This window comes from Chrysemys picta, chromosome 1, assembly GCF_011386835.1.
Source record: "Chrysemys picta bellii isolate R12L10 chromosome 1, ASM1138683v2, whole genome shotgun sequence".
NCBI lineage: Eukaryota > Metazoa > Chordata > Testudines > Emydidae > Chrysemys > Chrysemys picta.
In genome coordinates, this window is record NC_088791.1 from 240,665,029 (window position 1) to 240,737,117 (window position 72,089).

Sequence of the window (72,089 nt, forward strand, 5' to 3'; positions counted from 1 at the left end):
TGCAAGCCTGGCAGCAGCCAACTTCCCCCACTGGAGTTAGTGTACCAAGGAGCCCCTAGATGCACACACACATACGCACACCTCTCTGCCCAGGCGCTCCTCCTCCCGCAGCCCGCTGCTGGAATTAACCACCAACCTTGCAAGGGAAGGAGAACCGTCTTTCAACCTCCCTCCTTTTTTCTTTTTTTTTCTTTTTTCTTTTTTTAAACTGCCCAAAAGGGGGGCAGGGGGGAGGGAAGATGTCTCACCCAGCCCGTGCCTCCAGCGAGAAGGCTCCAAAGGGACTTGCGTTTCAAAGGGGACAAAGTGCTCCTGCGAGAGCCCAACTTTGAGACATGCAGCAGCAGCATCCCCAGCACCGCCGCCACCATCCTCAGCCCAGGAAGTTTTCCTAGGACACCGACCAAACTTGGCAAGAGAAGAGGAGGAGGAGGAGGAGGCGAGAGCCAGGAGCCGAGCAGGGAGAGAGCGAAAAGAGGGAGCGCGAGAGAAAAGCCACCCGCGCGCACAAAGCCTTCCAGGAGGAAGGGGAAGAAAAAGTTTCGCTCCGGCAGGGGCAGGCTGCGAGGGCGAGATGTGCTCCTGAGGGAGTGACGGGGAGAAGGAGAAGGGGGCTCGTCGTTGTGTCCCCCCCCCCTCCCCTGTTTTTGAGCTTTGATTTTTATTTTTTTATTTTTTTGTCTTCCTGCAAAAAGAAGCAGCCCGGGCGTTAACAGGTGAACGGAGATCGGGGCCAAAAGCCAAAGCGGCTGGCGAGGAGGCGAGCCCCGGTTCCTGCGGAGCAGCGCGAGTTCCCGGGAGAGGGTGTTGACAAAGGGAGCCGAAGAGCCCCCAGTTGTGCGGATTGGTGGCACGCCAGCAGGCAGGGGGGTGGGGGAGCGGAATGGCCACCGCGGCTTCTAACCCTTACCTACCCAGCAACAGCATCCTGTCCGCCGGCTCCATCGTGCACTCGGACTCGGGAGGAGGGGGCATGCAGCCGGGCAGCGTCGCCGTCACCTCGGTCTCCGGCGGCTACCGGGGCGACCCCTCCGTCAAAATGGTCCAAAGTGACTTCATGCAGGGAGCAATGGCTGCTAGCAACGGCGGCCATATGCTGAGCCATGCCCACCAGTGGGTGACAGCCCTGCCTCATGCAGCCGCCGCTGCCGCCGCCGCCGCCGCCGCAGCCGTGGAAGCCGGCTCGCCCTGGTCCACCAGCCCGGTGGGGATGAGCGGCAGCCCCCAGCAGCAGCAGCAGCAGCAGCAGCCCGATGTGAAAGGCAACTCCGGCCGAGACGACCTGCACGGCGGCACGGCGCTGCACCACAGGCCACCCCACCTGGGTCCCCCACACCAGGGCCACCCGGGCGCTTGGGGAGCCACCACCGCCGCTCACCTCCCGTCCATGGCCGGGGGACAGCAGCAGCAATCGCTCATCTATTCCCAGCCGGGGGGGTTCACGGTGAACGGGATGCTGAGCCCTCCCCCTGGCAGTCAGAGCTTAGTGCACCCGGGACTGGTGAGGGGAGACACGCCAGAGCTGGGGGATCACCCCAGCCACCACCATCACCACCACCACCAGCATCAGCACCACCAGCAGCACCACGGCGGGGTCAACAGCCATGACCCCCACTCGGATGAGGACACGCCGACCTCGGATGACCTGGAGCAGTTCGCTAAGCAGTTCAAGCAGCGGCGGATAAAGCTGGGCTTCACGCAGGCAGATGTGGGCTTGGCCCTGGGCACCCTGTACGGGAACGTCTTCTCCCAGACCACCATCTGCAGGTTTGAGGCTCTGCAGCTCAGCTTCAAGAACATGTGCAAGCTCAAGCCTTTGTTGAACAAGTGGCTGGAGGAAGCCGACTCCTCCACGGGCAGCCCCACTAGCATCGACAAGATCGCAGCCCAGGGCAGGAAGAGGAAGAAGCGGACCTCCATCGAGGTGAGTGTCAAGGGGGCCTTGGAGAGTCACTTTCTGAAATGCCCCAAGCCCTCCGCCCAGGAGATTACGAACCTAGCGGACAGTCTGCAGCTGGAAAAGGAGGTGGTCAGGGTTTGGTTTTGCAATCGGAGGCAGAAAGAGAAAAGGATGACCCCCCCGGGGATCCAGCAGCAGACCCCCGACGATGTCTACTCCCAGGTCGGCAACGTGAACTCCGACACGCCGCCCCCACACCATGGACTGCAAACAAGTGTGCAGTGAGAGTCACAACAGTAAGGGAAAGGAAGAGAGGCGAGAAAGGGAAAGGGGGAGGGGGACCGACAACAACATCACACACACAAAAATCCAGACTTGTTTCGACTATCTATCTATCTATATATAGACTATATATATCTATATATACATAGATATAGATATAGCTAGCTATATGAAACGTTTGATAAGGTCGATCCGAGCGCTAGCATTTATATTGTGGTGGGGAGGGGGTGGAGATGCATAATGCACCAAAACTGCAGATGTTTTTTCTTTCTTTTTTTCTTCTTCTTCTTCTTTTTTTTTTTTTTGGTAAACATTTCTAAATTATCCCCTATTTCAGCGATGAACAGCACCCATCCCTTCTCTCCCTTTACGCCCCCCCAAAAAAAATGCCCCCCTAAAAGGGCTCTCCTATATGAATAACGGAAACTTTTTTCTCTCACACACACTTTTCTTTTTTTATGAAAGCAATCAAAAAAAGGGAAGCAGAAGCAAAATCATCTGCCTGGTCGAAGGGTGCCTGCTGCATTCCAGGACCCTGTTTTTCTTGGCCAAACCACATCATTTTGGTGCAAGATATCAATTCTGGGGGTGTGGGGAGTATCCTGCAAATTGAAAAGGGTCACTTTCTCCAGGGGAATAAAAGGGAAATATGCACACTGCACTAAACACAAGCAGACTGTATAGGGAAGCAAATATATATATTTGGGAATAAATACCCGCATACCGAAAGCTGACCCTGAAAAAGGGGGGGGGAGGGACAGACACCGTGAGAAAGAAAGAGGAGAGATTGTTGGTCCCTAAAGTTCGAGCTCTATAAAAGGACTTTTCATGAATTAAGGGAAACAACCAGAGAAAGGGAAATAATTTAGGGCTGTCAAAGTCGTGCTCCTGACGGTTGCCAATCATCATGGAAGATTCCTTTAAAAAATCCACTGCTAATATTTTTTTTATTAATATTTTTATTTTTATTTCTGGACTGATTCAGATAAAGGGATTTAGAAGTACTTGAGCATCTGCAGCTGCACTTATCTGAACTTCTCCTCTCCTAAATCCGTTGCCAACTTTGATTGAATGGGTGCTGTGGATGTGATTATATAATACTGCCATTTCCAAGCAGTGTTTTTGGTAGGTTTTAATAAACAGACTTTTCAAAAAGACGGCAATATAGAATTGTTAGATCCGTTGTTGATCTAAAAATATTTGCTTTATATTTTCATTAAATGACTTCTTTTAATATTTTATTCAGAATACCTATGAACTGCTGCAAAACGGTAATTTATTTTTCCCCAGATCTTGTATTACGTGTTTTTTTCAGACGAGCACAAATCAAAATGAAATGAAAATATGGACAGTTGTTAGGTAATAAGGGTATCTTTTGATGTGATAATTTGATTGTAATTTAATTTGAGTAGTGATTCCGTAAGAGCTGATTGAGAAAATAAATTTGTTAGAATGAAATAGTCTGTGTCTGATGCATAAACACTGTGTCGAAAAAGTTCTCTTAAGGAAATATTGCAAATATTTAAGTGGTAGAACTAAGGATGACCTGCTTTCTGTATCTGGTATCTCCTTCAGGTATCTGGAAATGCAGAGTTCCAGTATTCATGCTGTTAGCATTTTAGTACAGTACTCATTTCTTATAAATCCGTATACAAAGTAAATTTCCGTAGAGTTTTTCATAAATATCCCTGTGTAATGGGATAGTAAGGCAAGATTAGAGAATAAAAGGCCACGTTCTTTAAAATAATTGTTTTATTTTAAGATTAAACTTCAGTGCAGTAGATGTGTAAGTGTATGGACTGATAATTAATGGCTAATACTGAAAGCAGTTTTGTTTTTAAAAGTTTAGTCTCTTTTCTCTCTTTTCAAACTAAGAAACGAAGGCTAGGGGTTTTTTAAGTATAAGTTATTTTGACACATTTAATGTCTGTATAATATTTGTATTTAATTTATCGTTATAATTTAAAGAAAGGTACTTTTTAAAAAAAAAATATAGAGATGATACTTTCAAAATCCTACCTACGGTCCTCATAGTTTACCATTTTTGTTGTTGTTGTTTGTTTGTTTTAGGCTTTTTTGTACGAGGTGTGCAGTGGTGTAGTACAGTTTTTCCTTCACTGGACTATAGTGTTGCCATTCCTTTTTTACAACAAATGTGTGTATAAGTAACGTTAAAGATGCCAATAGATGCACTAGATAGGCTGTCATATTTATCTGCTAAATTTATTGCAATATACACACAAGTGAATGAATATTTCAACTCTTCATTTTGAATTGGTAATGTTGTCGAAACTACAGATCTAAATTTAATGCCTCTATGTAATCCCCTGAAAACGTATTATAGAGAAATATTTTATTTTTTTATTAATGTAAACTTTCAATACTATCTGGTTTCCCCCGTTCTTCCATTTTCTTCCTCCCTCCCTTCTTTCTCGCTATGTGATATTGATGCTGGGGTTAAAACCCCAGAAAACTGCTGTAGAAACAACACACATTTATTCCTTTTTGACAGGCCTTGTGTCACTTTCATAAATCAAATCCAACCATATAGCCGTGTACTGGGATGCATTATTTTAACACCAGATCGTAGTAAATATCACACTCGTTTTGATTTGTGAAATCCGAAAAGGCCATATTAGAAAAAGGGAAAGGGAAAGGATACAAGACAATTTCATTTATTCTCTTTGTTTAATTTAGAAGCTTCCCAGTAATTTTATAAGGGGAGGGGGGAGAAAGGGAGGGAAGGAAGGAGAGGAGGAATCATGAATTTTGCTACATGCAAGGGAAATCAGAGAAAGGACCTCCAGTTTGGAAGCAGTGGGTTTGTTTTTATGTAGTGGATACTATTAACACGTGAGGTGGAATCCTATTTTTCACACATGAAGGGTGGTGGCTTATTAGACATGGAGTGAGTAGGTCTATTTAAATTTCTTAGTGGTATTTGGTTACTGGATTTGGATGACAACAAAGAGCTACATTAGGCTTCACACTGGTTTCTATTAAAAGACAACCTTTGCGGATTTCTGCATAAGAAGGGCTGATTTTTACACTAGAGAAATAACATTTGGTAGTAGGAACGTGCAAAATCTGTCAATTCTGTGCACTTACTGTGCGCAAAAAGTGAGGCCATGTTTCCCCCCCACCACCACCACCACCCCAATAAGAAATCGAATCATTTGAATGTATTTAGGAACTTCAGGGTTGTGAGTCTAAGGGATAATAAGAGGTAGATAATAAGTAAGAGGTTTTGTGTTAAGGGTTATATTGTTACACATGTAAATAATGAAAATACTGTTATATATCGCCAGATCTCTTAATGAATTTAGTAATTGTATTCATTTATAATATCAGTGTTCTGTGTTTGGTAACTGAGTCTTCATCATTTTTCCTTATTATTATTTTTCTACCTAAAGGAAAGCCAAATGTTTTACAAAGTTGTGTTTGATCAGTCTGGGTAATCCCGAGATGTGATTATTTTTAGTTTACATTTTCATATTCTGCAGTCTTCTACTGCGCCCTAGTTTTCTCCTTGACATCCCATCTTTTCCCCGGCTAGTCTGTATGCTATAAATCATTTTCAGGTGTATTTAAAATAGTCACCTCACTGCTGTTGGTCCACATATTTTCGGAAAATAACGAAGAGCTATACCTTGGTTTAAAAATACAACGGTTCATTTCTGAAATTATCTTTAAAGATTCCTTATGCTTTAATGTAGTGACTGGTGTTTGCACATTACAATGCTCATAATTTGTTTTGTATGAATGGTTTTAAATGGAACGTTTAGAGAATAATTGGTTCTAATATGAAATGCAGTATATACTATTGATAATTTTATCAATAAGTGTAATATTTTAAATAATTTTAACAATTAAATTTGTTTTTTTAAATTATATATTTGTAAAATATTTATCCTGTTGAAAACAACAATATATTGTTGTATTTATTCGTTTATTTTTGTAATAAATGATCAACATCTTCAAGCTAAAGAAAAATTGACACTTCTATATATTTATATAGATATACCTTTTAAGATACAGATATCTTTGTTCCAATTTTTAATGTAAATAGAAGAAAATACATCTATAACTGGCAGCTTTCAGGACAAAATTGTAGAGATGATCTTCTTGCCACATGTAGTTTAGTTTGCCTAAGTTCCAGGGTAATTAATCAAACTCTAAAAGAGATGCAACAAGTATTGGCCCTGGATGCAGGCTTGGAATTATGTAGGCTATAGAGTGCTTTTTATAAACCCAGGAAGATAGATACCGCAAGGAAATTGGTCTTGATGGATGGATAAAATGAACCGATGGGATATAGAGGTAATACATATAGATATTTGCAGTTGTAGTTTGAAATATTTGAATCAGTAAGTAGAGGGGGGAACCTTGATATCAATGACACAGCAGTAGGAAGCTTTTTGGCTGACAGTCTTTTTGCTATCTAAAAAGCTAACATACAGTGAAGAATTACAGAACCCCCTCCCCATCTTCTTTAATGCCAAAGTAACACTAAGGGACTATATTTGGAGTGGCCAGGTGCCAAATGCCACAATAACACTAAGGGACTATATTTGGAGTGGCAGGGTGGGTCCCGCTGGGGGTAGAAAGAAAAGGCCAAATAAGACTCTTACTCCTCATTCGGGGGGCAAAACTCTCATTGAAGTCAATGGGAACTTTGCCTAAGTGAAGCCTGCAGCCTTTGGCCCAAAGATTGGGTGCAGTGGCATTGAGTGTAGCCTTGGCGGACACTTGGCCATTTCAGCCCCTTAGAGCTGTCGTTAACCTGCGGCTGAAGGTCACTCGCGTGACGTCATGCCTACTAGTTCTGCATCAGGGGCTTGACCTTGACTTAATAAGGAAACAAGGGTGCTGCAATCTTTAATCTTTAACCTAGCCTGTCACCCTGGGAAAGGAAAATTCATAGGAGGGATATGCTGTTTAATCGGAAACTTTGATTCTCTTAGATCAGAGTAGGTCATATTCATTAGATTATTATATTTATTAGCACATGTGGTATCTTCTAAACTCTCTGAGTCATTCTTTCCAGCATTTCAGCTGTATAATATTGGGGTTTTCTTGTAGGGCTGTTGCAATTAGAGCACTAGGTGCGCTTTATCAGCAGAACTAATGATCTTCTGCACTTTCCCTAGATGGTTGTGCTGCCAGAGTATATGACATTTTCTGAGTGAGAGATAAACGAGGATAGTGGGGGGCGGAGGGGAAGTCGAGAGAGTAACCTTACACAATCTCTCATCAGTTTGACTAATGTGTGACTAGTTTCAGATGGATCATGCAAAGTGCATGTTTCAGGATGAAATAGGCCTTCACATGCAGTAAACAGGTGGAAGCTGGGCAGTGGAGGTAGGGGTGAGGAGGGGGATGCAGCCCCTGAGTATGTGGGTGCGCCAGCTGTATACTGTGTGAGAGTTGTGTTTTAAAGCAGGCTGAGCTGCCTCAGGTTGTGGACAAGAGACCTGCAGGGAGGTCCTGCTCTGATCCCTGCTGCCGGCCAGTGCTGCTCTTCAGTAGCAGCTGCTGCAGATCCCACAAGTTGTTTTCCTCGTGGCGACCATTCAGCAAAACACACGATCCTTTCTCAAAGATTTAAATTTCGCGGATGAATTACCATACACCGGTTGCTTAGCAACTAAATTCAAGCCGGGCTAAGAATATGCAAGCTTTTTGTATTCTCATTAATAAAAATGCCACTCTGACACAGCAACCTGACTTTGGATCACTGCAACTTCTGTAAAAGCCATAGGAGAATACAACCCGGCTCCTCCATTTAATTACAGAGCAGAGTGGCTTGAAATGTGATGTTTTGTTAATCTATCTTCCTAAAAGCGATGTAAACAATAACGGCTTTTGAAGAGCAGTGGAAAACTACTTTTTTAACGGAGCTGTCTCTTGGTGTTACTGATAGCTATAAACTGAAACCTTTTTGAGGCACATATTCAAGTATCTTTTCCCCCATTTTTAGTTCCCTAAAATCAGAAAACATTAAGACATTTGCAACCACAGAAATTAAAGTGCAATTGAGGCAGAATGATGGAGAAGCAAACATCTCTCCAGAGATGGAAAAACTTCAGTAGGTATCAGCAGTTAAACTAAAATAAATAAATAAATAAATAAATAAATGAAGCTCTATAAAGCTTGGGTTTTCTTTGTCTTTTGAAGTTGTTCTGTTTAGTATAAGTGAGCACGTACTTACTAAAGGAAAAAAACCAGTGGTTATAAGTCTTAATGACACTTTGCTGAATGTTTGCCTCAAAAACTCCATTTCCACTCCTGTTAAAATTTACTTTTTGTTGTTGTTACAGCTATGGCTGGATACAAGGTGTGTGTGTTTATTTCTTTAGCATTACCAAAAAGTTTCCTGCCAGCACTCAGTCTTACCGACAAGTGAGAACTATACTACAGCATCTGAAGTTAGCGTGGCCCCTCTCTCAAGGGCAAGGCAGTACAGGCCCTGATCGTTTGTGCACGGTAGTTAGCATACAAAGACATTGATAATAGTTTGGACTGTCTCTTTTTTGTTTGCTATTTTGTATACGTGCATTTAGCCCCGTTGCGGGGAAGGATGGATGTTCGGGAAGGAGGGTTTGTGGTCTGTTTTGTTTTTGCTTTGTTTTATTCAGAAAATTGTTAAAAAAAAACTTTTTGCAAAGAAAGTGCTATAATTAAAAATTAAGAGTAAAACAAGCAACATAAAAATTGATTAGTGGTAGGACAGTATTTTTCAGAGGGGATGTGTATAAAGAAAAAAGGGGACCTTTGAATTCTGTCCGAATTCCCCAATCCTTCTTCACTGAAGAACCAGATTTTTGGTTATTAATTAGTATTATTATAGCGGGTGCTTGTAATGGGAGGCCCCTTTAGTAAAAAACCACTTTCACTATGTATGTGAATGAAGAGATCTCTGTCCTTCACTAAGATTTAGTTTCCACTCACCTTAAAACAAACAAACAAACAAAAACATACAACAAATTTCTAGTTAGGAAAAGCAGTGAGGTGAGAATCTGATTTATATGTGAAGATTGTACAGGAGTCCTAATGAAACCCACAACCACCCAAGATCTTTCACCATTGCTTTGCTTCTTTCTTCAGCCATAATAGGATGAACATCAGTTTAAATAATCAAATTTCATTCCAGGTTACACCTACTGCTAACAAAAAATAATTGTGATTAAATGCCAGCATTTAAAAGCAGTCTTTGCACAGCAATTGAAATTTGTGTCAGAATATATTTTCTAACAGTGTACTGAAAACTGAAGAACAGGAGGACTTGTGTTGTAATTCCAAAACAGGTTTATTGGATAGGGGGATGTGGGGGTGTTTTGTTTTTTGTTTGTTTTTACCAAAAGGAAAAGTTTAACAACTTTTCTGAATAGTTCTATAGCATGTTTCAATGAGAGGAAAATATAACATCACATCAATTCTTATATTTAAAATACAAAATCGATAGCTTTTACAAGACAATCTCACTGACAAGACAATAGACTAGAGTAGATATGTTTATTTTATATGTAGGTGATTTTAAATCAATTTCATTCTAGTATTGAATACCAACATAAAGTATTAGGCATGGAAATAATTTTCATAACAGTATTGTTAAATACATTCAAATTCTTTAGTAGCATCTTTCTGTTCATTTCAAGTGTCCACATACAGTATTCTTAGGTTTATTGTAATGCACACACTATATAGAAAGAGTTTTATTTACAGATATCATGGTTTGGGATCATACTACACCATGTTTGCAAAAGTCCAGTCATCGTTCATGTACAGAATTAATTCTCCCTTCTCTTTTAAAAGAATGCTTTAAAAATCGCTGGATTATAGAGGAAAACAAATGGAGATTGTTACTCTGATTTGACCATTTCTTAAAAACAACGTCAGGCAATCAAGATATGTGTTTGAGACGACATAGACCAATACTGTTTCTTTATAAGGTGCATGTTTAGTGTTAGAAAGCTAAACGATTGTTGATTGTGACTTGTGTCTGGGGCTTTCCTTTCAAATTGAAATGAATTGATTAAAAAAAGCGGGAACTGGGATATGGGGAACCGCATGGCTGCTATATTTATGTGCACGAAACCGAAATTTAAACAACTTGAGGCAGTTTTGGATGTATAAACGTTTTATATATAGTAACCTTTTTGTTATTAGTTTTGGACATGCTTGGTGGTGCTTTCCTGCCAGCGCTCCATAGAGCTCACTATACAGCATTCAGTGTGCACCACAGTAGAGAGTAAACTGTTTGCTCAACAATTCCAAGCTTCATTTCCAACTAGAGTACTAATGTATACTTTAACTTAGTCGCATCAATCCAGGTAGCTTTCTGTAGACCACTTATTTAGAGAGCTGAGGTACAAAACTGAAGTGCATTTTTTTCTGTGTGAATTATATAGATAAAAGCCAAGAGCAAGGGGACAGGAGACATATTAAATTATATTTTGTGGGGCTTTTTTTCAAGTTCCAGACGTAAAGAATGTTTATAAAGTACAAAAGAAATGAGAACTGCTGAGCATTTATCATTATTACATCCCTAAACCGACAGAGAATGGTCCCAGAAAAGCAGAGCTGAAACTAATCTTTCTAAAAGGGGAGTGGGGGAGAGAGAAAAAAAGGGTTGGTAAAGAATTGTGCTGGAATAACATACATTTGTTTCGTCCTTTAGGACTCTCATTCAAAAGAGAGGCCCATCTAACCGACTGGGACATTGCTCAAAGAAATCTAATAGATATTCCTTCCACACTAAAACCCATAGATGAAATGTAAGGTGTCAGACTCCTCGTTTGCTTCTCTCTTTCTCTTTTACACACACACATAAGCATGCACACATACACTTCAGTTTATTTATAAAAGATTAAAATATACACACAGAAATCCTGTATATATGTGTAAAAAAAAGTCTTAACTCCATATGCTAAAAGGTCCTGTCAGTGACGTTAAATTAAGCATGTAGCTTTATGAAATGTTGAAGATTAAATTCTATCGATACCTCAAAAGAAGACAATACATAAACATTCAGTTTCCTGATATGCTCACCAATTTACATCATAGTGATTAAAACAGGTTTTTAGTTAGTTAGTTAGTTAGTTAGTTAGTTAGTTAGTTAGTTAGTTAGTTAGTTAGTTAGTTAGTTAGAAAACCAAAACAGATATTTTTTAGCCAGGACTCCCTTTGGCTATATTTGAGTGTACTTGAAAATACTGCCTTTTCCCCTTTTTTATTTGAAACAAAAAGTAGAGGATTAGAATGTATCTAATAATGATTAATAGCTGAAATGACGTTTTTAATACTGCTAGTGGTACCTATGTTTCTTTGAGTGTTAGGCGAAATGAGATATGAACCCAGGACACATTTATCTGAAGAACAAGTTGGTTGTTTTTATTTTTTTAATTGTCAAATAAATCTAAGTAACTCAATATGCCAATCTCTGTAGAGCAGAATTCCCTTATTAACACAAGAATAAACAAAAAAGAGGGAACATTACCTTGCCATTAGATGCCCGCTTTGTTCCTGAGCCTTGAACTGCACCTTGGAGCCCATATTGGAAAATAATGCCCTAGGGGAATGAATCCACTCCAAACTGTTGTCACAAGTCCCCTAAAAACCACACTGTATATATGTTCGGGGTAATTTTGACATCTAATAGATTTTTGTGCACGTATTTTTACCTGTTCTCTTATAACTATGGAATGTTTTAGACAAGAGTTTTCCCCGTTTCGCGTTCAATAGCTGAGCCTGCTCCTAGCTCTTCTCATCATCCTGAGCCATCCTGGGACGCCTATTGCACAGCTCCAAGGAAAGAAAACTTGTGCATGGGACATGCGTTTGAGTCCCTAGAAGGCTCGTGGGTCGGCGGCTACCACACTAATGCGCAGCGACGCCGGTGGCTTCTGGAGGGGGTATCGCGTTATCGCTTGAATAGAAGCTACTGCCCGTGGACAGCAGGAGTTTAAAGACCCTGAGAATGAAACACTGTGCACTTGCAGCTGGACCATAATTAGGGGGAGCAGAAAGCTTTCTCTGGAGGTGTTAATAAGGAATGGCTTATCTGGGGCGTCAGACTGGATTTCAATCACGTGCATGAAGGGGGTCTCTTCCTGCTCGCCTTTGCTGACCGCTACATTTCCAGCTAACCTGCCCCAGCAATGGACTCCCCGGGTGTGAAATCTGGGCTGGCTCACCCCAGTTAAGGCACGGAGCCAAGGGCCCCGCTTCCTGAGTCTCTGTCAACCTTGCCCAGGAGTAGGATTTGGTGACTCTCTATTTTGGGCAGCCATGTGAAGGCTGGGCCACAGCCCGCGGCCTCTGGCAGTCTGAAAATGGCAGTGATATGGTTTGGGGGCGGGGGTGACTCTCTCTCTTGCAGGGCTGTTTTAGGAGAGCTGGTGTCACGGTGGAGGGCGCAGTGGTGGATAGGGTACCTGGAGACGGGGCCAGGTGGCTGTTTCAGCCTGTTCCTCCGGGGACAGGGGCCCCCAGGATGATTGGGGGTGTTCGCTTTTGCTCACGAGCTAGCTCTTCTTGGTACCTCTCTCCCCGCCCCCTCCTTTCTGCAAAGTCCCGAGAAGGACAGCGAGAGAGGGGAGGGGGCCGCAAGGGCATAGTAACGACTGACCACTTCCCCCCTCTAGCCCTAGGCCAGGCGCATCGCCGCGCACAAATCCCCCCGATGCTGCGGAGTTGCTGGGGGGGAAGGTGCGGGAGGGAGGTTAGAACTTGTCTCAGTGCGGGCCACCAGCGTTAACCATGCGGTACCCAGTACCCACAGATAAATCACCCGCGAATATCCGCCCACACCCAGCCAGAGCATCCTACGTGGAGTTCATGTTTCTGTTCTCTGCCAAAGTCTCCTCGTAGGGTTTTTTTTTTTTTCTCGCTCTCTCCTTGCTTCCTCCCATTATCAAGCTGGGCAGGCAAGGGCGTCTCACTGACTGAAAGCTGCCAGCTCTCAAGTTTTCAAGTCGCTCATTTGATCCGTTCTGCACAAAGGGAGAGTTACTCTGGAAAACAAAGCAAAACAACAGCACAACATCTGCAGTTGGCTCGGTTTGATACCAAGCCCGCTGTCTCTCAGCTCTTACTCCAGGGCCAGCTTTTGTCTACGTTTGTTCTCAGCTTTGCTGAAGTTCAAGACACGAGAATCCCCGCCTTTTTGGTTCCCCCGACCCTGGCCTGGCTCTCCGGGAGAAGGGTTAAGGAGCACTGGTGGCATAGCCCGAGGTACAGAAAGGGCTGAGGAAACAGAGGCATCAATACCAGATGCATCCAAATTCCGAATCCAGACAAACTAGGCTGGTGCGGGGTGGGGATGGAGGGAGGTGCTCTGAGCTTATAGAGTCCCTGCTTCAAAAGTTTCCTCGTCAAACCTTAGCAAAGGATACTGAGATTGAAGAGGAAAACAACTCACAAATACTGGGGATTTCAAAGCACTGGAAATGGCAAGACTGGGGATCCGCCTCCATTTCTCCTTCCTCGGCCTATTTACAATAGAAGCGTCTCTTTTTTTGGTAGCAGCTTTGATTGTATTTATTTCTAGCAGGGACTGTATATCTCATCTTACCCCTACAGACGAGCGAGCTACAGCTCTGACACAAATGAGTTGTGACTGCTTTCTAGAGAGCTCCCGGCTACAACCCACTGCCAGACACCTTCTTCAAGTTCAAGTTACACTCGGGACACTACAGCCTGCTGGGCGCGATCTCGCTCCTGGTTAAAACAATGGCAAAGCACCAATTGGCTTCAACGGGGGAAAGAATCGGGCTGAATCCGACCCGCTTCTCCCCGCCCCCCACCCCCGGCCCCTATTCCGGGAGCAGCCTCCCCCTGTTGAAGTGCTCTCCCACCCATCCGTTTACCCCGGAATCAATGGGGCTACCTCTGTGCCTACGGTGAACTCGATTTGGCTCGTTGTGTGCAGTGCTCATCACATGAGTTGTGGCTTTGCATCTGTATACAAACCTTCACCAGTGACAAAATGTGTATTGTCCAGACGATAATGTCCCTCCGCCTATTAAACGGTATTTCCCCCCCCACCTAGTTTCCCTAGATCTCGCGCCTAGAAATGACAAATAGTTGGTTAAATCCACTCACACTTTCTGTTTTGGTATCAGCAGACCCACGCTTTTAATTTGTCTCCTGGTATCCTGGCATGAACGCCCATTGGACAAAAGAATTCCACGCAAGATGGGAAACATACGTATTTCTGGTGTCCTTTGGGCCCCGGCGAAATATTATTTCTTCTGTCTACCCCATCATATTAAATTGAAACTATCTAGCCTGAAGTTTCGTTGAATTGTCTCCGGATCTGATACAGAGAGGTGTTTAATTGTGTATTAAGCTGCCTTTCCAGATAAAAGTTTATTTTTACAGGTGCCCTTCAGAATAAATCTTGGTTGCCCGGTTTCGCATCAGAAAAAACATCTCTAACCAAAATACGCGTGCAGAGAGGCAACGTGACAAAAGGGGAGAGGGGATCTTTGAGACGCAAAAAGTGTTTCCTCAATAAGGATAAATGGGTTTCTTCCCTGCTATGTTATAGTCTAAAGGAGGAAAAATATAAGTGAGACAAAGGCGTTGGTCTTATAACACGTAAAACATGAACACGTGAACAATAGCAGTCCTTTCAAAATCTGAACACCCACTGTCTTTTTCTAAATACTTAGTGTAACTGATCATCGGGGAAATATACACATCTGCAATCTGTGTATCCACGCAGAGAAAAATGGCATGGAATGGTGACTAAAGTATTATTGGACTTAGAGTTTCACAGGACTTCATACACATCACAAGTGGGTAGCCAAGCGGGGCAATATATGAGTCAAGTAATCACAAACAAAACAGACACAAGCTCCACCCTTCCTTACTTTGTATGAAATTTCGATAACCTGAGTTTTCAAAAATGTTTAGGTATTTTGTCAATTTGTTCCAGAAGTTGGGGGCTTTTTTGCTGGAGGTTCCAGCGCGTGGCTGTGTGTTTCAGTCTCAGGGGGGCACCGCACTCTCCAAAGAAGGGAGGAAGGGCTAGATTTGGAGGCTTTTCCCCCCCAAAGTATTAAAAGAACATGGTATGCTCACACCTTGATTGTGATTCTCACACCTTTGTGGAAGAGTAATAGATATTATTCTGTATGAGGGCTGGCTCATCACTTAAAGGATATAAATACTGCAAGTGCACACACACACGCTCTATAAAGTGTGTGAGAGAACAATTTTTATCTCGAATTTCACATGCAAACGTGAATTTGATGGTAACTGATAAAATTCAGCCGTAAATAGATCACTATCGCCCTGTAGAGATTTTATTGTGACGCTTGCATTTTACTGTTATAGATGCATATTTCATTTCACTTTCAAATTATGCAGCTACAACCAGTTTTGAAATCATTCATAATCCCATTTCTGTGTATTTGGCCGTGGGAGAATTTCCCAGAATTTATCAAACTACCTAAACTTTCCCACTGCTTGTCAAATCTCTGGACTTTCGCCCCCCAAGATGTATTTTTACATTTAGCCTGGCCATTTTTACTGCGGTCTGGTAAACACCTAAACGACGATCAAGGAGCCCTGATATGTCTCTGGTGCCGAAGATCTGTATACAGCGGAACTGTAGGTGCATTGCCCCTACCGCATTCAATGCCCTCAGAAGCCCTTTGGGGACTGCTAAAATATGAAGTACAGAGGTGACCTCGACCCCACTGATCTTTCGGCTTCTTTTCTGAACGCCCATTTTGCCCATTGCTTGTTTCAGAGTGACTATTGCAGGCCCCTGGGAGCTGCCCCCCGCTGGCATGCAGAGCCCTCTCCAGAGTCCAGCAGCAACCCAACTACTGTTCTGATATGCACACATACCCTCCTATCACTGGGTATGGACTGCGGCCTTGGCACTTGGGAGGAGAGAGTCAACGCTAGTCAGATCAGACTGCAAAGAACACTTGAGCCTAAGTTCCCACTGATGCCTCTTTGTCTTTCAAAAACAACGAAGCAACCAAGTCAGCTGTCCTGTTCCTAGCGCAAAATACATCGCAAACCCAACTCATCTGGGCCCCCGGGCAGACTGATTGCAAAACTCGTTTATTTAAATCCTGAAGTTAGCAGATTAGGAATGAGAAACAGAAGTTGTAACTAAACTTGCCATTGACACCTTTGTGTGACCTGACACCAACACAGACGCAGCTAAGTTTCGTTTGTTTATGCAAAGTAACAGCAAACTTCTAGAAACAGTAACACATTTAGTCCTGGACATTTCGGGCGGTGAGTGGGGACACCTTTGGACATTCATCTCCTACCCTCCCCCCTTCCCAACTATATTTAAAACATCAGCTGAAAAGAAAGTAATTGTAACTGACTAACAGGAACTAGCTTGGCCTCCAAAGCACTTTAAGTCAATTCAGCATCGATAATAATAATTAATACATTAATAAATAGAACTGAGGCTTCATCGCCAGATCCCATTACAGTTTTCCTGAAAACTACAATGCGGGCAAAGTTAAAATAAAGCCGTTTGCATGTAACTTTTCAACCAGAAGGGAAAGCACTTGGGTTCTATTCGGAGACGTGTCTCACACATTTCCCTCCCTCCCTGCCCACTTTTTTTTTTTTTTGGTAAGATATGCAAGAATAAACATTGCAGCTCTGGGCTTTTAATTTCTCCAGATGGAATCATAAAGTACCTTGTGTATGTGTGTATATATATATACACACACACACTGTACATGTGAGGACACATGTCTGCTAGTCACCACGAGGACCGAAAAGCAACTGAATCTGAAGGCATAACTACTGAACCACATTTCGAACAACACACTTGAACTAGTTAACTTTAAAGCCAGGGAACCGCTAAGAGTATGGCAGTGGAAGTTTCTCCCTCCCACTTGAAGATCTACAAGGGGAGGCTTCACGTCTCTCTCTCTCTGGATATATGAGTACTTAGCCAAGTTGATGATTTTTATAACATCATCGTACTATATAGTTAGAGTCTCGGTTTACAACACGTTCATATTAAACATGATTTGCCAGATCATACCACGAACGGGGTGGACTAGCCTTCTGATGAATGTGTGATTATATTCTCCTTATTTCTCCCCCCCCCCCCCCAAATAAAAAGCGATTCACTTACCCTGGCGGTGGTCCTCCTCTCCATTCGACACACACACATCTACACACACAGGAAATCGGTCTCATTTAAAGGAAAATCTGAAATCAACATTTTACCTGCACAAGATAAACGCACACACACATAGGGCTCAGAGCTCAGGAGCCCTGAGTCTGGACGAAGAAGGGGGTGGGGGAAGGGGTATCAGGACAAGAAATCCTGTTTCCAGCTGTGTTATGAGGTCTGGCATGGAAAGGAGCAAAATATTCTACTCATCCCCAAGACTAGGATTCACCCCTCCTCCCTTTCTCTCTTGTTTTGACTTACGTATGTTTATAGTAGTAGCAACTGACTCACAACTAGAGCCATTGCCGAGAGTGCGTTTAAAGGGTGGCTGATTTACTCCACTATAATTCAGGTCCTGCATGTGAGCCTCCAGCCCCGCGTCATCTGGATACTGCAGACAAACAGCGTTAAATATGCATAGGGAACAGTTCATTTCTTAAAGGAGAACTTACCCGGACAGAAAGTTCGCGGCCCAACAGGAGAGACAGAGACGTGGTGGGTATTTTCCTTTTCATTTGTAGAACCCTAATCCTTTCCTCGGATGTTAATTTAAGTACCCAGCCCACCGAGCTGTATAGATCGTCCCCCTTTCTACTTCTGATTCATGTAGTCTGGGTGGGAAAAACAATAAAAAAATGAACATTAGAATTTTAGTTTCATTAGTGTATCAATATTTTCACTCCAGGGAGCCCCCTGAGATGCTGAGAGCGGTCGGAGGGGCATGAAACTTCCCATGCACATATGGGGATCACACGGTCGCAGCACTAACAACCTAAGCTGCTGCCATATAGTTAGTTGTTTACACATACGAGGTTTAAAAAACATCAGATCCTAACAGAGAGCAAACTGGGACTTTAAACTGGGGGTGGGAGGTTTCCACACAGGTGCATGCTTTTTTTGCAGCTTCTTAAAAGGCTACATCACTGATGAACAAGGGGCTTGAATATTTGTTTGATCAAGCTTTACATTTTGATGCTCTCTCTCTCTCTCTCACACACACACACTCACACACACACACACACACACACAGGTCCTGCAGTTAATATTCAGCCAAACCCATACTTTTTTTTTTTTTTTTTTTTTTGTCAGATGAAAGCACAGCTCACAAATGGATTGGCAGCACATCTAGGGCAGGTTGATGAGTGGATTTGCATTTGTCTAGAGCCATATCTTCACATGTTTACTAAGAGCGAGATCCTGAAACCCATACTCAGGTTTTGAAGTCAATAGCGGTGCTGACTGAATAAGGGCTGCAGGTTCATGTGTTCTTTTTCTCACACACACACGGTTGAAAACTCACTGCCACAAAGTACTCTCGCTAGACAATTTCAGCCAGAGATCTGTTGATGTTAGAAAGTCCCCCACGTCAGACATAAACGCTGCTTGAGAGATCCTATCTTCCCTACCACTCACGTTCATCTTTTTTCTTCAGATCTCCCAATCTACTGTTTTATGATCCGATATTTTCTCTCTCTCTTTAGGTGTCATTTCTTTTCGTTTCGGACAATAACACATTTTTACAAGTGGTTGTAAAGTCTTTAGCGCCATCTAACGGGAGCAATAAGTCTTTCTGCTCCACAGAGAATATGGCTAATTAATAAGCGGTTTGTTCAGTTTTGTTCCCTTTTTTCCAACTAATTTTCTAATTGCAAACTGCACATTTGTTAAAATTCAAATTATTACGGGATATAGGAATGTGTTATCTGGATTCCCTTTATGGAATTGCAAACTGCTTCAAAGACAACTAACAGGATTATAATGTTCCAAACTCTGCCTGCTTCAGAGGATTTTTTTTTGAGCTTCTATCCATTTGAATGAAAGACACCTGCTTCTACTTTTAGAGATCTCTGCATGCAGAAAATTAGCTACAATCTTGCACCTCTCCAGAAGAAAAAAAATCGGGAGCAAGTCCTAATGTAGCCTGATTTCTTTAAAGCAGCTTGCGGGCGTGGGATGCAAAGTACATTTTAAATGTACACGATGCATCTGTTTTTCTTAAATTCAACAGGTACATTATGAAGTCTTTAAGTGTCTAAAACTTTTCTTCTTCATCCTGTCCCCCCACCCCTTTAATCTGACTCAAGAGCAGAAAACTGAGCTGTGCTGGTACAGTAATGAGACTTATAAGGGGGGGGGGGGGGTGAGTGTTAGGCGATCTCCTAACCTGCAAGAAATGACTTCAGGATAATTTGGGGTGGGGGGGGACATGTAGGAATCAGTTACTTGAAAAGATTTTACAGCTAAAGTTCTTGACACTGAAGAGGAGGTACCTGTAGTAAGAGAGAGGGATTTAATCCTCTATACAATATCTGTTCAAAGGTCCAACTGTGTTTTGTAACCTAGTAGAGGCTTTAAACCCCAGGAATTTCCAGCAGACTAGATGGGAACTTTGGCTTTTTTTTTTTCTCTCCCAGTTGCAGTTGTGAGGAGCTGGCAGATCAGCTCCTTCCCTAAGAAATAAAAAGGAGAAATGAACAAATACTGCATTGGCCTGAATGAATGCTGGTGTTCAAGATTAAGTTATATGTTGGGTATATAAATGGGCAGCCAGAGGGCCTTTTGGTTTTGAATGTGGCTCAGCTGCAGGCAACCTATGGCACGCGAGCTGATTTTCAGTGGCACTCACACTGCCTGGGTCCTGGCCACTGGCCCGGGGGGCTCTGCATTTTAATTTAATTTTAAATGAAGCTTCTTAAACATTTTAAAAACCTTATTTACTTTACATACAACAATAGTTTAGTTATATATTATAGACTTATAGAAAGAGACCTTCTAAAAATGTTAAAATGTATTACTGGCACGCGAAACCTTAAATTAGAGTTAATAAATGAAGTCTCGGCACCCCACTTCTGAAAGGTTGCCGACCCCTGAGTTAGGTCAACACTGAGCATCCTTGAAAACCCCACCTTTAATGTAGACAGAGGCCTAGTGTCACCTGTCCTCTAAGACAAACTGATTTCTGCATTCACCTCTTTCTACTGCACATGTATACAGTCCCAAAGGAAGGCAGAAAGTATTCTGTCTACACATCAAGGTATTTTACTCCATGAACAGTAACATTGTTGTAACGGTAAGTATCAAGAATTGTATTTACATCTGTTAATTCTTCAAATCATATTTACTTAGAGTCCATTTCTGAACTTCTGTGATATTTGGAAGCAGATCTCTGTGAAGTTCTTGTCTGCTATATCATGTACAGTTAAAACATCTTACATCATGTCCAGGAGGACAACATTATTGAACTGATAAAGGAAAATATAATGTAATGCTCCTTTAGATAAGCAACTAAAAAGGGAAATTATCAAAAGTGCATCTCTTCTGATGCTGCTGCTCCATACTGCACTATATTAGGCAGACAGTTCATTATTATCATAACTGCTCAACCAAACCATTCTGTGTTGTGTGGCCAAATTTTATGTAAGGTTTTGTATTGTCAAAGTTATAGGAGTGATTTATAACAACCATTGCTCTGCGCGATCTTCTGACATTTTATGAACATTACTGACCAATAACCGAGTATATACCCTCCCCCTTTCATCCCATCGTCTCAGTGAACCTTGCAAATATAAATGAAGTTTCACAGCACCCAAATAAGGTAGGTATTATTAGTGATCCTATTTTATATTTGAAAAAATTGAGACAGGGCCCTTCATTTTCATAATAAGTGACTAGTGATTTTTATGCCAGGGTTTGTGGGTGCCCAAACTGAGACTCCTTAAAGAAACCTGATTTTCAGAAAGTGCTGAGCAGCCACCCCCTGAAAACCAGGCTGCCTCAAGGTGTCTCCAAGTGGGCACCAAAAAATGGAGACTCCCCAAATCATTAGTCACTGTGAAAAATTAGGCCACTTAGTGACTTATCCAAAGCCACATAGTGAATCAGTGCAGAATGAGGAATAGAAGGGAGCTCAGGCTTTTAACCGTTAGACAATAGATGATGTTACCATCTTTTTACATGATGAGTTATTATAAGCTAAACCGCAATTCACTTTTATTTTGGTATGAGGATGATACTTTTTCAGCCTTTGACCTGGGCTGAAAAGTTCATGCCTTGACAGATACCTAGAATCCCAATATTAGGAACCAGAAGTTTATTCCCGAAGATCCAGACAGATCTCTAAAAAAGTGTCAGCTCCATTGTGAAATATATATAACATACCTCCAATGATGTTATCTTTTACATTGTAGAAATAAAAATACCTTTTGCTTTCTTAAATGAGGATTAAATATGAGGAAAGCTGTCCTGAAATACTCTACCCACATGTTATTCAAATAAAATATTTCTTAGGGTTATTTATCAGTTGTCCCCTTTCTTAAGAGTCAGAATCCAGGAGGATGACTATTGACATGGATCTTTGTCATAGTTTCCAATTTAATAAGAAAGGTCCAACATGAACTTGGTACAATAGCAATACTTTTAGCTATGAAGCAGCCATCCAGAGAGGATTTTGTTTTAATCAGCTAGGAAATAAGGATTGCAACTTGACCTAAAATATGCCACCTATTTTCTTTTGCTCATATAATCTGATGTACTTCTGGGTTTTCTTTTTTATTCAAAGAAGTTAAGCTGCAGCTCTGAAAGTCTTTCAGCATTGTGACTTTTCACATACTCAGAAGATGAGTGCAACTCCTAAAGAAAACTGAAGGCAGACTGGATATCCCTGTTGGTCCCAGAAGGGGCACAACAGGATCAGCTGTGGGAGGTTAAAGGTAGCTTACATTGGTACAATCCCTTGGTTAGGGCATCTGAAGGCTCTGATCATGAATCCACTGAAGTTGATGGAAACAGGATTCTATTCTATTTAAGTTCTTTTTACTGAGCCCATCACTGAGATATCTAATTGGTCCTTACGTTTTTTTCTAGTGCTCATTAATATTTGGGTGGAGAAATAACCTGTCAACCTCCACGGACTTTCTTTATCCTTTTTGCCTTCCTGCAGAAAGATTAGGAGCCAGGTTCTCCTTAGTCTAGTTTCTTAGTTCCACTCCAGCAGACCAAAGGAGCTCTGAACTCCATGGCTATAACTGCTAAACCTAGGTGCATAAAGTTAGGCACCTAAATCCACAGTTGGGCATCAGAATAACAGTGGGTTGATTTTCAGAGGTGTTAAGGACTTGCAGCAGCAAGTGGTGCAACAAGAGTGGTGGGTGCGTAGTACCTCTGAAAATCAGGCACTTTTTATTTAGATGTCAATGTATGGATTTAGGTGAGTAACATTAGGTACACAAGTTTAAAAATTTTGGCCCATGTGTTCTATTTCCTCGGGGCCCTCTAATCTTAAACCTTTACCATAGAAAAATCCTAATGATTTCAATGTTCCACCTTGGTAACAATATGGTTTGAATCAGATACACTGCACAAATACTATTTTGATTTTTAAAAAGAACAACCTTCTGTTTTAATTTCTTTGGGTATGAAAAAAAACCAAACCTGGTGGAGCTTGTCTACCTTGATAGTCAACAGACAGCATGTGCATTGTGATATGGATGCACTAATACATGTTTTCTTTCATTACCAACAAAACCTGGCAGTTAAAACAGCCTTGCTGAAAAATCACATTCATTTAGCAATCATGTAATTTCATAATAAATATTGATATCACATTTTAGGACTACCCATTTGGGAAAATACAAGGCTAAGAAGCAGTAAAGGAAGGTTGAATAATAGCAATTTGTGAAATTAGTTACAGAAGCAAAGGTTGCCTTTTCTCTTAAAGCCCTGTATTCATCTGGAAATTTTAACATCTTTACACATGATCCAATGCTGACTATGACTTTACAGTCAATGTAGACAAGGACAAGTTGTGTTCAGCATCACGTCACATAGTGAGGGCAAGGTTTCATCCTGACTAGCTGTCATGAAGCTGAACACAATTTGTCCTTGTCAACACTGAACGCCAGTTCGTGGTCAGCATCATGTCAAGTAACTCAAATTATTAAACATACTGTATTGCCAACCTTGAATGATCAAAAATCACCCATCAGCCCCCCCAAATCCCGAGATTGACTTAAAAATCATTACATTTAAAAACAATAATACATTTGGGGTTCTTTTATTTACCATCTGGTTTCTGAACCTTTAAAGGGCAGTTGGAGTTTAGGCTTTTCTCCACAATCTTGAGGGCTAGAAACTTCCTTTTTAAAAAAATGAAAGCTGAGATTTTCACATGGCCCCAGGAGCTGGGCTTGAAGAAAAACACCAAATATAGTGAGACTTTTGTTGAAATCATTAAATTCATCCTGTCCAGACAGCCAGCACAAAGCTTATGGAGAGATGGATTTGTACAACAATAGTGCAGAGGAAACCAGAATAACCAGTCACTAGATTGGTGAGCAAAACATCTCTCAGAGACCTTGTCACCTCTATGCTTTAGAATAAACTTTCCTCCATGGTACTTCAGCCTCCTGGGGAAAGGGCAAAGGGAACTGGACTCAAAGAACCAAAGGTAATCTAGTTTATTATTGCTCAAGAAAACGCCCACCTGCTCAGCTTTGAGGAAGATCTTGGTCATGTCTACTTCCTGAAGACTAGGATATACTTCATTCCTGATTGTCAATGGGAGATTTCCTATTGCTTTCCATGGGAACAGGTCCAAGCCCTTAGCGCTGCAATTAGTATCATAGCTTCAGTCACTGGCAAAAGTTAGCACTGCACAAGCACAAAAAAATGTTTAAATACAAATTCATTATTTTTCACTGTGTGTGTGTGTGTGTGTGCGCGCGCGCGTGCAGGGGGATGGGGGGAGGGGAAGAGGAGTGGAGGGAGAAATACTAGAGGGGCCTACTTCTCCAGGCATGGCTTCTCCAGTCTTAATATTTCAAATGGTAAAGTACAGTTGTTAATGAGCTATGTGTGAGGGAAACAATGTATTAAATTGTAGTTAAAAGTTCATTCTCTTCATCTTTCCATTACTCAAAAACTGATGGATGGATTTAGCTCAAAGTCTAAAATAAATATTCACCCTCTGCCTCCAAGATGAGAAATTTCAGCTGTGAAGGAGAATATTTAAGAAAGTTCCGAGCACTTGGGAGCAAGAGGAAGTTGTGGTCCATCCTTAGCTATCACAAAAGCTTTAATAGACTCCTGCTGTCTTTTCAGTTTCAAAGGGCAGGAAAAAGAAAGGGCAACATTTGGAAAGTGGATACTGAAATTAGGTGCCTCACTCTTTGATGATCAGCTTGAAGGTCTGAGTACCCACCACTTCAAGGAAGTCATTGGGAGCTGCAGGTGTTCTGCCCTTCATTTCTAGAGGTGCTATCTGTTTCACATTGGGAACTCCACTCCCACAAATACACCAGCCTTTATTATTTATTATTATTGTTTGTATTACCAGAGTAGCTAAGAGCCACAGTCATAACCCTGGACCCCCACTGTGCTAGGCGCTGTACAAATACAGAACAAAAAGACAGTCCCTGCCCCAAAGAGCTTACAGTCTAAGTATTAGACAAGAGACAACTGATGGATAGAGACATGGGAGTACAAGGAAACAAATTTGACTTCTGCTCTACCAAAAGCAGAAGCACATTCAGGGGAAAATTCCAAAGAATCTCCTACTTGCATGTTTGCAAAATTGCTCACATGCCAACCTGATGAGTTTAAAAATCATGAGCCAGAACCTAAAATCAAGAGATTGGCCTAAAAATCATGAGATTTTTAGAAAATAAATAATTTGTGCTTTTTCCTTAATTTTCTCTCTTTCTTTTCTGTCTTTTGACCTTTCCCTGCTCACTCCCGGTGTGTGTGAGACAGTCATAGGTTGACAATTCAATGCTCCAGCTCCCCATTCAACTTCTCCCTGACTCTTCGCCTCCCTCCCACTGCACAGAGCCCTCCCTGCTCCTCCGATCTTCCCAGCAGGCTCCTGCCATCCCCTAGTCCCTCACCTGGCAGGCTCCTGCAGCTGCGGCCTGTCACCCAGCAAGATCCTGCCCCACTCCCGGGCCCATTTCCCCTCAGTAACCTCCTGTAGCCTTTCCAACTCCCTAGTCTCCAGTCCTCTGGCAGGATCCAACAGCTTCCCAACTTCACCTGCCTGCATGAGGTGGGGTGCGGTAAGGCCCCTGCTGTGGAATTCAGAGGGGCAGCTCTTCTGGCCAGTCAGAGGGCAGAGGACAAGCAAGCAGTTGTGGCTGCCTGCAGCACAACGGCCTCTATCAGCCAAGGGGGAAACTGCAGGTGGTTCTGGCAAAATTTCCTTTGTCATGTGGTGAGATTCCGAGCAACCCCCAAATTTGGACGCAATGATAGCATTGCAAGTGCAGTGGTAGCAACACTGCATTCCCATCTGCCTGCTCAAATTGGAGCCCCTTCAAAATGTGACCATGTCACATCTGAAGTCAATGGAGTTACATTAGTGTAAAGCTGGCATACGTGAGAGGAAAAGCAGTTCCTTGTTTTCAAACTTCCATTGCCAACAAAAAATGGTACAAACAATGAACAATTTAGAATCATATCCCCAGTGGTGAGCTGGAGCCGGTTCCCACCCGTTCGCGGGAACAGTTGTTAAATTTAGAAGCCCTTTTAGAACCGGTTGTCCCAGTTCTAAAAGGGCTTTTAAATTTAACAAAATCTCTGGCAGCTCCTTGCCCTGCCCCCGGCCCCAGCTCAGCTAGCTCTGCCTCCTCCCCTGACGCTTCCCCCGGCTTCTCCTCCCCCTCCCCTGCTTCGTGGGAAGCACGGCTTCCTGCAGGTGAGCTGGGGCGGGGGCGGGGTGTGAGGAGGGCTCCAGGTCCGGTGCTGCCCGGCTCGGCCGGAGTCGGGGCCAGGGCCTGCCGGAGCCGGGCAGCACTGCATGGCCGGAGTCAGGGCCGGGGTGGTTTCTGAGGGGGGGCAGTCAGGGGCAGGACATGGGTGGGGTGTGTACTCACCGGGCGGTTCCCGACCGGGTCTTTGGCAGCGGGTCCTTCACCCGCCGGAGCCGTGCCGCCAAAGACCCAGTAGGGAACCGGTTCCTAAGATTTTGGCAGCTCATCACTGCATATCCCTCTATTCTCCATAACAATGTGTTCCTTTAAAAAGTGGAAGTCAAATCCTAGTGAGGCAAATAGAAAGGAGCATAAACACTGCCAAATTAAGTGCAAGACTGTAATAAGAAAAGCCAAAGAGGAGTTTGAAGAACGGCTAGCCAAAAACTCCAAAGGTAATAACAAAATGTTTTTTAAGTACATCAGAAGCAGGAAGCCTGCTAAACAACCAGTGGGGCCCCTTGATGATCAAGATACAAAAGGAGCGCTTAAAGACGATAAAGTCATTGCGGAGAAACTAAATGGATTCTTTGCTTCAGTCTTCACGGCTGAGGATGTTAGGGAGATTCTCAAGCCTGAGCAGTCCTTTGTAGGTGACAAATCTGAGGAACTGTCACAGATTGAAGTGTCACTAGAGGAGGTTTTGGAATTAATTGATAAACTCAACATTAACAAGTCACCGGGACCAGATGGCATTCACCCAAGAGTTCTGAAAGAACTCAAATGTGAAGTTGCGGAACTATTAACTAAGGTTTGTAACCAGTCCTTTAAATCGGCTTCTGTACCCAATGACTGGAAGTTAGCTAATGTAACGCCAATATTTAAAAAGGGCTCTAGAGGTGATCCCAGCAATTACAGACCGGTAAGGCTAACGTCAGTACCGGGAAAATTAGTCAAAACAATAGTTAAGAATTAAATTGTCAGACACATAGAAAAACATAAACTGTTGAGCAATAGTCAACATGGTTTCTGTAAAGGGAAATCGTGTCTTACTAATCTATTAGAGTTCTCTGAAGGGGTCAACAAACATGTGGACAAGGGGGATCCAGTGGATATAGTGTACTTAGATTTCCAGAAAGCCTTTGACAAGGTCCCTCACCAAAGGCTCTTACGTAAATTAAGCTGTCATGGGATAAAAGGGAAGGTCCTTTCATGGATTGAGAACTGGTTAAAATACAGGGAACAAAGGGTAGGAATAAATGTTAAATTTTCAGAATGGAGAGGGGTAACTAGTGGTGTTCCCCGAGGATCAGTCCTAGGACCAATCCTATTCAACTTATTCATAAATGATCTGGAGAAAGGGGTAAAAAGTGAGGTGGCAAAGTTTGCAGATGATGCTAAACTGCTCAAGATAGTTAAGACCAAAGCAGACTGTGAAGAACTTCAAAAAGATCTCACAAAACTAAGTGATTGGGTAACAAAATGGCAAATGAAATTTAATGTGGATAAATATAAAGTAATGCACATTGGAAAACATAATCCCAACTATACATACAATATAATGGGGGCTAATTTAGCTACAACAAGTCAGGAAAAAGATCTTGGAGTCATCGTGGATAGTTCTCTGAAGATGTCCACGCAGTGTGCAAAGACAGTCAAAAAAGCAAACAGGATGTTAGGAATCATTAAAAAGGGGATAGAGAATAAGACTGAGAATATAAATCAATGGTACGCCCACATCTCGAATACTGCGTACAGATGTGGTCTCCTCATCTCAAAAAAGATATACTGGCACTAGAAAAGGTTCAGAGAAGGGCAACTAAAATGATTAGGGGGTTGGAATGGGTCCCATATGAGGAGAGATTAAAGAGGCTAGGACTTTTCAGCTTAGAAAAAAGGAAACTAAGGGGGGATACGATAGAGGTATATAAAAGCATGAGTGGTGTGGAGAAAGTGAATAAGGAAAAGTTATTTACTTATTCCCATAATACAAGAACTAGGGGTCACCAAATGAAATTAATAGGCAGCAGGTTTAAAACAAATAAAAGGAAGTTCTTCTTCACGCAGCGCACAGTTAACTTGTGGAACTCCTTACCTGAGGAGGTTGTGAAGGCTAGGACTATAACAGCGTTTAAAAGAGAACTAGATAAATTCATGGTGGTTAAGTCCATTAATGGTTATTAGCCAGGATGGGTAAGGAATTGTGTCCCTAGCCTCTGTTTGTCAGAGGATGGAGATGGATGGCAGGAGAGAGATCACTTGATCATTGCCTGTTAGGTTCACTCCCTCTGAGGCACCTGGCATTGGCCACTGTCGGTAGACAGGATACTGGGCTAGATGGACCTTTGGTCTGACCTGGTATGGCCATTCTTATGTTCTTATGTGTACTCTTTTTCATATTTCAGGACATGACTTTTTTCTGCATTGTAGTCTGTGTGGCCATCCCTCCCTGTCACTCTCTGACGGAGGCCACACCACCTCGCTGCCGCATACCTGTAAAGGTGAGCTCAAAGTGGGAAATTAGCTGCACTTGTGCTCTGTCCCTCAGTCAGCCTAGGGCAGCATAGTTATGAGGCTCTGATCTGCAATCAGGACAGAGCGACTAAGCAGTCTATGAGCCCCAGGTAAGGGTGAGCACCAGCACAGTCTAGGGGCTCAAACAGGGGTGCTCAGTAGGGTACCATGAGCCTCCGGGCCTATGATGGGGGTGCTGCCACCCAAGGGTGGGGTGCCGGGGGTAAAGGGATGTGGGCCCGCCCAACTCCACCGCATCCCAGCCCAGGGCCCTGACAGTGGCAGAGTGGTCCGCCACTGGGTCAGCAGGGATCCAGCCAAAACACACTGACCTCATATCAGGCCAGCACTGAACCAAACTGTTGTCTAGTTTCCCTGGGCTACTTCCTACATCCCCAGGGTTTGGTACCTCTATGTTGTAGTTGTCCTCTGTCTCCCCAGGGTAGGTGGCCAGCGGCAACCCCAGTAGCTTGTCAGTGCCTCGTTCAGCCAGCGGCCCGGGGAGCTCTGGCCAGTCCCCAGGAGGCAGCCCTGGCAGCTCCTCTGCAGGCTCCAGCAGCAGGCAGGATGCATCCATCTCCTGTGGTGGCTCCACCACAACTAAGCTGCAGGGCCAGCCTTTTGTACTTCCGCTTCCTATCCTGCCCTTCCACTTCCAGCAAAACAGACATGGCTTTCCTGGTTCTGCCCACCAAGGGGCATGTTTTGATCCCTCCCTGCCACTCTCTGAGGAAGGCCACACCTCCTCGCTATACGCATGTAATTATGAAGAGTTCTATATCACTCCATTATACAAGTAGGGGCCTGATCCTCTACTCACTCACACTAATTTTATATCAGTGTAACTCAACTGACTCAAATGGAGTTTCTCCTGATTTTGGCCAGTGTGAGAGGAGACAAAGTTCCCTATGGGCACCCAGACTTGTGTGCTGAATGGGGAATGTCCAGTGATAAACCCTGGAATTCCACGCATGAATCAAAGGAAATGTATATTTTTATATAATTTGAACAGTATTTTATTGTATTGCTTTGTAAGTAGTAAAAAATTTCATTAATACTAAATTTTTTAATAAGTTTAAGGGTTATTGGGAGAGGTCTGTCACGAACTGTTTTCTGCTGTCTCTGGAAAAGTTAATGCAATTTTTTTTTAAAAGTAGATGTAATGAAAGCTTAGATGGTGAGATGAGAACATTCCTGGGTGAAGATGCGAGAGGATGTACTTGATATGGTAGTTTCCTGCCATCTCTCTGTCACTTTGTTACTGTGATGGGAATGCAGGTGGAAAAAATGAGTCGTTTGTATTTTTAAGTGCACATGGGGTTGTGTCAGTTCCAAATTTTAATCACATGGCCCACTCATATATGATCAAACGAAGGTGTCTGCAGAATCACGTTTAGTGCTATGCCCAAGTAATACTTGTGTAAACTCCAAGAATATAAAAATATGCATTTGCATGAAAACAGCAATAGTTCTTTTAGAAGAATATAAAGAATCTATAACTTGATTCACTGACTCAGGCTAAAAAATAATCATATAGACATTTCCATTTGACTATTACAAGACTTTTTGTATGACTGATGGCTTCTCTTCTACTTTCTGTTTCACCCTGATCTTTATATTACAATTAGTGTTGGGCAAGCTGGCAAAGGTGTGGTATTGCGTTAGGTATAGATGAGCATCTAAAAGGTCAGCTGAAGAGCTGAAGTTGAATTTTGTGATCCTCTCTCCTCTGCAAACCACCCCATCAATCTGTCTTACAAATATCCAGCCGTACTTAACTGGCTCCATCAAAATATATTGTATTTTGGCATAGCTGGTATTTCTTATATCATCATCTTCTCTCTTCCATTGAGTGCTATTAAAGAAATCTCAGCAATAACTGTCAGTCTGGACAATTTCAAAATATGCCCACCACGCCTCCAGTGATATAGTTCCAACAGCATTTAATCCTCTGCATACAACTTGCTAAAAGAGACAACTAGGCCACCCCTATAATGAGAAATGTATGGGCAACACTTATAAGTTTGCTGCATAGCCATGTCAGACAGGAGTGTGAAAAAATTAAACCCCTAACTGTCATAACTATGCTGGCAAAAGGCCTAGTGTAGGTGCAGCTTACACGCGGAAGAAAATCCTTTTGTCACTATAGCTTATTTTGTTCAGGGAACTGGCAAAAGCTATACCAGCAAAAGCACTCTTTTTCTGGTATAAGCTGTGTCTACACTAGGAGGGTATGCTGGCACAGATCTATGAGTATACCTATATCAGCAAACCCTTTCTAGAATAAACAGGGTCTAAAGAAGTAGCAGGCTATTTGGCCTTCCCACTCTATCAAAAAGCTGAGAGCTGGGGCTTTCTTTAGTAGTGATTATCTAGCTAGAGATGGAGCGGAGATGATATAAAATGACATAAGAAATGCTGGGAACCATCTGCTTGGTGGGCTCCATCATGCGTGCCCTCCATTCAAAGAACTCCCGCTGAAGTCAATGGGAGTTTAGCATGCAGATGGCTTCCAGGACTGGGACCAACACTAGTTTAAAAATAGCTCCTACATCTCTGTATTTGTAGCATGATGGCATGACACTAAGTGTATTATTTTCCATACGAAGGGTTTGAGTATTAGTGAGTACTGAAAAAATGGCAAAAAGATGCATTATATAGCAATAGATTTGTCTATTGTTCTTATATGAGCTTAAAGCAGATCAGCAGTGGCTTGACTTGCATAGCCCAAATGTTTTCTTTCTTTCTTATATGGATTACATCTCTGTGGAATTTGAGACAACGTGGTCCACCTAAACTTACAGTAATATTTGATCATATAAAACTGAAGTGTGGAAGTTTACTGGTACTACAGCTTTCTGTTGTAATGGATTCATAACTGATGTGTCAATTAGAGAAAATAGTGGTGTCTCCTAAAACATAGGTCCATTTTTGATGCAACAATGTTTGTTAATAGCAAATCTCTCATATAGTCAAAACAACATAACTCTGTACATGATCATTGCCATATACACACATTATACATATTTACTGAAGATATGTTAAGGAGTCAGTCAGCTGATGTGTATAGCTCTGGGATATTGATTTAACAGTAAATTAAATTAGAGAAAGTATTGTCTAGCAGTTAAAGCATAGGCTAGGAGTAACTTAGGCAAGCCATTTAAACTCTCTATATCAGTTTCACTCTGCAAAATAGGGAATAAGAATGATACTTCTTTATCTTACAGAGGCATGTGAGGATTTATGAATGTATCTAAAATAGTTTGACATTTTTTGATGAAAAGTGCAATGTATGTGTGAATTATTATTTTGATTAAATAATGATTATTGGAATAAAACTGGACCTTTAACTTCAGAGATTTGAGGCAGGTTAGGCATAAGCCCCTTTACTGCTACTATCTATGTGGTCTTTAAGGCCAGATTGTCCTCTGTTCAGGTCTTTCTCCCACCAGGCACGTGTTTTCACCCATGGCGTTTCCCTCAGTTTGTTCTGTGTGTGGCAGGAGGCTTAGTTCATGGAACACACAGATCTCCTGAGACCCTCTAGAGGTCTTACCCAACTGGTTGGAGGCCCTGTGCCTCTGCGCTGTCTGCCACCACCGTATTTCCCTGCTTCTCTGGGAGCATGACCCTGAGGAATACATGGAGCTATAGCTTCCCACTCTCTTTGCCGTCACAAGAATCATGCTTCAAGGGATTGTTCCAAGTGTGGAGAATGAGCCCCCTTAAAGTACTGCTGAAACAGTGAGCATTGAGTTAGGCAGGAAATCCCTGTAGAGCTGAGGCAAGTACAATGCTACAGAGAGATTGGCTGTCCCTCTGACTCAGTTATTGATGGGCCCCTGTGCCATCCCCTTCCCAACTATGGCTCCACATCCCCAAGGTACCCCCAGAGATCTCACTTCTCCCTTCTGCACCCCCTTTCTGTGCCTGAATCCACCAGGTGTTCATCCCTTCCACCCACAGAGGCAAAGGTGATGATTTGGCTTTAATGGCCTTATAAGCCACCTAGCCCCATTTCTCAGATCACATCTGGATGACGGTACATACATCCAGCACTGCTGTTTCAGCCTATTCCTTAATATTTTGGAATAAGTACATAATAAAAATGATGAAGGCTCTTGCCTTCAGCTTAGCTACTTACAGAAAATGTTATAAGGATATTAAACCAAACAATGACTTGCTCTCATCTGGCTCTCCAGATGTTTGCTATGACTCTTTATTTTCTATCAATCAGTTAACCATGGTTATCTCTTTTCCTTAGCAACATAGCTCCAAAACACGATCAAAGAAACTGAAGGCAAATAATGAGGACTAGATTGTATTTGATCACTGCCAATTGTTTAAGGGGAAAGGAGACTGCAGAAAGCATTGCCAGCTTTGCACTGCTGCACAGTGGCCAGGCACAAGTTCAGTCCTCCCATTGCCCCCATGGGCACTACCCATTCCAAAGTGGACCCTGCAACAGTAGCCAATATCAGTGGACATTGACTCCTGCCATGTGACAGGGATGGAACCATTTGAAAATCATTCTCTTGTCATGTAAACCGAAGGGGAAACACTGAGTAGTATCTTTTTCTTACCAGCACTCCTGGGTGCCCCACTTTTATGACAGACCCCTTTTCACATCTTCAAGGGGTTGCATGCTGCCATGGTTTACAGTGTAGCGCTGCATACCTTCAGAAGCTTCCAGCGGGATTATGCCTCTTTGAGGTCTGTCCCCAATTGTGACTTCTGACTGCCTGAAATCTGGCCCTCCGCTCTTTTGAAAGTCTAGTCCTAAATGGTCATGCCTACACAGCAATTAAACACCTGCGGCCGGCCCACGCCAGCTGAGTCAGGCTCTCAGGGCTCGGGCTGCAGGGCTGTAGAATTGCAGTGTAGCCATTCAGGCTCAGGGTGGAGCTGGGACTCGGGGACCCTCCCACTTTGCGGTCCTCAATTTTACAGCCCCACAGCCAGAACCCCTTGAGCCCAAGTCAATGACCTGGGCCACCCCCGGCTGTTTAATTGCTGCATAGATGTATCCAATGAGCAAGCTGGAAAGTCACCATCCTAAAGCTTTTTGTTTTTGCCTGGTTTACAGGCAGCCTGGAAATATTTGCAGTGTTCATGTCAAATATAATGCACAAGTCAAGTAAAAATAATGCAGTACACTGTCATTTGAACGAACTCTTAAGATTCCTCTAAATACCGTTTTAACATCAGACGCAAGAAAATTCCCCATTTATTTGTATTGCCTTTCTGTTTTAAAATACTGAGCATATTTCTTAATTCCAATGTATTTTAAAAAGAGAGAGAGATTCTCTGTGGAATGAACAGATTATGCTGGTCCACTTGGGGATCGACATTATTTCTTGCTGTTAAATTTCTCAGGGAATGGATGTTAATATCATGACAGGTATTTGACAGCAGCACTAGAAAAGAAGAGAGATGCATCAAGTCATTCGATTAGAGATAGAAAGGAAAGGGGAAGATAGCATGTAGTGATACCTGCAAATTCTTCTGTCAGAGTGAATCTCTTGTTAGATGTAACAACCCTCGTGCCTGGTCTTGGCCAGATCTGAGACAATATGTGTTTTGCCATTGATTTGAATGGGAGCAGGATTGAGGTTCCAAATTATGCTTTCCCATACATGCACAGAACTCCCATTGACTTCACTAGGTGTTGCAAATTCATCTCAGGAGGCAGAATTTGGCTCTGTTAAAAATCTGCAAGCTATGGGAGTGGAGATTGTATGCAGGGCAGATCAGCTATTATACAGAACAAGTATGAAATACAAACCTCACAGAATTAACATATATTGTCACATTCTATTAAGGGCTTCTGTTGGGCTAGATCAGATTAAATGCATTGAATCCCAGTCATGAAAATATTGTCATGGAAAGATTTTTTCATTAATGAATAAAATGCAGAATAATGAACAATAGACAAAAAAGAGAGAAGATGTAAAGCCAATCAAAGGAAGGGCAGATGTTTAAAAAATCTTTTACTATTCAGGATGGTGATCCAACAAAAGCAATTATGTTTCTGCTTTCTCAATTCCAAAACAGCAGAAAGAGCTTTGAGGTTTTCCAGTGCCTATCTACACACCGTTAACTGAACAGAAGGTAACATAATACCAAACATAGCCAAAGGCAACTGATTCCATGCAATGCTCATAATTTGGGACATTCATGAATTAAAGGGGACCATAATCAAGACGGTGAAATATATATATTCAAAAATTGCCTAAGAAATCTATAAGGAGCCTAATTAAACCCTGCTATTCCACTGGGAAAAAAGGAATAATTAAAACAAAACAAAAGCAGCGTCTACAGGTGGAAATTGCACTTGGTATCTGCCCTCTGAACTCATGGAAACATAATGTCTGGGATTTTGTCAAGAAATGGCTGGTGTATTGCAGCAGAAAGAAATTTTGTTTCTTGGTAAAATGATTGATGTTGTCTTTGCAAAAGGGTTCGCCAATGTCCTCCTGTTTTCTTGAATGGATAACTATTGTGATGTCATTAAATATACAGTGGACCGTATTCTGCTTACAGCATCATTAGACAGGCAATTTGATTCAAATTAATGGGACTGAGTGGGTATAACTGAGGGAAGAATACAGCTCAGTGTGCACAGGACAGAAGAGGGAACTGACAAGCAAATCAAGGATGTCCAAATGCAGATAAAATCCATGACTTTATCAACATTTGTCATTATTCATCTGTGATTTGTCCCACAGTGTAATGTGAGAAAAACATTGCTCTAATACTATAGTAATCTTGCCACAATATTATCTGACTTAATATTATCTGACTTAGCCACATTTTACTCAAAGCAAAGATAATTATGTGTAGCATTCACTGTGATGTAATAAAAACGGGCCACATTCTGCCCTCAGTATCAGCCATGCAACTTGATTAATATCAGTGGGGTTGAATGGGTGTAACAATGCAAAATATGGCCAGACATGGAGACATAAAGTCATGGAGTGAAATCTTGACCTGATTGAAGTCAGTGGGAGTTTTGCCATTGACTTCCTGGAGTCAGGATTATATCCTTAGATTTTATCAACATCCTTGAGTTCTCTTCTGTTTCCCTCCCGGCTGTTCTTCTATCCTGCTTACTTGCCCTGGCAGGGACTTCTTCAGTAAGCCAAGAAACCCAGGCCAGGCTCCCCACTTCACTTGTTCCTTTCAGTTAGGGTGTGTGTGTGTGTGTGTGTGTGTGTGTGTGTGTGTGTGTGTGTGTGTGTGTGTGTGTGTGTGTGTGTGTGTGTGTGTTTTTACAGACAGCAGATGGCATTTCTTCACTGCACCACTGGGGCAAGGAACCTTGTGCATAGCCTCTTGCAACTGGCCAGCCAGTTTGCAAAGGAAACACTAGTTTATAGCTACACATTAAGATATAGGCCTAGATTCTCAGCTACACCAAGTATCTACTGGGTGCAGCTAAGAAGAGTATGAAGGGCTACAAAAGAGCCAGCTAGGGATCTCTGATTCTGGGGTCAGTTCTTTGTTAGCCCTGGTGTAGATTAGAGCAGCCTCAGGATGTAGTAATCTACATCAGATGGCTATGTCCTCTAAGACAGCAGTTCACAAACTTTTATTTTGGAGACCCACCAACTGCCTTTTGTCTTATTTTGAAACCCACCCAGGGTCCAAATTTGTGGGCAGAGGAGAACCAAAATCATAGGCCAGCATCCTTCTCCTCTTCCACTGCCTCCTCCTTCTTGCCCCTCTGAAGGGGCACTGACTGTGACAGATTTATGTTACCAATCTGCCTGAGGCATCAGGAGATCAGGCTGAGGCCGCAGGATCGTTAGGGGAGGAGATGAAGGAGCACACCAAGTGACTAAATTTTAAAGCTTTATTAATAAAATAACAGCGGTGAGTGATGGATCTGCCCCCACATCACTCAGAGGAAGGAAAAAAACATTAGTGCCCGAGCCCTAACCCACTCTCATACTCACACACGCACAACCCAAGGCTGGCCAAGCCTGGGTGTAACAGAAGAAGAAGACGGGGAAGGGTAGATGAGAATTCTGTCCTGTGTACAGGCTGTCCAGGGTCCGCTATTAATCTCCGATTTACTTCAGCAGGGTTTTAAGTCCTGGAGTCTTTTGGGGGCATTTCCCCCAAAAGAGCACCACCCTTCACTCCAGCACCACAGCCCTAATCCCGGCCTGGTGCAGAGGGGAGGCTCCAGGGGAGTGGGGATTGGCAAGCAAACCCATCCTCTACTCATCTTATAGTGTCATCTAGAGTCCTGTGGGGCTGGGCCCAGCTCCGTGCTGCAAGCATTGCAATCTGGTGCATGGGAACATGACAGGGGGAGGCCAGGCCAAATTTGAGTGAGTGACATTGGACAGTCAGGCCAAACCTGAGAGGTACTGCGATCCCATGTGCCAGGTCACAATGCCTGGAGTGAGGAGCCAGGCCCAGTCCCATGGGACAAGAGCCACCACTGTGGGGTGAATGTGGGGCGGGCCCACTCTCCAACACCCCCCCTCCCTGGGGATCTCCCCGCCACACCAGGCCCATGACCCATCTAGAACCTTCCCATGACCCACTATTTGGGAAACACGGCTCCTAGGGGCCATCTGTGAAATGGGGATTGGCGTAGGCCAGTAGTGCTTCAGCCATGCCCCTTCCTGCCCACAACACACTGCTTGAAAAGGTTGCTGTAGACACAGAGGGAATAGGAATCAGCTGTGCCAGCTTTACACTAGCTGGGGCCTACTCCACACCAAGGGAATCCTCAAGGGGGGAGATTCAGAATCTCTCCATTCTCTTTGCACTACCCAAGTGGTGCAAAGAGACCCAATGATTTAGAGAATCTGGCCCAAAGTGTCCTTATTCCTTACGTCAATCAACTCAGCTAGATGGAATGGTAAGGAGGAGGAAGACAAAATTTAAAGAGAATCAAAATATGTCTTTTTAGTCTTGTATGGATAAAGATGCATAATCTGATGTCTTGCTTAGACAGTTATTTAAAAAGAAACTTGCAATCTTTTTTAATTAAAATGAATGGAGAGGAATAGACTATAAATGTGAATACAACAAAGTAGGAGTTGACAGCAGACAGCCTTCCAGACAATCTCTTTCCGTTGTTATAGAGTATAATACAATTTTGGTTTTCCTCTGCAATTTTTCCATAATGTTTATGTTTGTTTTAGGTAGCAGATTACCTTTTTTTTCTTCTTCCAGATTTCATGTCATGTGGAATAGGCCCTCACTTTACAGCTAGGATGGTGGAAAGCAAATGGAGAGTATCTGAGAGAAAAAGAGACAAAGAGATTTTCTGTTTAAGCAGAAGAACACGCCTGAATTGTGGATGTACTATTATCTGTATTAAGCTCTGAGTATTAAAATGCTGATTGTTCCAGTCCTCATTACCTTATCTTACCTCTGCCTTTTCCCTATTGCATACTTTGCTTTACCTCCATTGTCTGTCTGCTTAACTTGTAAAATGCTAAACAAGTTTTGATATTTACCTGTTTATGATTAAATTGCAAAATGATTTGCTTAGTTCTGTTCTAAATTAAGGTCTGCATTAAATGTCATAGCATTTATCTTTCATAAAATGAGACAGCCAGGACACTAATTTCCTAGGTATTCAATCACTGCCCTGTGCCACTTGAGAGGCAGTTTGGGAATCAGCCTGCCCACAGTTCACAGCTCACTGACAGCACTGAGATGGAATCATAAAAGTCAATTAATCATTAAAAGCTGTTACAAGCACATATCGAACCAGTCTGGCACAAAATGTTAATCAGTCCAATATCAATATCATAAATTCCTGCAAATTGGAGCGATCGATACCTTTAAGGCCTAATGAATCAATTGGAGGGCACTAGGCCGCTCCTTTGGGTCCCAGTAACATGGCTGCCCTGCGACTGCTACATCTCTAGGCGTGCTGCCAACAGAGGTCACCTATCCCAACAGGCTGTTCACTTCAGCAGCAGTTACCACGGTGACAGCATGTCACTGTTGCCCTAGTGTCCTTCTAGGTAAGGTGGAAACCAATGCATCACTGCCTTTGATGGATTTGTCAATAATACTTAGCAGGGGAGGGGAACTGCTCACATAACACTTGCAGGTCTGCAGTCCCTGAGCAGTTTGGGGTGATTTAATTGTTTGAAGAGATGTGTGCTTCTGCATATATGCAGGGACTAAATAGTGGTCACAGGAAGCATGAGTTGGCAGTTAGAATGACTGCAGTCAGAAACCTTGGGAAGCTAGAAAACAGCAAGCAGCTGAGGTGGCTGGCTTAGTGTTACATTAACCAAGTAGCTGTGTAAGTAAGAAATAACCTGGAGCTTCTTAGACTAAGAATTTATTATCTACAAAATTGTAATATATTACTCATGAATGGCTATGGAGTTGCTTATTAATCCCCACCCCCCCAGGCTCAGGTGCAGTATTTTCATCTGTCCTCTTACATACTGTTGATGATAACCAATAAAATGCTGTCAGTACCTTCCTTCCCCCTGCCCTTGCTAGTTTTGATTCGATGGGATTCTATTTTGTTACCTGGATGATGCCTTCGAGGATTAATTGGGGCTACCCCGCAGCCGTGAGATTTAACACTTTTTGTTTCTGCATTTGTTTTGTTTTGAAAAATCAAATTTCATGTTCAGAATAGCACATGGCCAGGTTATACCCTCACCCTACACAGCCACACAATGTGAGTCAGACAACCCCAACCCCTCCCGCGCAGCCAGGTAGCACCTATCTCGATCATGGCTGCAAGCCTAGGAGGGACTGCAAGCGAGTGTGAGGGACAGGGTGGGATGAGGCAGAAAGGGACAGAAGTAGGTGGAGATTTGACTTCACTCCCTCGTCTGCACCTGCCAATGGAGCTGTCTGGATGCAAGCTGCAAAGTAAGTATGTTGCAAGGCTGACTCAGCTTCCCCCATCTCCTCCAGCACAAAATGTGAACTCTGGAGGAATTGGTCCTTACAGAACCTGCCTCTGCTGCACAGTGAATTCCTGGTGTTCTTACTGGGCTGGCAGCCTACGTAGGGCTGTATCTAAACTGGCTCAATCACGCCCAATCCATTTATCTATTGTTACCCTTATTCAATCTGGCCTCCAATGGAAAAAATAGCATTTTTAGGACTGCCGGAGATAATGAAACCTCTTTAGAGATGAAAGAAATGCTGGATATGGTGACTCTAGGCAAGGAGCGTGTTCCAGAAGTTTCATTGTCGTTTAACATAAAACGTAAAGGGTAATGCTGAATAACAGAATACCCATGCTGATTATTTTAGTAGTCTCGAAGTATAACTTTTTCCCCGGATTGCAGCTATCTAATACATGGGCTGTGCGTGTGCCAGCATCATTTTGTCCTCTTCCACAGTACAGATATGATGTTTCCATTAAGTTCAGCACTGAGAAGCTATTGTGCATATTTCCCTTACAATCATTCCATATTGTATGGAAAATGGAAAATATACTGATCCAATAAGACATGCTAATTCCTGAGGTTTGCACATTTTTAAAGATTAATAAAAACTCCTTTTTATTATTATCTGACTTATAGGAAACATCAAAATAAATTACGAATCATACTGTAAAGAAATCTCCTATTCAAGATATTGAGACAGGCTGATGTTATGAGTATTCAGACAAAGGTAATACAGCGCGTCTACTTAATTGCCCTGACACCTGGCTCAGTTCCTCCAGCTATACTCTGAGTGCTAAAAAATCTCTCATTGTTATTAATTGTATTCCTTTTTAAATGTAATGTCATATCGCTCCAGGGTGAGCTAATGAAACATACCCATATTACCAAAATAGGCATATTTCTTTTTGTGCAACGCATTCTATCAAAACTGTCTGCTAAAGACATTGTGTTAAAGACCTTTCATAGAGCAATATAAAGAATATCTCAACTACTCCAACATTTCTATTACATGATTATTAAAATGCCCAGGAGGACTAAATAATATAGAGTGAATTCAGTTATCATATAAGACTTTAGAAATATTGTTAATTCCAGCTGCTGATTTATGTTAATATTAATGCTAGATTACATGCTAGGGCTACTAAACAGCTACTGCATACCAATTCACACAAAGACAGGCTCTCCCCAATGTACCGGAGCTGCATTCCCCTGTTATAATGAGAATCTGAATTATTTATCGCTATTTATCCTACGGTAGTTCACTTGACCACGCTCACTCTTTCTGCTTCTACTGCACATCAATGCATGTAAACATGACACAATAACAGCTGCAAACTTCACATATTTCAGCCTCTTTACATCATATGAGATCAGTAGCAGGCTGTAACCAAAAGCGTTCCCCCATGGGCTCCTGCTGAAAAAGAGAGGACAAACATACTTCCTAACACTCAAGTGAACGTCAAAAAGTGAAGTCAGCTTTTAGTGCATTTTAAATGTAAGCATTGCTGTGAATATTAAAATTGAGCATAAAGGTGACTCTTTATTCTGGACGCACCTTGAATTTGTGCTGACCAGTCGAATGTTAGTGTTGTCATGCAGCTAGGAGAATGTTCCTAGTGCTCTAGCGTGCGATTTTTCCCATAGGGTACTGAAAACCAAAAGGGCCAAGACTCTCTTGAAACATTACTAAGAAACAGAGCCTTACCTAGGGAGCAGCAACGTAGACTAGTAGAAATTAGTAATGGAAAGACCCGTTAGATCATCTAATCCATCTCCCTCTCTGAAGGCGGGTAGCACTGGGATTCCAAAGGGTCTGATCCAAAGCCCCATTGAAATTAATATAAAGCCATCCATTTGATCTTCCTGTCATTCCCCTCCTGGTAGTAGAGCTATGCTAGGAGCGTGTAGGATCAGTGAACTGGAAAGCCTCAACAAGGCAGCTGTTTGGCGGAAAGAAGTCTCTTTCCTTCTCCTCATGTATGCCTCGAGCTCCCATCTCAGGTGCTCGGGTTGATGATTTGACCCTTAGTTCGCATGGTCACTCTTTACAGGCAGCTGATAAACTACTTGATTAAATATGTTCAATTTTATTTAACATTTTTTTATTGGCAGTTTTAAGGCCATCGCCAAAATGTGAAATTTTACACCCAAGGGGCCAGCCCTGCAAAGTCTGCCTCCACAAATAAGGATTGCTCAGGTGAGGCAGGTATGCAGGATTACAATAGCTGGAAAATACAGCAAACTATAAAGAGAGTTACAAACAGTGAAACCTACATATCCAATTAGATAAGTCACAGATGCTGGCATTGCAGGGCTAATACAGGTATGTAGGGCCAGATACACCAATAAGCTCCAGCTTTGGCAGCACTAAACAGCCACGAACCCACCTTAACTGGCCAGTTAAACTGAGTTTATGGCTACTTTGCCTCATTGGAGTGACACAGAGAAGCTTGAACCTACCGGTGAATCTGGCCCATAGATGAAGTACTGTAAAAATTTTAGTTGCAAAAAACCTTCCAATTTATTATCAATAAAGTGCAGTGAAATCTCCCAGGGGGAATATTTTTAATCCAGGAAAACATAGGGCCAAGTGCTCCACAGTGGAAATTGGCAGAGCTTCACTGACTTCAGTGTCGTTGTGCCAATTTACATCAGCTGTGGCCCATTGTTTTTAGTTAGATCAGTTAATGTAGCAAACAATTTTTCTTTAGGGAAGAAGAAATTCAGGGACAGATTCTCATCTCAATTATGCTGGTGTAAATCCAGAGTAACTCCACTGTAAACGAGATCAGATTCTGGCCCTCAATCAAAAAGCCATTTGGCATCTATCATAATCAGTGAACATTTACCTTGTACTATTTAAAATCACTCATATTTTAGGTGGATAAAAAATGGCAACCTCAGCTTCCAATTTAACAAACTCTAATTTCAAAGACTGAAACCTAGTTCTACTAATCTGAATGACTTTAGATACACCTGGGAATATCAAAACACAATTACCCTGAAATTCAATCCTCTTCCTTTTAATTAAAGAAAGAATCCTATCTCAGCCACCTGAGGATCTGAAAGATACTATAAGAATTTGACACTCAGAAGAAGTCCTAACAGATAAATCATGAGGGCTGTGTAAGCAAAAGACAATAGCTATCCTACCATTAATAGATTAAATTTAAAATAAAATTATTTAAAATGCTCAGAAAAGTCATCTAATCAATCTTGACCTTCAGAACCTTCTCTCCAGCCAAAATTAAGTATATTACAGGCGCTAAATTACATATTTTTTTTAAAAATCAGGGCTAGATCTTCAGTGACTTCAGTGGAGCTATGCCAATTTATATGAGTTGAGGATCTGGCCCTTAATTTTTCTGTAATGTTTTCCCTAATCAACATGTTCGATATCATTTTAAAGTCATCAACATGCGTCTTAAACCTGTCTCAGTCCTCAAACATAATCTAATGATTCTTCCATAATAGGTCCTCTGATTTCTCTGCTTTAATAATTTTAGGAATAATGCTGTCATCTGGGGAACCATAGTTTATATCAACTCTTCTAAAGTTGATAGGGCAATGTCACAGGGTGACTGGCCCTTTAATGGGAAATGGGTCTCAGTCCCTCCTGTGACCTCCCTAGCTGGGGAAGATGAAGATAGCTCATGTGATTCAATCAGGCCTTTGGGATAAATAAGGGAAAGAAAGGTGGGTAGAATGTGAGAGCAACTTCAGCAAAGGAGCTGCAGAGAACAGCAAGACTCCTGCATGAGATCCTGAGTGTCTATGGGAGAGCCAGGAAAGCAGCAGAGGGGGGTTACCTGCTGATCTCACTGAACCTGAGAGAAGATAGCTCCAGGAGTTTTGGATCATCTCCTGGAGGGAAGGAAGGACTCCATCGAGAAAGGGCCAGGAGTGGCTGCTTGATGAAGAGCAGGCTGGGACTGAAGAAAAAGCCCAGGAGTGGCAGAATATGCTGGAGATGAGGATGGACTTTTGTGTTGTGGTAATGGACTTTACTTTGGGACTTTGAGGAGAGTTTTGAACTTTCTGTTATAAAACCATCCCCAAGAAGGTGTGTTACTAGCCATAAGAAAGTCTTTGTGGATTATTTCAGGGAACCTCAGCAGGAAATTGAGGCAGGGCCATTCCAGAGCCACCCTAGTCATGAGGGGATAGATACTCTGGAGGTGGTGACCCAGTTACAGGTAACTTCCTTAACATCAACCCCTTTAGCACCTGCCTCCTAAATACCTTCCTGGTATGAATGAGAAGGCTGAAGTATGGAAGAAGACAAATCTAATTCCTGTGTACTCTCTTCAGTTCCAGCCAATCTAACATTAAATAACACACTAACGGTTTTTGTGGCAAGGTTTTTCCTGGCACTTCTTCTTTCTGAATTTTTTAAATGTGCCCCTCACAAAGTGTATTGTGGGCCATGTGTATATAAAAAGCAGAAAATAAAACATTACTGAATTCAATAAATCAGACTTATAAAACTCCTCTCCAGATTCTCAGGCAGAAGCCTGAACAGATAGACAGCCTCCAGTTCAAAATGCAAGGACTAACAACTCAGACTGCATTGGGCCAGTGGGGGAAGCAAGTGCCAGAGTTGAGGACATTGCACTGAGAATGTCCTGCCAATAATATGCCCAGACGTTGTTTGAGAGAGTGTTAGCATGAGCTTATTAGGTTATCTTGGTTTCAGAGACAGAATATGGGGACAGAGCAATCTTTTGGGTAGCTAGGCTTCAAACCATACTAGGCTTTCAATATCAGTTTCAACACCCTGAATTGCAGACCAGAAATAAACAGAAAGCCAGTGCAGTCTATAGAGATCTGGTGTAATGTCACCCTTCCTGTCCAACCAGCCAGATTGATGTATTCTGCACTGCCTGAAGTTTTCAAAGGATAGCTCCATATAGAGCATGTTGCAGTAGTCCAATCCGGAGATGACAAAGGCATAGATAACTCAGACAAGGTCGATAACCAAGAGAAAAGGTCACAATTGGCCTGGAGCGACAAACCGCAGCCAGTGGGAGCCGCGATCGGCCGAACCTGCGGACGTGGCAGGTAAACAAACCGGCCTGGCCTGCCAGGGGGCTTACCCTGGCAAGTCGCGTGCCAAAGGTTGCCGATCCCTGTACTAAAAGATACAAACAATTTTAAATTACAATGTTCAGAAGCCACAGCTCAGGAACAACTCTGGGGTACTGTTGCTTGAGTTGTTTTGCCGCCTTTGGCCATATCCTCAATGTGTGTAAATATGTTTGGCTCCACTGAAGTTAAGGAAGATTTACAACAGCTAATGGGGCTAATGTAATTTTGGGATGCATAAACGGGGGGATCTTGAGTAAGAGTAGAGCTGTTATTTTACCTCTGCATTTAGCACTGGTACAACTATTGCTGGAATACTGTGCCCAGTTCTGGTGTCCACAATTCAAAACGATGTTGATAAATTGGAGAGGGTTTAGGGAAGAGCCACAAGAATGATTAAAGGATTAGAAAACATGCCAAATAGTGATTGAGCTTCCTGAGTCATATACGTAGCTTAATAAGGAGAAGGTTAAGGGTCCTTGATCGCAGGTTATAAGTAACTATATGGGCAGTCAATATTTGATAATGGGTGTGATGTTGCACTCCATATGTTTTATGGAAATATGCTTATGAGTGTAAATATAAAGTAACTGGAATATGCTTTATGCAAAAGGTCCCTTGTAAGGTATCATTACAAAGCTTATAATCTACTGAGTGTGTTCATCCTATTTGTATGAATGTATCATTCTTGTATCTGAAGCTAGAAATATGAAGTTAACTCTGCGGTCCCATTGTAATTATGCAAAGTGTGGGCCATTAATGGTGGCTTAGGATCTTGATGGCTCCCATTAACTAGAACAATTGATTGTAAATGGCTCTGTTTACTTGTAAGCCTTCCTGTGTTCCTGTGAGTCAGGCTGGAAAGAATGGACGCTTGGGATCTCACAGGACATGCGTCCAGATTACTTGGTACTGGAATCCATCTTAAACATGGTGCTTTTCCATTTAGAAGGAGGGGTGGGGACCCAGAGAGACAAAAGATTCCCACCTTGTGCCAAAGCTATAAAAGGGGGTGGAACAGAACAAAGGGGGTGGCCAGTCATGAAAAATCCCCTAATTACCACCTGAGCTGGAACTAACAAGAACTGTGCCAGGGGAAAGGATTGGGCCCAGACTAAGAAGGCGTCTAATCTGTGAAAGAAGCTTATTTGAACATCTCTGAGGGTGGGATTTACCTGTATTCGGTTTCTTAAATGTATTAGGCTTAGACTTGCGTGTTTTGTTTTATTTTGCTTGATAAATACTTTGTTCTGTCTGTTATTACTTGAAACCACTTAAATCCTACTTTTTATATTTAATAAAATCACTTTTGTTTATTAACAAACCCAGATTTGTTAACAAATCTAATTAACAAGATTAATACTTGGAGGTGCAAACAGCTGTGCATCTCTCTCTATCAGTGTTATAGAGGGCGGACAATTTATGAGTTTACCCTGTATAAGCTTTATACAGAGTAAAATGGATTTATTTGGGGTTTGGATCCCATTGGAAGCTGGGTGTCTGGGTGCTGGAGATACGAAACCTGCTGAGCAGTTTTGGTTACAGTCTGCAGCTTTGGGGTGTGGTTCAGACCCTGGGTCTGTGTTGCAGTGGATTAGCATGTCTGGCTCAACAAGACAGGGTTCCGGAGTCCCAAGCTGGCAGGGGAAACGGGCTCAGAGGTCATTCCAGCACGTCAAGTGACAGTGCCAAGGGGGTCTCAGTGACCAAACCCGTCACAATGTCTCTTTGATCTAGCAGAGAAAGGTATAACATGATCCAATGACTGGAAATTGAAGCTAGACAAATTTAGACTGGAAATAAGGTGTGAGAGTAATTAACAGTGAGAGTAATTAACCATTGGAACCATTTACCAAGGGGTCATGGTGGATTCTCTATCCCTGGCAATTTTAAAATCAAGATTGGATGTTTCTCTAAAAGATCTGCTCTAAGAGTTATTTTGAAAAAGTTCTATGTACCTGCGTATCAGAAGAGATCAGACTAGATGATCACAATGGTCCCTTCTGGCCTTGGAATGTATGAACAGTTGAGGATCTGGCAATATGGATAATATATGAATACATGGTAATGCAAGATTGGCAAGATATAGACACAATGGGGAAGATCATCAGCTGGTGTAAACTGTCATTGGTTCACGACGGCGCTATGGCAGTTTACTCAAGCTGACAATCTACCCCAAAATATAAAAAAACATAGAGATTACATGCCTAACTTTTCCCAGATCATATATTATACATTCATCAAGAGATTGAATCATGTTTAGTGTGAAAGGTACTATACATCTGTGTATTCATACTCAGTCTTGTTCATGAATAAGGAGGACAAAGACAGCAAGTTCATTTCTAGCATCTGATTTAATTGTGGCATTGTACATTACCCTTACACTTCTGGTCTGTTCCAGGGTGCTGGTCTTTTGCCAAAATGAGAGTAAAATCAACTGGAAAGAAAATGTTCTTGCATATAATACAGAAAACAGATGGGTACATTGTATTGGTGGAAGGGGAGGTAAATTTTCCTTCAGATTTTTTCCTAGGACATCCTTTACTAGATTGTCACTCTCAGTTTTATAGCTGTGGAATTCCCCTACTCCCCATATCACATTCTAATAACTTTCTACTAGAAATGCTACAAAAATGACACCCACGCAGCTTTTTCCCTCTGTACCCTAACTTTTAAGAGCTTGGGGTTCAAAGATACATCACTATTTTTGTCATCTTGTTTTCCATTTTTAATGACTACATGAGCAGCAGTGAAAAAAGGATAGAATATGTCTTATCTGTTAACCCTTAGGCTGCCATTGGGGCTTTACATGGGCTTCCCTACCATTCAATAGACTTTCAAAATTAAAACCACCAGCCAATATGTAACATAATGCAATTACGGGAAAAGTCTGGAATTGTCTAATTCATTCACCTTAATCATATCAACCTAGTCACATCCATTAGCCAAAGCCTGCTGGGACCCTATGACTCTGCCAGCTGGTATGTATTGTATTCTGCCACCATTCCTTCCTGTAATGGAAGCATTGCAAGAGTTCCAAAAACATTAAGAAAGAGAAATGGGGAAGTGGGCAGATACAGCTGGAGACTTCTGAGAACAAACTCACACAAACATCCTTTCACTAGTTTAACCACTAAAAGAGATAAGGAAAAGGATAAGGAAAAGAACGAATGGAGTAATGTTTATCTTTAGTAATATTGTTTGGGTGTCATAGTTTTACCTTTGCATACACTATGGTTTTCTTTTTTTTTTTAATTAAAAATAATGCCAAGTAGAGAAGGAAGAGGTCCTGGTTCAGGAGATTATTTAAGCACATACTTACATGCTTTTCTAGGGTTGCTTTCCTAGACAAAAGGATTTTAGATTCTAACTACAGCCATGACCCATTACAAATGGTACTGTTGCGATGTATGCATGCCCCGTCCCCTGTTGCAGTGGGCAATGGGGATGCTGACACCTTGGTCACCATCTACCTGACTGTTTCAGGCCTCACCACGATAAGGCACAATGGTCAGATTCAACACAGCTACCTTGGGTCAGGGCTGTGTGGCCTAGTGGCCAGAGTCAAAGAAGGGGGCCACCACCCAGGGGTTGGTGGCAGCAGAGATGTTAGGGGGACCCAGCTCCTCCCTCTCCACTGGGTCCCGGCCCAGAGGCCTGTCAGTGGTGAGTGTAGTCACCACCCAGTCAGAGGGGATCCTACCGCAATATGCTGACTGCCTTCAGGTGCACGGTACCACTCGCTACACGCCCCCTGGGCCACTTCCTACCGTGAGTCCTGAAACCGGGGTCTGTTCGTCGTCAGCATCTCCAGGCTCCTTGGTATGGGTAGCTGGTTGGGGCTCTGACTGCCTTCGACTGGCTGTGGACAACAGGTCTCTGGTCTGAGCCTCAGGATCTCTGGTTCCTGCAATCAGGGGATGAAGCAGCTCCCAGGCTGGAGCCTCCACCGAGCATCCTTCCTCCCCGGCAGTCAGCCCAGAATAAGCTGGGCTCTCTCCTTTATACTAGTGCAGCATTTGGAGCCTGCCCAGTCTTGTCTAAGGGGCAGGATTTCTGCCGCCCATAGTGAGGGGTTAATCCTTTCCTGCCTAGTTCAGGGTATGCGTGCCCCGTCACAGGTACTCTCTGGCAAAAAAAGAACATTCCTGATTCATATAGTCTAATAGCTGCAGTGGGACCTGCAATGGAGGTCTCCAGAAACAAGTCAGTGTATTGTCTGATCTTAAACATGGAATTATTTCAGTGTGACACACAACATTACTGACATTAGTCAAGCTATTGTGAATTGAACCTATCCTATGACCCTTGCTCATTCTAGTAGTACTTGTGAGTAGTCCCATTGACTACAGAGGGAAGTAAGGGTTGCAGGACCAGGTTCTTAAGAAGTCCCTTATTTAAAAAAAAAAAGAGATGATCATGCATCGTTCAAATACAGTGCACATTTTTTGTTCAGTTTCCACTGGAGAAGACTGTTACATAGGAATAAGAGCTCATGTACTGAGCCACATGTAGAGGGTGAAGGTTTTGGTTATCAGAGCTCTGTGCTTCACCTGTAATATCGCTATTAGAAGCACCACCTCCAGGGAAAATATTTTTGAGAAGGACGTTGCATTCCAGTGAAGTGGTTGGTCTGCAAGAACATGGGCCAAAAATGATACCTCTACTCACTGTGCAGTTACTGAGATGACATTCTGGCAGCCTGTTATTATAACTAGGGCATTCCCATTATACTAGACAGTAAATTGGAAAGACAGTAGTGACACCACACAATAACAATACAAAACACTACAATTCATGCATTGGAGTGTTTGTGGTCTCAGATTAGATTAAACTGATTTTTAAAGACACGTGCTTAATTATTGCTGTCTTCTCAAGCCTTGCTCTTCTCGTACCTATCAAGTGTGCCCAGGCCCAACATCCCTTGTTAGACCAATAAACCAGCAGTTATTTCACTTCCCTTGCTGCTTTGTTCCCTGAGTGAATGAAGCCAGGTAGCAACACCTTCTTAGAGCTGCACAACATTTATCATTTTATGAGTTTATCTTTTAATGAATCTTTCAAATGATCTTGGTTATATCCACAATGACAATGTATTATTTAATTAATATGCATCCCAGTAAACTATAAATGAGAATGCACCACACCATCAGTTTGGAGTAAACTGCTGGAAAACTCCAGTAAAAGCAGCCTCCTGACAGGCCCAGAGGCTAGGAGTGAGAGTACATCAGTTGACCTCAAACATTGTGCTGGTGCACAAGGAGAGAAGTAAACTCACACACCGTTAGGACCCACATTGTCATGTACTTCTTGCATATTCCTTCATAGCGAGGTACACACGGGATGTGTTCAGTATAGTATCCTTTAATCATGTTCTGCCAGGTATAGCTAAGGTTCACTTAAATGAGGTATTTTATACACAGTACCACCTAGTGGCTGAACAGTATAACACAGTTTAGCAGTCAATTTATATGTTCCCCTTTCAAGTTCTACATTCCTATAGTTCACAAAATATACACTATCCTGCTATCTTTGAAGTTCAGTACGAATCAATCTGTTAAGTGTCTCTGAATTGTATTGGTTTTCCAATTACACTACCTAAACACGAAACACCTTGGTCATCTGGTTGTCCATTAGTTGCAACGACTGGTTGGGGTTGGTTTGGCATCTCTGAGTCTCCTTTTCCTTGCTCTGCATCTGCCATCTGCAGGGTTTGATTTGTTGATTGTTCTTGCTGAGCAACACACTGTAGATGCTGACGGTTTCTGTTGAACTCTCCACTATCGGTCTCTCAATCATATATAATCTGGGCATTGAATTCCTTTTCTTTATCACAGCTGGAGCTGTCAATCCTTTTTCTCTATCCAATTTGACACTAACACAGTCACCTGGTTCTTGACTCAGCAGTTTTCTGAGTGATGTCTGTTGTAAAAGTGTATGTAGGATATTTTTGCCTTTTTATTGGATTTGGCTACTCTCTTCTCATCTGACCACTTAGGAGATAGGTTCTTTTCTGAAGTTGGAACAGTAGTTCCGAGTTGTCTTCCCATCAGGATCTGTGCTTCAGTATATCTAGTAGCTGCTACTGGGGTTGATCTGTAACTCAGAAGAGCAAGGAATGGATCTTCCTGCTGTATGAATTTCTTGGCTGTCTATACAGCTTTTCCAGCCTCTCCATTTGCTTACCGGTAATGTGGGCTGCTAGAAATATGATAAAATATATATATTTTGTATGGAATGATTCACATTCTGCTGCAGTGAACTGTGGTCTGTCACTAGTTGTTCTGGAACACTGAAGTGAGAAAAAGTGCACTTTACTTTCTCTAACATGTTACGTCTTTCAAGTACATCATTTCTATATACCTGGAAAAATAATCCACAACAGCCAGGCCCTCTGAATTTGCAAAAATCTGCAGCTAGTCTCTTCCAAGGTCTGTCTAGTAGAGGTGTTGTTATCAAAGGTTGTTTGTGTTGTCTTGGTCTGTTAGTTCTGCAATGTTCACATGCAGATACTTTATTCTTTATGTTCTTGCTGATGCCCGTCCACCATACTGACTGGTTGGCCTGTTCATGGCATTTGGTTAATCCTTGATTTCCCTGATGGATGAAGTTTTGGATTTCTCCTCTCATTTAATTTGGAATTATGATGCAATTGCCTTTAACCCTGAGGCCATTTAACTTGCTTCATTGTTCACGCATGGCAAAGTAGTCTTTTGTCACTTCCTTACTGTCCTTTAGATTCTTGGGCCAGCCACCTGTAATGTAATTTAGAACTTCCTGAAGTTTCACATCTGTTGAGGTTACTTTTCTGTAGATGGTGTAGTTTCTTTCTAACACAGGTCTGTATGTGTTCACAACTTCCATGTCTGTCTTTACATCAGCTTCAACCTCACGGGTAGTTGTGTGCAATGCTGGGCTCTGTGACAGTGTCTGCTACTGCCAGATTTATCCCAGGAACATGTATAGAATTTTATAGATCAATGTCAAAATCTGGAACTACACCTGAAAGTGGTTAGTGAAGACTTCTGAGCACTGGTGTATTGTGCTCCTAGTAATTAACACCATGAAAAAAGCAGATTTATGCATTCTGCCACGGCTGCAGCTTCCAACTGCTATTCAGCATAGTCCAGTGTAGAAAACTTCTATATGCATCCGAAGAAGTGGGCTGTAATCCATGAAAGCTTATGCTCTAATAAATGTGTTAGTCTCTAAGGTGCCACAAGTACTCCTGTTCTTTTTGTGGATACAGACTAACATGGCTGCTACTCTGAAACCTGTCATTACAGTAGTTGAATCTGGTGATAATGCAGATATGGATAACTGTGGCAAAGTCTACATCGGAGAGGCATTCACAATTTTTATGCCAAATACAGATGGAAAAAGGCATTCTGGCCACTGAAACTGCCTCAGAGTACAAAATATCAAATGGAACAGATTACATCTTTCTAGAAAAATAGAGATGGTATTACAAGAAGACTTTATAGTCGAAAATAAAAATGAAAGGCAGCTAACTATCTGAATGCAGCCCATGTTTCTATGATGCCAAAATATATGCAAGCTAAAATCGTAAAAGAAATATCAGTTACAAAATCAAAGTTTAACAGATGATCATTTTAAGTATGGTTATAAGTATTTTTGCCCAATCCCTCTCTTAGAAATCAATAGAGCTATGCTAACTTATACCAGCTGAGAAACTGGGCTTCTATGTCTTTGAGCCTGCTTATGTGCACATCTTCACATCTGGCTCTTCCATTCTAATTTCCTTGATGTCTGAAAATCTGCTGCAGTGAAAAAAGTGGGTGGAAAATCATTACCAATCCATTTAAAATTCTAATGTCAATATGTGTAAGTTATTGAAGATAGTATGAGTGCCCCCTAAGTTTCACCAATAAATCTAGTACCCTTATCTAAATGTAAGTACTGTATATGTGAAGACATATATCTGTCTCTGAACATATTCAAATCTGTTCTACTTGAGTCAGATAAAGATATATTAGGCACACACGTTGTAAGAATCTTGTCTGAGGATAACCTTGCGTTCTGCCAAATCCTTCTATGCCTGAACGGAAGGAGAGCAAAAGCTGTGGGGAAATGAGGTAGCTGAGATATTTCCCCTTCATTCCCATAATATGTGAGTGTCTCCTTCTTTTCTTCCTCTTTCACACCTATCATACTCAATTCCATCAGATCTTACTGTTACATTACAATATAGTGGCTGCTTGGCATGCTTGGCATGATTCGTAGAACCCAAGCGTGTGCTAGGTACTTCATAACACAAGAACGAGGGGTCACCAAATGAAATTAATGGGCAGCAGGTTTAAAACAAACAAAAGGAAGTATTTCTTCACACAATGCACAGTCAACCTGTGGAACTCTTTACCAGAGGATGTTGTGAAGGCCAAGACTATAACAGGGTTCAAAAAAGAACTAGATAAATTCATGGAGGATAGGTCCATCAAGGGCTATTAGCCAGGATGGGCAGGGATGGTGTCACTAGCATCTGTTTGCCAGAAGCTGGGAATGGGCAACAGGGGATGGATCACTTGAAGATTCCCTCTGGGTCACCTGGCATTGGCCACTGTTGGAAGATACTGGGCTAGATGGACCTTTGGTCTGACCCAGTATGGCCATTCTTATGTTCTTACAGAGGTGGCAATCACTAAACTTGCAGAATAGTTTTAGTTCCAAAACTCTGTTTTCACAAGTTCACAACTTTCTGTAAAATGTATTTCCTTCTGCAGTGTTGCTGGGACTATTTTCAGATTAAGAGGTTTGAACTTCACAGCTAGCTAGAGTGCTCTGTTTATACCAAGATGGCTTTTGCATACTCCTGATGGGTGCTGAGGGAAGGCTGACATCTCAGAAATCCCAGCCTTTGGGCCTCTTGCTGTGTCAAGATCACATATTACTATATGCCGGTTGCCTAGCAGCAACCACTGTCACAGTATAATATGTCAGATTTGTGTAATGTTTTCTCAACTTCCAGATATTATAAGAAATGGGGGTAAAAACCCAGTGACTGTTTCACATGCTTGTAGAACTGTGTGCATGTGGACATCATTGCAGATCATGACACTCTGAGCAGCTGATACAGATGTGGAGAATATTTCTGTGGATCAAAAGAAAGATACGATTGCCAAAAAATGAATCATGGCCTTCCATGGATGGCTGAGCTGTAGCAGAGACCTTGTGTGACAGACTGGAAAAAACATGAAACCCAGCCATTATTTCAATCATTCTCACTCACTAGTGAATATGCAAAATAGCCTGTAGTTATATGGCAAGTTTTATTTGTCAACAGTGTTGCCAATGATTTTAAAGGAAACTTTCTGTTGCTTTCTTCCAAGGGCATATGTGACATTTCGGAAGTATTAAATGTGCCATTATCTGGGTGAGAATGTTCATATGGCTGGTGGTGTGAATCATAGAAATGTAGGACTGGAAGGAACCTCGTGAGGACTTCTAGTCCAGCCCTCCACGCTGAGGCAGGACCAAGTACACCTAGGCCATCGCTGTGAGGTGTTTGTCTAACCCAGGGATCACCAACCTTTGGCACGTGACCTGCCAGGGTAAGCACCCTGGTGGGCCGGGCTGATTTGTTTACCTGCCGCGTCCACGGTTCAGCCGATCGCGGCTCCCACTGGCTGCGGTTCGCCGCTCCAGGCCAATGGGGGCTGCGGGAAGCGGCGTGGGCCGAGGGATGTGCTGGCTGCCGCTTCCCGCAGTCCCCATTGGCCTGGAGCGGCAAACTGCGGACAGTGGGTGCTGCGATCAGCCGAACCTGCGGACACAGCCGGTAAACAAATCGGTCCAGCGCGCCAGGGAGCTTACCCTGGCGAGCCGCGTGCCAAAGGTTGCCAATCCGTGCTCTAACCTGTTCTCAAACAATCCAATGATGTGGATTCTGCAAGCTTCTTGGAAGCCTAGTCTATTGCTTATCTATCCTTATAGTTAGAAAGTTATCACATTTTATGCATGTGCTTCTTTTCCTATGTGCTTATATATTTTGACCAATGTTTTTAAAGGCTGGGGTGGATGAGGTAGTCCACTTTTTAGTCCGGTGGACCAAACTGTAGTCTGTGGAGCGCTTCCTGTTGGTCTGTGGGATGGTGGCAGGTCATGTGGAAAACAGATTTGTGGATGGAAGAGTCACACCACATGGCTGCCGGAGCCACTGAAGTTGCTAGGTGGAGCTGCCAGGAGCCTCCTTGCCAGTGCTAGGAGGAGAGGCCTAACTACCTCACCAACGAGCTCCAGCTGCCAGCAGAAAGGGAGCCAAAGAGCTGCTGTTACCAATAGCTGCTTGTGGAGGCCTCAGTGATAAATAAGTGTGCTGAGAGCCTGAGCGGGAGAGAGCAGGGTTAAAGGGAATTGCATGCCCTCAGCCACTCTCAGAATCAGGATCAAACCTTGCATCTTATTTTAATTAGAGATGGTCTGAGGCATTTGTGTTTTGAATTTGTTTTTGCAACACCATGTAGGTTGGGTTTTGGTTAATCCAAAATCCCAAGCATTAAACCCTCTTTTAGTTTCTTTGAATCTAAGGGTGTGCAAAATCAAAATGAGCTGGATAGGCAGATAGGTAAGCTAGATAGAGGAACTGACTTCATAAGACAGTGTTTGTCTGCGTATAGTTCCCTTTCATCACAATGACAACAGTGGTTCATATCCTAGTCTTGTAGAAGTGGTTAGCTTTTAATTCATTCAAGAGATGTTATCTGAAAGGAGGTATTTACACTATCCTAAAAACAAAATAATACCACTAAACAATACTTATTTCATATAATTTCTGAATGTGGTCAGATATAAATAGCAGCACAGACGTTTAAGAGCTAGTCTCATTGAAAAAAGTAATTAATTGGTGTTATACACAAAGGTGGTTTTGTTTTGTTTTGTTTGTAACCAGCACAGCTTTAATTACAAGTAATTGTTCTCAAAATCATGCTGCTCATAAGTTCTGCATTCTAGACAGTGATTATGCATCAATACACTAATCTATCACTTTCATTATTTTAGTCATCTGGGTGTGTTCATCAAAGTTTTGCGTTTAATTCAGGCAACAGATCAGACATACCTGTGCTGCCATTCTTTGAAAATCTGCTTGTTTTAAAGAAAAAAATGAGTGGTGATGTAAATGAAAATATATTTGTCTTAAATGAAGACATGAAATTAAATTCCTTTTACTTATTTTACACAAATTTAGTGGGAAGGATGGTCTTGTGAATAAAGCACAGAACTGAGTGTTCAGATTGGGTGATATTCCTCATTTTGTCACAGACTATCTTCCATCCCCTTAGACAAGTGATTTCAACCTCTTTATACTAGTTTCCATGTATATAAAATGGGGATAATAACACTTTCCTATATCACTGGGGTGTAAGGAGGCTTAATTCATTAATGTTTGCAAAGCACTTTGAGAGAGTGAGAGGAAAGGTGCGACATAAATGCAAATTATTATTACAATAAATGAATATAGGGGTCAGTTTGTTACTAATCTAGACCCTGATTCAGCAAACCATCCCTATTCAGGACAGCACTTAAGCACATGCTTAAGTCAATTGGACTTAAGCATGTTCTTAAAGTGAAGTGTGGGAATAAGGGCTGTGCTGAATAAAGATAGGCTTTAGCAGGTGTCTACCTGAATCAGGGCGTAAGTTGTTATTTTTCCCATGTCCTCTGTTTCTGCTACTCATTAGAATGAGAGGGAGCTTGCATAAATTCCTCAAATGAACACACAAGACTATCTGCCTGTCTCCCTCAGAATTCTGAGTTTTCTTTCCTCTTCCCCCAAATTAACAAGTGCTGTCACCTGCATCACTAAACACCAATTCACTGCTTACCTCCAACAAGACCTCCACGTAGAGTTGCTAACAGTATTTCAAAAATCAAACTCAAACATTCCTAGCATGTCTGATGAGACTACATTAGGTACACCTATCCGTGGCAATATTTTGCTTTCTGATCTTTTATGTGTTCATAAAGAACTCTAAAGCAATGAATGTTTCTCAAATGCAAGGCAAATTTTAACATGATGATCTCCTTTCCACTCTGGGTCATAGGTACTGGAACTAGGAATGTGGGGGGGTGCTGGAGCACCACCTGACTTGAAATGGTTTCCATTATATACAGGATTTATAGTTGGATTCAATGGCTCACAGCTCCCCCACCTCTGCTCTGGGTCCCATCTTCCATTCTTCTCCAAAATACTAAAGAAATCTTAAGTCAGCAAACATCAAAAATATATCTATTTGGATGAAAACAAAGTTATACGTTCCATAAAAGTAGCTTGAAAATCTCTATGTAATGGAAAACTTTAGTTACATTTGTAACTACAGGGCCTGATTCTGCTCTCATTGAAGTTAATGGCATAACTCCTGTTGGAACAAATCCATAGTATCTGCTGTACATTACAAGATTTATAACTAAAACTATAGAAACTAAAGACTGGCATGATGCAAAGACCTTGATCTGAACACTTTCCCCTTCTAGAGGATATAATTCTTTAAGCAGATGAATAGTCCTATAGACTTCAGTGCTGAATTAGGGTCAGATTCCTAAGGACCCTCAGCTCCACCTCCAAACCTTACAACATATCAGTTCAGTTACTGCTCGAAGCCTTTTCCTTCTTTAAATTATTCTTTTTATACAGAACCCTTCTGTTAGGTGATAGCAGTTTTGTATTTTCACCTTTTTGACCTTCATATTGTAAGCTAATTTAGAGTACATTAAATGCCTTGAATATCTCAATAGGAATGTCATTCATGTTTATGGCTGTTTGCAGAATCTTTTACATTTTACTTGGATTTTATCAGCCATGTTAGAAGAATCTCTGACATGTATCCAATGGTACGTCGGGCCCAATCCAGCTCCTATTAAAATCAGCTGAAAGACTCCCCGTGACTAGTGTGGGAATTGGGTTGAGCCCTTAATCATTCTAGAATAAACCCAAATTGAGACTTAGCGGCTGGTGTAAATGGGTGTAGCTCCATGAAGTTAGTGGAGCTCCATCAAATGGCAGCACCTGAGGAGGCAGACCTAAAATGTATTCCTTCTCATCCATCTAAAATTTGACACATACCGTATTCTAGAAATAAGGAGTTACCGTGACATCCAATGGATTATTATTTTTTCTGTTCTTTTGTGTGTGAAACAGAAAATACAATTGACATAAGAGTTAAAGTAGGGTCTCCAGATGTAAAAGATTTATGCAGTGCTCATTGACTGCCTAATGTCTAGTCCATCTTAAAATACTAAAGGAGATTTTTTACAAAACACTTTAACAATAATTGTGATTCTCGATCTGTCATTTTATTCTGCTCCATTATAAATTGTTTGTGTTCTGTTTTTAAATATGATATTTTTGTACTTGGCTTGCAAGTTCTGCCTAAGGATACTGCTAAAAGTATCTCACTGAAGTACTGTGAATGAATCTTTATAAATGATAAAGTATGTCTGTGTTCTCAGACACATTCAGTTAGAAATACCGTATCCTCTGGTCCATCTGCTGCCAGATCATGTAATTAGAAGTGTACTTTGGGGGTCTGATTGTACACTTACTTACCCCAGTAACTCCTTCTGAGTCAATAGGCCAGATTCTCCCATACTTCTCTTCTGCACTAGTCTCAAGAACGGCAGGTGAGGAGGGAAAAGGTGGCTTAAAGCATCTTTATGCATCTCTAATTTTAGCACAGGCTGCTCTAAATTGTGCTGGTTTATAACAGCCCTCTGGGGAACATGGTGGCAACACAGAATAGCTGAAACAAAACGAATTCCATCCATGATCCTTACTTTGTGCCCTGCTTCCAGCCCACCATGATATGTCCCCTACAACAGGGGCAGCGAGGGAGCCCAGCACATAGCCAGGTGTTGTCTCTAAACCAGGCAGAGAACACTCCCCACCATGATAGGGATATTCTGTGGTGGGCAGTCTATGCCCTCTTTGTAACCCGTTTGTGCCCTTCTCTAGATCCACAGAGGGGCAGCAACCCTTCGAGTTACATCAGTGTAAGACCTGACTAGGTGTAAGGAGAATCCGACCCTCTGGTTCCTGTTTACATACGTACAGGTTTTACAGTCCATTAAGTTTCATTGTGCAAAGAGTGAACCCAATACATCGAAATTAACACCATTTGGTCCATAACATTTTGTTTTCACAGCTTTAAAATAAAGTGGATTCAGTCTTTCCAAATATCACAAAACATTCATTCATTATCAGGGAAAAAAAACATTGAAGTGACAGTTTGCATTAAATTAAAAATTGTTCAGTTGATTTAACAATTCACTTTTGGCACTTTGCAAGCTGTAGAAATAGTAGTGTTTTTAAGATAATGAATGCTGTATGATTGTTAATGAAATCCACATATCTATATAGGCATGCACATATGTAATATTTGTTATGTATTTATTCACTCATTTATATTATACTAGGTTTATTTAACAAGAAACCAAATGGGCGGGGGGGAGAGGCCAGATTTCTCAAATGTAGCCTTAATTGTTTTTCATGCGTGTTCTGTAGATCATTACTGACTGTTTACAAATCTTGCTTGGAATGACTTAACAGCGAAGGGGAGAGGTAACATATCTTCATTGTTTATAAAATGACAGCTCCTAATGGACCATATTAGCTTTAACACAAACTATTAAATCCTTTTCATTAAATTATTCTGTGTTCTATTTTGGAATCTTGTTAGCTCTGGGAAGTAGGTGCAAACTCCTAAGGAAACATGAGCACACATTGAGACTATTATAGATAATGTTTATTAAATAAGCCTCTGAGGATGTTTTTCTTGGGTTGCTCTCAAGCATTTTGAAGGAGTCATGTTCCATGTTTGAGGTCCCATGTTTCTTCCTCTTAAACTATGAGCAGCTGTAGCACATGACCTACTTCTGTAGAACCCTGTAATGATTTCCTTCCTTCAGTGGCTTCAGGAGTCCCTCTTCTACCCTGTGAAAAAAGGGACAAATATTTTAATCCAAGCAAAATGCTAACGCAGGTTTTGTTGGTTTCAGGGAAGAAACTCAATACAGCTACATCACCAAGTGTAGGCCTCAAATTGGAACCATCTGGACTGCAGAAGCTCCTTGAGATCTTTAGGGAAGGCATGGATATTTTTGCCTTGGGCTGTAACTCATACACCTGCAGAAAGGGTAGACATATTGCCAGACAAACTGGACTAATACAGGAATTCAAGCCTTCTCACACAAGCACTGTGGCAATGCCTAAGTGTGGAAGTTACACTGACATATTTAATAAATCCAGGCACCATACTGTATGGATTTTAGTTGGCAAATATTCACGTAACACTTTTGTTAAGGTTAATTCAGACATCATTGAACATTAAGAGCCCCTTCTCACATACGGATTCTCACCAAAGATTAAATAAGGACAAGGGAAGGAACACAGTAAACACAGAGTATATCTTAGATTCATATCCTGCTGCGCTTTCTTACAGGAATAGTCTGATTGAAGTGGATTGAGAGGAGGTACCAGTTTGTAAATTTCTTGGCTGTTTGTGAATACATAAAGATTAGAGCATGTACTTTACTGTGTTCCAAAATAGTCTGCCCAAACCAGTGGTTTATTTGTAGAATCCACAGACCAGCCCCAAGAGGAAAGGGAAAGAGTCGTCTCACACAGATCTTGAAGCTGTGGCTTGAGGTTAATAGTGTCAGATTCCAGTTTGAAAATGAAAATGCACACAACAGAAAAGTACAGAGAGAAGGTGGAAAATACACGTCCTGACTGGAAAGTTATTAAAACATTAGGATTACATTTTTACATGGACTTCAATGTGATGCCTAATTTTGTGCCTGCGGTTTTGCGGGTATTCCTATTTGCAGGAGGAAATAACAGAATTTTGACATCTACTGCTTCTTGTTCTGCAGGTGCAAATGCTGTTTGCGCCTGCAAATCAGTGTGCTCCTGATACTGCAGTCTCTTCTTGGGCAAAACTCCCTAATGGCTCAACTGGGGACGTTTGCCTTTGAAAGGGCTGCAGGAGTGGGTCCAACATACTTAGACATCAACATTCTATTATTTTTGCTTGCAAATGATAACTCACATAACATTTTAGGTGTAATTTTTGAGACTCTGTTTGAAAATGTGGCTGTTAGAGCCATGAGACTGGTAACTGAGAGGGGAATGGATTTCCCTTGCTTTCCTCCTACAAATAAATCTCATTGGGGCTCCTTTCCTCCTACAAATAAATCTCACAAAGTTAAGTTCTGAATCTCAGTCTGAACTTCCCCATAATTTGAGGGTGCCCAGATACAAGGTTTTGGTCCTTCTCTAGGAAAATCAGATAGAAGGAAAAGTCCCTCACTCTCACAGACCTTGGGAGGCAGGCCAGTCCTCGCTTACAGACAACCCCCCAACCTGAAGCAAATACTCACCAGCAACTACACACCACACCACAGAAACACCAACCCAGGAACCTATCCCTGTAGCAAACCTCGTTGCCTACTCTGTCCCCATATCTACTCTGACAACAGCATCAGAGGACCCAACCACATCAGCCACACCATCAAGGGCTCATTCACCTGCACATCCACTAATGTTATATATGCCATCATGTGCCAGCAATGCCCCTCTGCCATGTACATTGGCCAAACCGGACAGTCCCTCCACAAAAGAATAAATGGACACAAATCGGACATCAGGAATGGTAACATACATAAGCCAGTAGGTGAACACTTCAATCTCCCTGGTCATTCTATTACAGATTTAAAAGTCACTATTATTGAACAAAAAAACTTCAGAAACAGACTTCAAAGAGAAACAGCAGAACTAAAATTCATTTGCAAATTCAACACCATTAATCTGGGCTTGAATAGGGACTGGGAGTGGCTGGCTCATTACAGAAGCAGCTTTTCCTCTCCTGGAATTGACACCTCCTCATCTATTATTGGGAGTGGACTACATCCACCCTGATTGAATTGGCCCTGTCAACACTGGTTCTCCACTTGCGAAGTAACTCCCTTCTCTCCATGTGTCAGTATATAATGCCCGCATCTGTAACTTTCACTCTATGCATCCGAAGAAGTGAGGATTTTACTCACGAAAGCTTATGCCCAAATAAATCTGTTAGTCTTTAAGGTGCCACCAGACTCCTTGTTGTTTTTGTAGATAGAAGGAAAATCCATCTAGAATATATATTTATTATTTTTGTTATATACACAGTGCAAATAAATAAAATGGACAAGAATGCAAGGTTATGTCAAGTACAGGTGAAGTAAGACTTCCCCAACTGTTTGAAAGCTGAATCTCCAGTTGTGAGTTTCAAAAATTCTAAGTGTACACACTGGTAGATTAGAGCAAGGGAGTAAAATCCATTTCGTTGGATTGGTCTGAAATCATATTTGATTCCCTGTGTTTTTATTTATATCTTTGTTCGCCTTCCCTCTTGGGAATTTCTCACTGCTGCCCACACAACCAGCTGCACACAGATGATTTTGCCTAGCACACAGCTCCCACAGTCTCCAGCACTGTTTCAGCAACAAGATGAGAGTTAATGAAGCTCAGCACATTTCCTACCAAACTTCCTGGGGAAAACCTCCTGACTGAAGGCAGGAAATCTATCCGATTGAACTTACAGTATGGTCCGGATTGCTCAGCCAGGGCAGATGAAAAATACTGATATAATATCATGACGCCACAGCAAAATTTCCCCGCAGTTGATAGAAGTCATTTTTCACCTGTTGTGACCATTTTTTTCTAAGCAATCATCGTGAATCTGAAATCAGTTTATTACATTTTGAATACTACAAATGGCCTCTTAAAAGCCAGATTCTGACACCCTGACTTAAGTAGAGTAATACCCCCACTACATAAGTAGTCCCATTTATGTCAATTGGACTACTCATAGAGTAAGGTACTATTCGGCATGAGGAAGGTGGCAGAATCAGGTGGTTAAAGGCAGTGATAAGGGCCGGATTCAATATATCTAGGGTTCGCCTTTACAAATAACTAAACCGGCCTGAGCCCTCATTCAGAAGCCTGGAAAATTTAAATGTGCCCTTCCTGGGTGCCCTTCTCAGGCAGATCTTCCTCTTTGCAAAAGCATTCTGGGACTATGTGCAAATAAGGACATTTAATTAGGGGAAAGGAAACAATAAAATTTGAGAAAACACAGCAACAAAATATATAGGCAAATAAAGAGTAAAATACGCCCCCCCTCAGCCCCACCACCCTTTCAGAAACTTTGGTAGTGATCAGTCTAACTCCCTTGCCACCCGCTAGTGGGCATGTTCCACAGGTAACAGGCCCTTGACTGCACCACCTTACCCTTGCACCAAACCCCACTCATGGTTGAGATGAACGAGTAGCAGCAGTCAAAGTGTCTCTCTGCAGGTCTGTCTCCAGTACCAAGGGAGTTGTTTGCCTGGTCCAGCCTGGAGGAACTATCCCCTAACTCAGCTAAGTGATTCTGCTTTATTAAGTTGCTGGGTAGGTGGTGCCTCTCCAGAATCCACTGCTAGTGCTAGTCCATTGGGGACCCTAAGAAGGCATATGTCCCCCATTACTAAAACAGGCAAGTTCTTATAATAAAAAGTGAATAGCCCCCCGCCCCCCGTTCCCATGAGATGCTTGGGCCCCTAAGCAATTGCTTAGTCTGCCTATGCCTAGCACTGGCTCTGGTCCACTTAGCTCTGTTGCTGACCACTGCATTGGCAGTCACAGCTGAGTTCTCAGTCTGTGCTCTCTCTCGCTGTGGAGTCCTCAGCCTGCATTGTCTCTCCTAGCAAAGTGCCCTTGGGAGAAGAGCCAACAGCACTTAAAACCCTGGAGCAGACTGCTGCCTGCTTGAAAATGAGCTCTTTCTCACAAGATAAGCACTCTTTCCCCTCCTTGAGCCTCTCTGGGAGTCCCTGCCGTTCAAAATCTAAGTTCATTCATAGTTATGGTGACTCCCCATAAATATGTCACTAGAGAAATTTGCAGATAGGCAGGGTAGGCACATGAAGCTCTCTAGGGAAGAACTTTTCCCTTTTCACCAACAGAGGGAGTAGAGAGTTATTTTCTCTTTGGAGCTTCTGGCCTCTTACATGAATATGCATAGGTGCTGGAACCAGGGGTGCTGGAGGTGCTGACGCACCCCCTGGCTTGAAGTGGTTTCCATCATATACAGGGTTTACAGTTTGGTTCGATAGATCTCAGCACCCACTTTATAAAAATTGTTCCAGCACCTCTGTGAATATGCATGAAGTCTTGTAGGACTAAAAAAAACCCTCCAGTAATTAACTGATTTGCCAAGTAATATTTTTCATTTTCATCTCAGGGCTAAACAACAAAAGTTTTACTTTATCAAAACTCCAGAAGCTTGCCAGGTAATGTACTGGACACTACTTTAAATATGACACTTAAAAAGATACAATAATCCCCTTTAATTGTTTTTAAAAATTTAGTGGCAGAAAGAAAATATGGAAACTCAGTAGGGTGATAAGATACTTTCTACTGTTAATAGTTCATTATTTATTGTTATTATTATTAATTTTAGGGGAAAGTGGCTTTCTGATTAACTCATGAACAAGGAATAAGCTTTTTGGAATCTACAATTTAAAAGATCCCCATAAAATGATCATGAAAAGATTACTTCATTAGGAAATTCCAGCCTGGCGCTGCCAAATCCAGATGCCTGAAAACCTTGATTGACTAGACTAAATTGCAATTGCCCTTATCTAATCAAAGCAAAGACTGGACAAAACAGTGCCAGGTTATAATTAGGGCCAGATTGTGCTGTAAATTTGAAGTAACTTCATTGAAATATTGAAGTTGCATCAGATTTACATCAGTGTAACTGAGGGCAGAATTCAGTCCTACATTTAAAACACACGCCTCAAATTCTTAATCTAAAGCACATTGAATGCAGTTGGAGTTTTGCCATAGTAAGGACAAAGGGCCAAATCCCTTGCTGAGACCAATACCCACAGCGAGTTCAATGGTAATGTTGGCATGAACTAGGGGAGGAAAGTTTGGCCATGAGTAATGATTTCAGAGTTGGGCCTGTAGAAACTTGGCACCTACTAAAAAGACAGCTCTCTTCCTGTTTAATAACGAATGCAAGTTTAAAGCCCCAAAGATCTGTGCTCAGCACCAACTGCATCCAGGATTGCAGGAATAAAATGCTTCCAGGAGACTCACTTTTAATAAATATAACGTAGAAAGCAGAGAATATAGAGTTTACCACGGGAAATACAAAACAGCAGGTTTATCTGTTACAAATGGGTTTGGTCCAGTAAACCGAACTGGCAGTCAGAAGCTTGTCACCCTTTGGCTAGCAGAGACCAAAAGTGCAACCCACTGAATCATGTGTTCCGTTTCTGGAAGAAGAACAAACTGGTCTCTCAGTTCATTAGTAGCCCTTTCTCATTAGTCAGAAAATTGCACTGGAAATGGCAGCAAAGGTAGTTGTCCTTCCTCCCTACTTCACTTGCTTCCCTCCTGCTGGGGAAAGTTGCTGACAAGTTCACTGACAGTAAGGGCAAGGCATAAGGGAGAACACAGGATTGAAAGAAAAACGAAACACACGTCAGGGAATAAATGTTTCATTTGTGCACTAGCAGCTCTGCAATAACAGCGTAAATAAAGCAGATTATTGAGACATGAATATACCATTATTTATAAATATTAACACTCTACCCAAAGACATGCATGAAAAGAACTGGGAACTCAATGAGGTCACTGCATTTCACTTTATGATTTACATAAATCACATCAACACCGCTAACAGGAACCGCAGGCAAACCAGGCACATAAAGTAATCCATTCAACCTACTGTTACAAATCTTAAAACAGGTAGAAACTGTTAATAGGCCCATCAAATCTCTTATAATGCATGAGGGATGAGGGATAATCCTGCTAGAGCAGCTATGTGTATTACCATCCTCAGCATCTTAGCTGAAAGCTGCCTTTACTGCTTCGGATGAGTAGAATGCACACTGAAGTGTGGGCATCAGGGAAGCTTGATACACAAATTTACTTTTAAGATTTGCCTTGTCAAAATGTAGGATGAGCCATAAAGGAATTAGTCACATGAATGAAGTATCTGGATAATCAAATAAAAGGTTGAAGATGGAGCAAATATATAAACGCCTAGGGATGAACCATTCCCTCTGTTTATTTTCCAAGAGAAGGATCAGGAAAAATTGAGGAAATGGCCTCAGGTTTTGCCAGAGGAGAAGATAACATCCCCTACACAGAAGGGCCTCAATGCAAACATCAAGAGTTTGAGTGTCTGTGGTTTTGAAGCCTGGGCAAGAAGGAAGAGAGGGGACAGAACTGGTCGATGATTCTGCATTATTTTCTGTAAGTTTCCTCTGCACAGTTAGAAAACCTCATGAATAAGCCTAAGAGTTTGTCACAGAAGTCATGGACTCCATGACTTCCATGACCTCTGTGACATTTTCCGCTTCAGCCTGGGGGCAGTGGGACTGGAGCTGTCAGCTGGCGGGGGCCCTGGAGCTCTGAGCTGCCATGGGCAGCAGGGGCCTCTCAGCTCCCAGCCGCCGTGGGGGGACTCAGAGTTCCCAGCCGTACGGAGGGACCTGGAGTTCCCAGCCACACAGGGGTAGACAGAGCACACAGCCGCTGGAGGCGCCGGTGGCCCCAGCCACCGTGGGCACCAGAGGGGACCCCGGAGCTCCCAGCCACAGTGAGCGTCAGGGGGACTCCAGACCTCCCAGCTGCAGTAGTGCTGTGATGCTGAACCTCCTTCCCTCCTTCACCTTCCACAGCAGGGCTTGGGCTCAGCCCCATTGTGTCAGGGTTATTTTTAGTAAAAGTCAGGGACAGATCACAAGTTTCCATGAACTTTTGTTTATTGCCCGTGACCTGCCCCTGACTTTTACTAAAAATAACCGTGACAGAATTTTAGCCTTACTCATGAAGCCACCTGGCTGCTTTAACTTGTGCTAGGCTGCAAGAGTGACAAGATGCCAAAATTGCAGCCAGGGATTGGTGTGGCACAGGGCATCCCAGCAATGCCCCCTCTCCTCTGTCTGCAGAGAGGACAGCAGGAGGATATGACAGCAGCAGAAAGTCAGGGGCTCTGCACCATTGGAGGATTGCCCTAGGCTAGAGTGATCCTCCTTGGGCTGTTTAACCAAGCTCTGGGCCCATTACGTAGTCAAAGTGGGTGCTCCACACCAGAGAATCTAGTCCAGCTCCACCCCAAATTTAATTTAAAGCTACATGTTGAGCAATAAACTGGAAATATAAATGCAACAAAATCCTTCGGAGAGCATAAACAGTGTGTATATATAAACACGCCACTACCATTAATGACCATAAAATGACCTAGTGATCAGCCTCAACTGCAAGCCCACTTACAAACATAATGTTACCACAAATCCATGTTACACACTTTCCAGATGCCACCTTATTCCCACGAGCAAATATAAATCCTTTGCCTGAGCTGTCTGCTGCCAGTTGGCAAAAATATTAACTGGTAACATCTCCCCTTTACCAGAACGATATAGGATCTGCAGGACCTGTGCACAATGGTATGAGCCCAGGGTGGAGTAAACCCACTCCTCCCGCGGACAGACATCTGCTCCATTGTTAATATTGGCTCAGATTGCACCTCTCACAGACAAAACCATGCCAGAGGGGTTCCAGGAAAAGAAGCCTACCTCCACCTTGATTCCTCTTTGTTGTTTGCCTGGAGGAGGGGAAGTTGTCATTCCTCGTTCTTATAGGCTGTAGGGGCTGATACCCAGATCGTGAGGATCCACAGGATTCTGCAGAAGGCCAGGGCTTGCTGCCTGGAACCCCTGTGCCTCTGCAGAGACTCTGACCCTCACGCACCCTCTCACCACACCGGGTAGGGTGACCAGACAGCAAATGTGAAAAATCGGGACAGGGGATGGGGGGTAGTAGGAGCCTATATAAGAAAAAGACCCAAAAATCGGGACTGTCCTTATAAAATTGGGACATCTGGTCATCCTAAAACTGGGACCCTTGCAGTAAAGCACCATTGGCCGCACTACCTGTCTGGCCTCTGCAGGCTGCAGGACCCTGGATGGGGAGCAGTGTTGAAAATCTAACACATCCCTATGCTTATTATATTTTCCAATTAAGCTCCAAGGCTGAAGAGGGGACAGTGAGAGTCCCTCACCTAGCCCACAGCTGCCCACTCCTCCCCCTGTCCAATCAATCTCAACCCCCACTCACTGATCAGACCTTAGACTCAAGGAACTGCCTCCTTGGGACCTGGGGCAGGATGGTGCCACTGAACTAGCTGCCTGTCCCTTCCATATGCCAACATTTTTATGGCTGACCTGGAACAACGCTTCCTCAGCTCTCGTCCACTCATGCCCCTTCTCTACCTATGCTATATTGATGACATCTTCATCATCTGGACCCATGGGAAGGAGACCCTGGAAGAATTCCACCATGATTTCAACAGCTTCCACCCCACCATCAACCTCAGCCTGGACCAATCTACACGGGAGGTCCACTTCCTAGACACCACCATACAAATAAGTGATGGCCACATTAACACCACCCTATACCGAAAACCCACCGACTGCTACGCCTACCTTCATGCCTCCAGCTTCCACCCCGGTCACACCACACGATCCATCATCTACAGCCAAGCACTGAGGTACAATCGCATCTGCTCCAACCCCTCAGACAGAGACCAACACCTACAAGACCTTCACCAAGCATTCTCAAAACTACGATACCCACACAAGGAAATAAAGAAACAAATCAACAGAGCCAGACGTGTACCCAGAAGCCTCCTGCTACAAGACAGGCCCAGAAGAGAAACCAACAGAACTCCACTGGCCATCACCTACAGTCCTCAGCTTAAACCTCTCCAACGCATCATGAGTGATCTACAACCCATCCTGGACAATGATCCCTCACTTTCACAGACCTTGGGAGGCAGGCCAGTCCTCGCCCACAGACAACCTGCCAATCTTAAGCATATTCTCACCAGCAACCACGCACCGCACCGTAACAACTCTAACTCAGGAACCAACCCATGCAACAAACCTCGATGCCAACTCTGCCCACATATCTACACCAGCAACACCATCACAGGACCTAACCAGATCAGCTACAACATCACCGGCTCATTCACCTGCACGTCCACCAATGTTATATATGCCATCATATGCCAGCAATGCCCCTCTGCTATGTACATTGGCCAAACTGGACAGTCACTACGCAAGAGGATAAATGGACACAAGTCAGATATCAGGAATGGCAATATACAAAAACCTGTAGGAGAACACTTCAACCTCCCTGGCCACACAATAGCAGATGTAAAGGTAGCCATCTTACAGCAAAAAAACTTCAGGACCAGACTCCAAGGAGAAACTGCTGAGCTCCAGTTTATTTACAAATTTGACACCATCAGATCAGGATTAAACAAAGACTGTGAATGGCTATCCAACTACAGAAGCAGTTTCTCCTCCCTTGGTGTTCACACCTCAACTGCTAGCAGAGCACCTCACCCTCCCTGATTGAACTAACTTCGTTATCTCCATACTGATTTATACCTGCCTCTGGAGATTTCCATTACTTGCATCTGAAGAAGTGAGGTTCTTACCCACGAAAGCTTATGCTCCCAATACTTCTGTTAGTCTCAAAGGTGCCACAGGACCCTCTGTTGCTTTTTACAGATTCAGACTAACACGGCTACCCCTCTGATACTTGTCCCTTCCATGTAGGTGAGGGGAAATTCATGTGCTGAGGGAACCCCGCTCCTTGCACCAGTCTGGGGGTGACCACAGAATTTTTTTGCATTTAATTCAGGCCATTGGCATTAAGGGAACGTGCAGTTTTATATGAAATACCTCCTCTTACTGGGAATGAATCTCTGACCGAAAACAAAAGATTTTGGTTTTTTTATGCTACTCTTTCTTGACGGTGACTTCTTTTCAGGGGCAATTAAATGCAAGTATCGGTCTGTTAAATTTAGTAGCAATTTCAGCTGTAGGCAGCATCAAGTCAAGGACAGTTTCAGTCTCAGAGCAGTTTTTATTTCATGTTTTGAAACTGAGAGTGACTTCTATTCAAGATCAGCTTTGGTTTGAAATAAGAAGCCTGTCTCTCTGTGGCCCCAATCCTACAATCTGCTCTGTACACATGGACCCTTATTCTTACACAGAGTCCCATTGAAGTCAGTAGTGCTTAGCATGGGTATTGGGGTCGCTCCACGCAGATCAGACAGCAGGTTCTGTGTGTGTGTGTGTGTGTGTGTGTGTGTGTGTGTGTGTGTGTGTGTGTGTGTGTGTGTGTGTCCCACAACATTTGGATCCAGGTCTGATCTTCCTGAAGTTCAGACCTGTACTTTTAGTTTGAGCCTTATAGACAGAGGAGCCAGCTAAAAGGTTCAGATCTGGATCGGAACTCCCTCAAAATTCAGAGGTGTTTGAATCTGGGGGTTTGATTCAGGTCTGTCATTAAATTGTGTGTGTGCACGCACATGTTTGCACACATGCATTTCACACACACACACACACACACACACACACACACGCAAAAAAGGGCTTCCATGAACTTCTTTCCTTAAGAATCAATTTTACATTACCAGGTAAATTCCCTTTCAACTCTATTTGCATGGAGCAATAGTGACATTCTGTGGCCAATTAGATTTATGGCAGCTCATTTTTTTCCCCATAAATACCTCAGGGTGTAAGTATCCCATGATAATCTTCTGTTTTGCTTTGGATTTCTATCATGTTTTGGCAGAAAGAAAAAAAGCATGTCTGATAATTTTTCTAATGTGGCATAAAATCTTTAGGGATTCCTTTAACCATAAATTTCAAACAAGTTCAAATGTTTTTGTACTGATTTTTTAAAAATTACAAAGTTTGATTGTAATGTAAATAACCAAAAGCATAAAAAGTATTTCATTATAGTATAATACGTTGTTTAGATTTTGCTGTAGCTGGCTCAGCCTACTGTACTTGGAAGAGGTGAGGAATACATGTTCTGACTCAATAAAAAATAGAAGAGTGCTGTTTAAAACAGAACAGTGGGGTTTTTAGGCATTTACACACACCAACAACCCTAAACTGAATGCATTTTGTTGTAAACATGATATTGGACTTGACAGTTTCCAGTGGTAAAACACCAGATAATCCATATTGAAGAGCTGCAAAGAAACAGTGTTTAAGGAGCAGAGCTAATCACCCGGGTATCTACAAAAGGGCCAAGGGGGAAAAAATGGTCAGTGGCTTAGAGTCATAACTCAGCTCAGAAACACACGGTACTAAAAGCAACTTGCTCTGTTTAAACAGTAGAGAGCAGCCATTGGAGTTTATGTTGTTCCTCTGTTTATTAAAAACGGATGGGAGCACTTGACAGAAAAATCAAACTTCTGGTCATGGCTCATTAATCTCTGTTGTATCTGTCAGATATGTGCATCTAGAGTTTCAACAAGGCTCTAGAATTGAGATAACTGCTGTGCTTTGTTATTTCCCCTAATTTTGAATGGGGAGAAATGCTGCCAATCTCCCAAAATGAGAGAAGAGCAAAAGGGGCTTTTTATTAACCTACTGCAATGGACATTTCTAAGCTATATACTTTGGATCTGAATTTCAGAGGCAGTGAGAACCGATAATACCTATTCATTTCAACTGGAGATTTGGCTGCTCAGACCCTCTGAAAATCAGGTTGAAAATCTGTAAAATCAAAGTGCAAAATCAAAAGTTGTAATCAAAGTGCAACACTGTTGCAACATGTCCAGATTCATTACCAGATTCAGTTCCAGCATACAACAGTGTTAATCATTAATAGTTCCACACAGGACAAAAGAGCCGACACCAGTGTAAAACCGGCATAAGTGAGATCACAAATGGGTTCAGAAGGTCTAAAATGAATATGATACGAAAAACTTCATTACAGATGGTATGGGGATCTAATGTCCTGGATATGCAGATTTTGCATGTAGTTCTATATGCCTCACATTTTTAAACAGATAATTATTGCCACATTGTTTGGAGAGGCAGGACTGGCATAAGTCTGGAATTCATTCAGTTTCCTGCTCCTGGGTGACCTTGGCAAGTCACAAAAGATGTGTCTACACTGGAGCCAGCGGTGTAATTTCAAGATCAAGGTGACACCCCCACTCTAGCTCTGATGGAGCTAGACTGCTATAAATGGCATGAGTGATGGGAGAGGCTAGCCACCTGGGTACATAGCTAGGATCTTGGAAAGGATTGCACTTGGGGCAGCCCGCCCCGTACGTCACCACAGCTACACTTCTAGTTTTAGCTTGCTAGATCAATCAGAGCTAGCACACTTTTTTGTATTTGAGCTGAAAATTACACCTGCCAGATCCGTGGTAGATATACCCTTAGTCTCTCAGTTTCCCATCTATAAAATAGGAATTATAATGCCTCCCTACCTCACAGATGTTATGAGGATAGATACGGTAAAAGATTGTACAATGCTCACATGTTAAAGTCTTGGGGGCCTGTCACCTGCTACCTGCTGTGCTACACTGCCTGGCCCATTTGGATTGTCCCTTACTCACAGTATACCCACAGTCTGTTTCTTGTCCCTGTGTGTATTTTTAATCTTTAGATTCCCAGCAGTG

General features: G+C 42.5%; 1 protein-coding gene and 1 long non-coding RNA gene across 2 annotated transcripts; both read left to right on the plus strand.

The window, feature by feature from the left end:
• The first annotated feature begins 745 nt into the window (after window positions 1-745).
• POU3F3 (POU class 3 homeobox 3) lies at window positions 746-3,640 on the plus strand. Its single transcript, XM_065580936.1, has one exon. The coding sequence runs from the start codon at window positions 884-886 to the stop codon at window positions 2,183-2,185; it is 1,302 nt and encodes a 433-aa protein (XP_065437008.1). The 5' UTR covers window positions 746-883; the 3' UTR covers window positions 2,186-3,640.
• Window positions 3,641-17,689: 14,049 nt separating this feature from the next.
• Window positions 17,690-38,057, plus strand: LOC101934554 (uncharacterized). Its single transcript, XR_256786.4, has 3 exons — window positions 17,690-17,849; window positions 28,444-28,539; window positions 37,748-38,057. It is a non-coding gene; the product is annotated as an uncharacterized LOC101934554 (long non-coding RNA).
• Window positions 38,058-72,089: the final 34,032 nt, after the last annotated feature.

Excerpts from the sequence above, each read along its gene's own strand:
- POU3F3 (XM_065580936.1), top strand. The coding sequence starts at position 884 with ATGGCCACCGCGGCTTCTAACCCTTACCTACCCAGCAACAGCATCCTG.